General features: G+C 35.1%; 2 protein-coding genes across 2 annotated transcripts; both read right to left on the bottom strand.

Annotated features, from left to right (window-relative positions):
- Positions 1-27233: 27233 nt before the first annotated feature.
- Positions 27234-58267, bottom strand: LOC131076360 (wall-associated receptor kinase-like 2). The gene is made up of 2 exons (XM_058013501.2): positions 57895-58267; positions 27234-27778 (listed from the first exon to the last, which is right to left on the bottom strand). The coding sequence occupies exons 1-2, from the start codon at positions 58265-58267 to the stop codon at positions 27234-27236; spliced, it is 918 nt and encodes a 305-aa protein (XP_057869484.2).
- A 569-nt stretch (positions 58268-58836) lies between these two features.
- On the bottom strand, positions 58837-60172 carry LOC131076359 (wall-associated receptor kinase-like 1). Its single transcript, XM_058013500.2, has one exon. It carries the CDS (start codon positions 60139-60141, stop codon positions 58966-58968), a length of 1176 nt encoding a protein of 391 aa, XP_057869483.2. The 5' UTR covers positions 60142-60172; the 3' UTR covers positions 58837-58965.
- Between the last annotated feature and the right edge of the window lie 11917 nt (positions 60173-72089).

Raw genomic sequence — 72089 nt, 5'->3', positions numbered from 1 at the left:
CTAAAACATTTCCTAAGAATTTGGCGATTTGTAGCCTTAGGATTTTAGTCAAATCTCATTGGAGACTTGGTTGGGTATTGAGGAAGAACACTTCTGACTTAATTTAATTGATTTTTTGTCTTGAAGTAGAATAATATTTATTGAGTAGATTCTTTATTTTCTTAGCTATCTTTCTATTAGATCAACCAAATAACATCATGTCATCCACAAATTGTTGATGGGTTATTGGACTGACTCCCTCTGCGACCTTGATTCCATACCATTTTCCTTCTTCCCTTATTGGACCAATTTGATCCATGCATAGGTGATAAGGAGGTTGCCCTTTCTAAGGTATTTCAACTAAGAGAACAAATTATATACCTCTAACATGGGGTATGTGTAGTAGTGCAATTTAGGTTGGGTAGGATATAGAGAGGAGTAGGTGGGATCTATAGTTGATTCAATGAAGATTCTTTGAGTGCACTTATCATATCTATTTAGGTGTGATTTTATATTTTTATTTAAATCATTGAAAAACATGTAGATAGACTAATAATATGAAAGTAAACCCCCACCCTACACTATAATGATTTCTTGTTCCTTCCCTGATCTTTTCCTTAATTAGTCATTTAGAGACTAAAGTAAGAGGATAATGGTTCTTTTTTTTGTGACATCTTGAAATTTTGAGTGTGCACATCTTCAAATTCCCATCTAAAATCAGAAACTAACAATACAGTAAAATATCTCACTAGAGATTGTATATAATAAAAAAAAATTGAAATGCATTTACTTTTGTATTTATGGAATTATTTTTACTTGAAATCAAAATAAAACTAATTTTTCTTTTAGATGAGAATCAATATATTACATTGAATAAAATGGTGAATCACACAACAAACAATGCATCTCACATCGACTAACTGCCTAGTTTATTAGATGACAAATTTCTAGCATGAGACAGGATTAGGTGAAAACCCCATGTAATATAGCATACCGGCTAAAAGATAAATCAACACAAACATTTATTATAGAGGTTATTTGTGTTTGGTACTATCACTACACATTATGTAGGACTTGCTTTAGTAAAATTTAATTGACAATGTAAGGTGTAGATTCAATCCATTGCGCTTGGACTACATTTATATGGTCTTGTGTAGCCTCATTGGAGAATTTCATTCCTTTTAAATTTGAATTATTAACTCTTTGTAGATGTGTGAATATTAATCACTATATATTTTCAAGGATATTAGGAATCTCCCAAAATTTATAATGTAGTGAACTATGTAATGGTGAATATTCTATTTTGATTAGATAAAACTAGGAGAAGCCCGAACCATTGGATAATAGCCCAACAAGAAAATGAGTGAGAGGAACTCACAAGTAGTGAGACCACCAAAAAACCAAAAAATAAACTAGTCTTTTTTTAGGAGGCTATTGATCGGAACAACCTAACCCCACCAAATTTTTCCATTTTCATGACTAAGGGATTTAGGAAAGAACCTCAAACCATCTTCCTAGCAAGCCCCCTTACCCTAGATCTCCAATCAAGGGGAGAAAAAACTATCAATGGGTTATGAAAATCTTTCTGAAACCTTTTTCCTACAAGACCTCCTCGAACAAGGATTTTTCATAGTCAAGGAGGGAAACCACAAGGATATAGGGACACCTAGAAATCTTGTGACAACAAAAAATCCTAGCCATTCCAAACAAGCACTGAACAAAATATGTTTAAGAAAATGGTGAATCTTACATTACCATAAATGGTCCTTTATCATTTTTTTTGAGAAAATAGCACAATATAATTAAATATTTATAAATGAGTTATTTCTATAAATTTAAATTTATTCATTATATTATTATTCATGAATATAATGTCTATAATTGTATTTATTTTTATATATTATCATCTATCTTATTTATTATTTTATTATGTTTATTATTGTATTCATATTTATCTATTATTGTATATCTTATTTTATTAAAGAGAATATTAATCATCATAAAGAGTCTCAAAATAATTTGCATAGTGTTCTAAATTCTAAGAACCATAAAATATGACTATAGAGCAAATTAAAAAGACTAAAATAAAAGAACTAAATATAATAAAATGATTAAAATGACAAGAGAAGGAGAGTTTGGATATCATAAAAAATGTTGAGTCAAGTAGCTCCTTCACCTATACCAACACATAAGACCAAAGAATGGTATGGGTGGCTGTATAGGTGTTTGCCTTAGTTAAAACCCTATTTTAGTTTTTCTACCTCCAAATCAAACCTTAGACAAAATATAGATAAAAGAAATAAAATAGAGAAAGAAAAAACAACTATTATAATTAAGAGAATATGCTAGATATTTTCAGAAAATTACCACTGATGAATACTATGAGGGGGGGTGAATTAGTATACCCAAAAAATTAAACAAACTCTTAAGCAGTTTAACTGTAGACCGATGTAACGGATTAAACAATAAAATGATTAAAACATAAACAAGCCAAATAGAAAATAAAACATTCACCCACAGAAGCACAATCACCATAACACAAGATGTTTTTACATAGAAACCCAAATGGGGAAAACCGCAGTGAGTAAAACTCACAAGTCAACTATCTACAGAATAGTAACCAGACTAGTTAAGGTCAGACCGGTTAAGGCCTTACAAAGTTGTTCACCAGAACAGATCCTATTACAAATCTAGATCTCTGTTAGGAGATAAGTCCTATTAAACACTACCTTGTTAGAGGATTTCAGATCCACAATTGTGAACCATCTTGTTAGAGGATTTACAATAGGCTTGGCTGGGCCTACCCAGTTAAGGGTTTCAGACTTGTCGAAGATATTAGTAATCAAAAAGTAAATGATCTAGACAGTAGCATAGAATTCTTGATTAGATCCTTGACAACTCCCTATTAATGTATTCAAGCATTACTTCAATCTTCTATAATTTTGCACTCTCAATCTCTGTCATGAGATACCTTTTCTCGCTTAGACCTAATCTTCTCTCAAACACTCGCACACATCAACCTTGTTTGAAACCCTAGAAATGATGTCCTTATATAGGAACCTGATTTCATGTTGGTCCAATAAGATTAGACTATAATTTCCTAGGTACAATGCATCTAGACACATTTGGTAACACAGCACAGAAACACCGCTAAAGTGTCGGTGGATGATAACTCATCACACATTACAATTATACCAGTTAATGAAGTATACCAATTACTGGTTAACAAGTGAAGACTAGAAAACTGAAACATAGTATTCTGATCAAAAGATTTAACTGTCATTCAGGGTCTTCATTCCACTTGAGATCTTCATACTGCTTGGGGTCTTCGGTCATGCTTTGACTGGTAAGCATCTTCTGCAAAACACCGATAGTCTTCAACAAACAAAGACTATACATTTAATGACATACAATACTGGTTGGAACAACTACCAGTTGAGAATAATTCATACATCAAATAAGTGTGTGTCCATCAATGACAATCACAACTAAACATCATCAAAATACCAACAATCTCCACCTTTGGCATTGATGGAAACACTTAGAAAAATTTTGGCATCTAAGTGCTTTACAAAACAAAAACAAATGTCATAATCAAAATTACTCCCCCTAAGCATATACACTACTCCCTTTGCAAAAATTACAAGTAGGTGCATGAAATTGTAATACTCGCCAAAATTTTAATATACACTACTCTCCCTTTGCCAACAATGACAAAGTAATGCAAAATATTCCCCCTTTTGCATAATATAAAAACAAAGTATGTGTTCACGACAATAAAGAGTAAAACTTCTCAAAAAGATATTTAAAGTTTTGCATAAAAGTCTTCATGTCTAAAGACCATGACTCAAGAAGTGAGGTAGCAATTTCACTCTCGGTCTTCATCTAGAAGGATAATTATTCCATTGCATCGATGGTGCTCATCTCTTGTGTCACAGTAATAGCTTCCAAGTTCAAGAAGCATTTCTGAAGAACCTGCAATTTTGACAATAGGAGCAACTAGAGCTCCTGCAGATCTCGAGTCTAAATGCAGATCTCTGAGTCAATATTTGCAATCTGATGCTAGTGAGTATGAACAGTTTGTCCATATACTATGAACAGATCATAGAGCATTTTGAAGTTGTTGATATACCTTTGTAACTCCGATTGTAGTTGAATCTTCTATTTCAGAGCATCTTCACAAAATAGGTGAGGTTGGCAGATTTTACTCAAGAGTAGGTTACCTTCACCCATAGATGAACTTATATCACCTTTTTGCTTAAGCAGTTGTGCCCTGTCTTCATCAATTTTCTTTACTAAGGCAACTACGAGTGCATTTTCATGATTTTTCTTTGTAGTGGCCTGGGCAACATCTTCCAAACATTGTACCTAGTCATCCACTATTGTGCAAAGAAGTTTGAGCTTGGCCAGTGAGGAATTGGTACTAGGGAGGTTAGTACCGGGGATTAGATTGGAAAGGGTGTCAACAACAAACTGAATGACATCCTGCTCTTTCTTTTTCCTCAGTTCTCCCAATCTCTCATGTGCTAGTTGAATGCTCTGCAATAGCTCAGTCTCATCAACTGATTAAGTTAGATAGGCAAGAGTCAAATCGATGGGACCGGTAGAATCAACATGCTTGTCTTGATCTCTGGTTGCCTTAGGAGTCTATCCTCCTTCCTTTGCCTTGACCTCTACTTGTCATTTCTTCTCCTCTTTTTCTTTTCTTGGGCTACCTTTGTGGCCTTCACTTTCTCTGCTTCTCTCTTTTTCTTCTCTTCCTTTTTCTTCTCTGCTTCCTCCTTCTTCTTCTCTTCTTCCTTCCTCTTCTTCTCTTCTTCCTTCTTCTTTTCTTCTTCCTTCCTCTTTTTCTCTTCTTCCTTCTTCTTTTCTTCTCCCTTGTTCTTTTCTTCTTCCTTCTTTTTCCCTTCTTGTCTCGCTTTCTCATCTTACTCTTTCTCTTGTTTCTCTTTCTCTACTTTCTCTTTTTCTTGTTTCTCTTTTTTCGCTTTCTCTTCCTTTTCTTTCTCTACTCTTACCTTTTCATCTTTCTCCTTATGTTGTTTTTCTTTCTCTTCTTTCTCTATGGCTGGAGTGATATCCTTAATATCCAGTGTATCAACATCAATGGGTTCATTTTGTTCTGATAATATTTCACCCAGACTGTCAAAGACTTCATCTGGCTGGGCTATGGATAGGTCAGGCTCTTTCTCAGATAGTTGATTAGCTTCAGACACTTTTTACATTTTGACAACAGCTTTAACTTGCAAATGGGTGACTTTTTCCACTTCAGTATTTTTGCCTTCGAGTAGCTGAAGACTTTTTCTTCTCATGAAGAAAATGCCTTTGTACTTATTAATAATTTTAAACAATTTTGAGTTAGAGGCATCTGGAAAATATTGAGCAAAAACTCTCTCCCTGATGTCTTTCTCTTTTTCAATGGCAATGTGCCATTTGTTGTCCAAAGAATCATGCAAAGATTTAGAAGTAACTGATTTAATTTCGGAAGGTGACCGATCATTAATACATAAATATTTAATAAGTTCTTGTTCAACATCCTCCTTTGCACTATCATTGAAATCATCAAAATATTCTTTTAAATCATCAAGAACTTTTCTTCTGATATTCTTTATGGTACTTTGACAATGTGTCATAGGTTTGTAAGAGGAAATATCTAAATTTACTGGTGCAGAGGTTGCTAGTACATTACTAGTTGACTTCATCTTCTTGCTTGATGGCCTTGTCTTCTTCATTTCTACCTCTGGTTCAGTGCCTTCTAAATCCAATGAGTTATTCCTGGTTTTCCTCTTCCTTTCGAATACCTTTGCCAAAATAGCCTCTAGTTTCTTTTTAGCTAGTGACCTCTTGGTCACTTGAGGACTTGCAGTAGATGTAACCAGTGCTGATGCTGATGGCACTACTTTACTCTTCTTCTACATTGGTACCTCAATAGGTTTGATCCTCTCTAAGTAAGTATCAGTCCTCTTCTTCTTGGGATCTAGTGGTGAAGCAAGTAGGGTAGAGGCATACCCTGTCAATATATCATTTACCACTTCATAGCCCATAGGCTCAACTACATCTTTTCTAGGTTTGACCACTTCCATTATGCAGTGATTTGTTTTGATTGTGAAATAGATGTCATCTTCATATTTCTTAACTAGATCACCATATATTCTCATTCTCTGGTTCATCTTTAGTCTGAACTCACCAAAATACTTGTTTAGAGTTTCTGGATATGCAATTCCCACTACTTGCAAACTCTCCTTTATTTCTCTAGAAACTGGTAGGTCAGTTGACCATTGAACATCATCGACTCTAGGAAAATATCCTTGAAAGTAGGAAAATAAACCGACAAGCAGTTGACCAAACTTAAACCTCAGGATTTTATCAAATTTGATCGACTTCTAGTTATCTATGAGTTGTTTTTGCATACAAGTACATAAGTCACATTCTGCATTCTCCTTGATCATCCTATAAGTGGCATGCATCGTAGCAATAGGAACAAAATTCATTCTGCTAGCATAAAATATTCTTTACCCGATTACCATACATGCATATTTCACCAAGTCATCTTTAATGGTGTTAACAGTCATTGCTCGTTGGTCACTCACAGAACCAGTGAGCTTTATCCCTTTGGTGAAAATGTTTATGGTGAAAATGGATAACAATAATAACAATATTGAAAGGCTAAATGAATCCAACCACTAAACCCTAGCCCAACAATCAACAAAGATCCACCATAACATATGAAGATTACCTAAGACAATGCAAAATAAAACAAAATCACAAAGATTATACCAATCACATGTCCAATAGGGTTTTGATCTCCATTCTTCCTATCTCCATTGATCTTGCTTGATATATTTGCTCTCAGATTTTTGTATGCACAAGAGCTCAACAAAGAACGGAATGTGGTTGCAAGTAGGATCGTAGTGTAGCAAGTTGCATGAAAGATCATTAGCATGAGTGATTAGGCATTAGGAAATGAAGAAAACATCTTCTTAAATAGAAGACACAATATGAAATGGAGGGTTAAGATTGAGAGGTGTAAAAAGAGAGGTCGGCTAGGATTAGAGGGTAGGTAGAAGAAATAGTAAAATAATGAAAGAGGTAGGTAGTGTAGGAATTAAGAGATGAATGACATGTGTCATGTGTAGAAAAAGCTAATGAATTAATTAAATAAATAAAGATTTATTTAATTAATAGAAGAAATGGGATAATTAAATAAATAAAAATATTTATTTAATTTAGGAAAAGAATAATTTAAATAAATAAATGTATTTATTTAAATGAGAAATAAGGCTAGAAGAGGATAAATGAATTAATTAAATAAATAAAGATTTATTTAATTAATAGAAGAATTAAGCTTAGATAATTAAATAAATAAAATATTTATTTAATTAGACATGACAATTTTAAGTGTCTACATTTTGCCCCTCTTTGAGACAATGCGGCTTGTCGCGTTGTTTCAAAGAAGATAAGATGAACTGATACAAAGTTGCCCCAGAATGGGAATGTTATGCCCCCTCGAGAGATTGGATGAAAATGTCTGAAAAGATTGCAGACAATCTCTCGATAAGAAAGAAAGGCTAGAATGGACTGGCCGAATAAAGTGACAAAGTCACAGGATGAAGAATACTGACTCGAGAAATGAAGACCAGGGCTAGGGTAGGCTATAAGATAAACCACGGGCAAAAGACATCCTCATTGTCATCTACACCTTCACGAGATCACAGTGCAGAGTGAGAAAAGAGCAGCAACAGTCAGCAGCGATGGCTTTCGTACACAGATTCGACCGCGTTCACCGATTTAAGAGGCCAGCAGAGGCAGGAGAGCCGGTAAGTACCACCAAACCTCCTCGTACTTTGACGCATTCAATTTTTTCATTAATGCATAGTAGTTTAGCAATAAATGCGCTTAGGAATAGGGCACAAAAAAGTGCAAAAACGTGCAACCGCGTCTGTGTCGGTGCCAGGCGCGTCTATGTCCGCCAGGTGCGTCTGTGTCGGTTCCAGGCGCGTTTACGTCTGGAACCGCGTTTGTGCTTGATGCGGGTGCGTTTATGTCCTGTAGGGGCGTTTATGTTCCAAAGTCGCGTCTGTGAGTAATTTAGGCACGTTTATGTAAAACAAGTGCGTCTGCGTTGTGTAAGCATGCTTGTGCAGTCAAGAGGCACGTTTGTGAGTTTAAAACACGTTTATGTGTGAAAATGCAAGGTTTTGGTCTTCTAGGTCAAATCGGCAGTTCTGTGATGATCATACGTTGTCGATTGGATAAGCTGCTGAGAGGATACACTCAAGCAGGTCCTCTAGGAAGACTAGGATAAATCAAGGCACTTTGTGATGAACAAGGAGCACCAAGATAGAGTACTTTGTGATGAACAGGGAGTACCCAAAGGATGAGCAGCACTTTGTGATGAACAGGGAGTGCTAAATGTGAGTAATACTTTGTGATGAAAAGGGAATGTCACACACGTAGTACTTTGTGATGAACAGGGAGCACTACTAGGATAAATAGCAACACTTTGTGATGAACAGTGAGTGTCACTAGGATAGATAACCATATGCATTTAGATAGCAAGTAGCATTTTGTGATGAACAGTGAATGCCACGATAACTGACATGATTGATTGTTTGACTGTAGGAGTATTTGCCTATGTTAGAGTCACGGGGAGATTCCCGTCTATACAGAGATTGCGACCAGAGTTGTCATTTGAGGACAGAGCTGCCATTGAGGAGATGGGATTGAGACACGTATTATATGTGCCTGAGTTTCGGGCAAACATGGGTTTGCTGACTGCGTTGGCGGAGAGATGGCACTCCAAAACTTGCACTTTTCATTTGCCGATGGGGGAGATGACAGTGACCCTCGAGGATGTCTACAGGATATTGCATATACCGATCGATGGAGAGCTGATCCCATACGATCGAGATGGAGACAGAGAGGCGCTGAGATGGGTGTTCCAGGATCCCGGGCTAGAGATGAGAGTAGGGCATGTGGCATGGGATACCATGACCGCGACAGGGTTAGCTTTGCCAGCTGTGATCGGAGGAGCCATCAGTGGGTTCCTGTGTCCAGATAGGGCGACACGGGGGTTGGCAGTGGGCTGGGGAGGAGCACTGGAGATATTGGTGACTGAGCACACCAGATATGCATGGGGTCCATGTGTTTTGGCACACCTGTATTATGAGCTGCACCAGTTCATCTACCATGGATCAGTGGGATTGGGTTGTGGAGTGATGCTGCTACAGGTGTGGGCATACGAGCATCTACCTATCACACGGCCGATACACTTCAGGGGCAGAGGTCAGGGGCAGAGCTTTGTGCATCTTTATGATATGATTACTTCACAGCCTCGGATTGGCAGGTTAGAGCACTGGAGGCATGTGATAGATGACATTGATGTAGTCATCTGGAGGCCGTACCTGGGGTGTGAGGAGTGGGAGGATGACGCAGTGGAGCTGCCTTATACCTTCAGGAGCAGATATTTGATTGGGCGGACGCCTTACATACTGGAGAGACAGCTGGTGGACAGGGTTGGCAGACAGTTTGGCAGGATCCAGAGGATGTCACAAGGCTCGAGTATGTATGCCCGTACAGTCAGGGATCAGGCGCAGTTTGGACCGCTGTTGTCATATGATCAGGCAGTTACACAACTGGCGGAGATGATGCCCCTACCCTGGGATATGTGGCCAGAGATTGAGGATGCAGGTATGGATGCAGAGTATACAGCTTACTGGGCAGAGCATCCATTCCCTCGACTGACAGATCCAAGAGAGTTGCTGGAGGGAGAGGTAGGAGGAGATGATGATGATGATGGTGGGGGTGATGGAGGCCGAGGCCGACAGAGGCGGAGGGGAGTAGTTGGGGAGAGGAGGGTGGCACCTCGGAGGGAGGGTCGACAGGAGGGACCGGCCCAGGTGGTGAGGGCTCGCGGTGGATTGCCCTTGTAGGTACCAGCAGCACAGGGTCCTAGAGTACAGGGATAGAGACAAGGATAGGTGCAGGGACAGGTGCCAGTACAGGCACAGGGTCAGAGACAGGGACAGGTGCCTAGGCATGTACAGAGACAGGTACCCTTTCAGGCACCAGCACAGGCACAGGGGTCGGTACAGGTACAGGCACCCGCAGAGGGAGAGCCACAGACAGAGGCAGAGGGTGGGGACCCAGAGGAGGATGAGCTGCTAGAGCTGAGGGAGATCTGCCAGGGCCAGGCAGACGAGATCCAGGAGTTGGAGAGGGAGAGAGACCGACTCAGGACGAGGCTCAGGGACACTGAGAAAGAGAGGGATCAGGCTATCCAGTGCTATACTGAGGCTGAGACAGCGCTGAGAGAAGGGAGGCAGGTGGCGGAGGATGCAGGAGTAGGCTACGCATATGTGCTGCGAGCCGGAGAGGAGATCGCCTACTGGAGGGACCTGTATTATGGTGCCATGCCAGCAGATCAGCGAGCGAGGAGCTTCCATAGACCATCGCGGACAGCGACGGCTACGGGAGGGAGCTGAAGGAGACAGGCATCTAGTGGTAGGGTCATGGGTCCTCCACCACCACCAGACAGGCAGGGTGATCCTGGAGCGGGTCCTTCTAGAGCTCAGACTCCGTCGAGGCCAGGCGGCTCCGAGGGAGGGAGTTCATCATAGCCATAGAGGGCTCCCTTGTATCAGTATATGTACCATTTTTGTATTGTAGACACCTGGGGGTGATTTTGTAGCCATATGATTTTTGACATCATTGTATCATGACACATTTTGATTATATATGAGAGATGATTTATTTTTGAGGTAGCTATATGCATGTGTACTTACTTAATGAGATGCTCTTATGTGATACATGTTTTATGATATGGATGCTTATATGATATGGATGCAATGCAATATTTTTATTCTTTTATATTGTATATGTGATGTATGATGCAAATGTGAATGTATGTAATGCAGATGAATATGATAATGCAAATGATTATTTACATGATGAAAATGTGAGATGTGCTAACATGTGTTGTGTGCAGGATGTGCTGCAGTTGTGATATCTATACGTATGTATGAAATGCTTATATGTGGTAATGCAGGTGTAACTATATGAAATGCAAATGTTTTTGGTATGTCATTATACTCAGTCATGTGATAGCAGGCTACGTGGACTCAAGAAGGACGATGGAAGTCAATCAAGAAAGGGGGATGGAAGACAGAAGATATGAACGTGAAAGAGCTTCTTGTGTGTTATCATCATTGAGCTTTATTATGGCAAAATAGGTTATGACCATCGAGGCATATGTTCGACCCAGAAAGTCATTGTACCTGTTTGCATGGAGATAAGACAGTCACAAACAAGGAATGCCCCAGTTCACACTAGACTCACAGTGTCCTCATATCCTTGGACAAGTCATAGCATTACTAAGAGACAATCCACAGACAGCAAATGCAAATAGGTGATGATACCCCATCCTCGCCTTTCTAGTCATAGACATCCTGGAGATAGAATCTCTAGTCAGAGACATCCTGGAAAAGCTAAAAGATATGTCACCAAAAAGATGAAATCAAAAGAAAACCAAGACTCGACACCAACATCCACTGTAGTCCTCAAGTTTAGTGTCTCTTGTCACTTGTATAAGTCATGTTTGATTGTGGTCACAATGTTCACTTTCACAAAAGGGATAGATTAACACTGAACCATAATGTTGTCTGAGTCTGTTGAAAGATTTGATTTTGTTGAAGCCCATTGTTGCTGCTGTGTCTCATCTGAAACTGACTGAATCCATGAAACTGATACTTTATTGCGGAGAAGACGAAACTTTATTGCGGATCTTGCGATGCAAATGTTGCTTTATTGCGGATTGTGTGCGGATAGACTGAAGGAAGCTGGAAGAAACTGTACTCCTCAAAACATGTGATGTTCTCAGTTCCACACCCATCACTAGATGTAAGATTGGCCGTAGTCACAGATAGAATCTGATTTATTATGGATGGAAAGGGAGGTTTATTATGGATGGCTAACCAATCTTAGGTAGATCAATAACAAGCCATGATGGGAATGGGTAAGTTTATTGTGAATGAATAGGTTGTGAGTGTGTGCAAAGTGAAGGATGGAAGAGAATCCTGAAGGAGAGAGGAGCAAAGTCTCTATGCATGGCGCTGGTGACCCAGTTTTCACCATGGTACTTGCCCAGGGCGCCACCGAAGTGGTTTTCACCGTTGGACGAAATTATTTCTCTTTACTTTTTTCGATTTTTTAATTTTTTTGCGTCACAAGGCACCTGTTTGCCATGTTTTCACCAAGTAACGATTTTTTTGTTTTATAATTTTTTTATTTTTATTTTTTTTATAAATTTTTTTGTATTTTTGAATTTTTTTTTTTTTTTTTGTATTTTTGAATTTTTTTTTAAATTTTTTTGTATTTTTGAAATTAGGATACTCTGATGAGCTATGTGTAGAACCGGCGAAGGTGCATGCTATTGATAGGATCCTCCAAAGGTTCACCTTTTGTAGTTGAGAGCTGATATGCCCCAGATCCATATACCATTGTGATGATGTAAGGACCAAGCCAGTTTGGTTCGAACTTGCCCTTCTTATCTCTATCTTGCTGATTCTTGGGGTTTTCTCTGAGGACTAAGTCACCTACCTCAAATATGCGAGGCTTGACTTTGTGATTGTAGCTGCAACTCATTCGCTGTTGGTAAGCCTTGAGATGATTAAAAGCAGTGTGTCTTCGTTCATCTAGCAGTTATAGTTCTTGTAAGCGAGAGACCCTGTAATCTTCATCGTTGATTATGTTTGTCAAAGAGACCCATAAAGAAGGTAACTCGACCTCAATAGGTAAGATGGCTTCAGCGCCGTAGACAAGTGAGTAGGGTGTAGCTCCTGTAGGTGTGCGGACACTTGTGCGATAGGCCCAAAGTGCTGGATTGAGTTGGATATGCCAGTTACGGCCAGCATCGTCGACTGTCTTTTTGAGGATTTTAAGAATTGTTTTATTAGACGCCTCAGCTTGGCCATTATCTTGGGGGTAATATGGTGTGGAGAAACAATGAGAGATATGGAAGCGGTCACAGAGTTCACGAACATCCTGATTTTTGAAGGGACGTCCGTTGTCAGTGATAATGGAAATGGGAATACCATATCAGCAAATGATGTAGTTTAGGATGAAGGTAGCAATTTGTTTCCCAGTGACTTGTGTGAGAGGCACGGCTTCAATCCTCTTTGTGAAATACTCTGTGGCTGTGATAATGAATTTATGACCATTGGAAGGAGGGTGAATCTTGCCTATGAGATCGAGTCCCCACTGACAAAAGGGCCAAGGAGACGCAAGTGGTTGTAGTTCTTGTGCTGGTGCATGTATGAGATCTCCATGAATTTGACATTGCTTACATTTCTTGACAAACTGATATGAGTCTTTTTCCATATTAGGCCAGTAATATCCAGTCCTGATGAGTTTCTTGGCCAAGGTAGGACCACTAGTATGCGGACCACATATCCCTTCATGCACTTCACGTAATGCAATCTGAGCTTCGTCGCTTTCTAAACATCTAAGAAGAGTTCCATCTAGACCTCGTCGGTATAGGATATCAGCTAGAATGACATATCGAGAGGATTGGCGAATGAAAGTGCGGTGTTGGTTGTTTGATAGATCAGGAGGTAAGGTATTGTCACAAAGATATGTGAATATGGAACCATATAACTGGGATTCGGGACCAACAACGCATATCATTTCAGTAGGATTGATCTCATATGAAGGAACCAGCAGGTTGTCTACCAGGAACTCATAGCAGGTTTCATTTTGAGGCAGGTCAATTAGTGAAGCAATTGTAGCCATAGCATCTGCAGCACGATTTTGCTCTCTTGGTATCTGTTCAAAATCTATCTTTATGAAGTGTTGTTTCAAATCATCTACCAGTTGTTTGTAAGGCATTAGTTTTTCATCTTTTGTTTGGTAATCATCAGTTGCTTGACGGATGACAAGTTGAGAATCCCCATAAACACGAAGTACCTTGATCTTCCACTGAACTGCAATTCGTAATCCAGTTGTTAATGCCTCATATTCCGCTATATTGTTAGTGCAAGGAAATGATAAGTGGTATGATTTTGTTATAGAATCGCCTTGAGGAGTTATAAAGAGAATACCAGCTCCTGCCCCGTGCTGTGTGTATGAGCCATCAAAGTATAGTTGCCATGGCTTTGCATGTGATATTGTTAAAATGGCTTCATCTGGAAATTCTGAATTTAGAGGAGCATCATCTATCATGGGGGCATCTGCCAATTGATCTGCGATTGCTTGTCCTTTTATTTCTTTTCTATCCATATACTCGATGTCGAATTCACTCAGGATCATTACCCATTTGGCCAGTCGCCCAGTAAGTGTAGCTTTGTTGAGAAGATATTTTAGTGGATCAATTCTTGCAATCAACTTAATCTTATGAGTGAGCATATAATGTCATAATTTCTGTGAAGCAAAGACCACAGCGAGACATGCATGCTCGATTGGTGTGTAGTTTAGCTCATATCCCACCAATGTGCGACTGATATTCTATACTGCTTTTTCCTTGCCGTCAGCTATTTGTTGTGCTAGGAGTGCCCCCAGTGCTGTTGGAGTAGCTAATTTATGTATAGTAACAAAGGCTGATCTGGAATTGGTGGCATCAAAACTGGCGGATTCAAAAGATAATCTTTGAGCGTCTGAAAGGCTTATTGACAGTTCTCATCCCATTTGAACTTGATGTTTTTATGTAGCAGGTGCTGGAAAGGATTACACTTATCTGCAAGTTGTGCTATGAATCTTCATATAGACTGGAGTCTCCCTTGTAAGGATCAAAGTTGACTGATATTTATGGGTGGCTGCATGTCCAAGATAGTCTTGACTTTTGCTGGATCGGCTTCGATTCCTCTTTTAGACACAATGAATCCTAGGAGCTTCCTGGAGGTTACTCCAAAGACACATTTCTTGGGGTTTAATCTTACCTTGTATTTTTCCAACCGATCAAAGACGACTAAAAGTATGTCCAAATGTGTATCTCTGTTTATTGATTTTCCCAAGAGATCATCAACATAATCTTCCACGGTTATGTGCATGAGATCATGAAAGATAGTGGTCATTTCTCTTTGATATATAGCACCTGCATTTTTCAGCCCAAAGGGCATGACATTCCAATAGAAAGTTCCCCATGGACAAGTGAATGATGTTTTGTGTTGATCTTTGGGTGCAATCTTGATTTGATTATAACCAGAAAACCCATCCATTAAAGATAACATTTCATGACCTGCTGTGAGATCAACGATCAAGTCGATATTTGGTAATGGGAAGTCATCTTTTGGACAAGCTTTGTTGATGTCTCTGAAATCTGTACATATTCTGATGCTGCGATCTGGTTTACTGACAGGTACTAAATTGGAGATCCATTCGGGATAATCAATTGGGTGTATGAATCTGACTTCCAATAATTTCTCTAGCTCTGCTTTGACTAGTAATGCTACTTGTGGATGCATTTTTCTTAATTTCTATTTCACTGGCTTTGCCCCCGGTTTGACTGTCAAATGATGCATTACCAAATCCGGATCTAGTCCAGGCATATCAGCGTATGACCATGCAAAGTTGATTTGTCATTCTTTGAAGAAGCTTATGAACTTTCCCCTTTCGGACTCTGTCAAGGATTGAGCCAGGAATATGTTGTGTGGAACTTCTTCTGTACCAATGTTTGTCTTTATAGTCTCCTCTACCAACATGGATGATTTTTCCTCATATGATGCTAGGAGAATGTCGAGCCTTCCATCTTCGGGTGCCTCAGGGAGGTTTTTGCCCTCAGATACGTCCTTTCTTTTTACTTTTTTGGAGTCAAATAGCACCACAGTGTGGTTTTCGCCATAAGACCCTTGTTTTGTTCTTATTTTCACATTTTTGCGACTGGAAGGTCCAACACCCTCACCAAAGTATGCCATGTTGTTGAGTTCTATGGTGTATCCTGCTTTGTGGTCTCTAAGGGGAAGATCATCTCATATGCCAAGATAGTCGATAATAGCTTCGTCATTTTGAAATGTATCAAATTGTGCTGATCCTTCATAATCCCAATCAATGAGTTGGGGGTGAACAAGGGGAAGGCCTTTAATGTTTTCAGAGTTTGCAGGGCTAAGAGTGAAGATGTGGTTATATTCGAGTATATCAAGGCAATCGTCGAGGTCATCGATGGCACTCTCCTCATCAGTTTCGATTGCAAGCGAATCCAAATTGTCGTCACTAGTAGCGCCTTCTGGGACAGGTGTCCTCATCCTATGTGATTTCGACCTAAGACCTTGAAACGAAGACTATGGGGAATCCTTACGAGTTGTTTCTTGACCAACTCTGAACCTTTTGTAAAATTCCTCTTCTTCTGTGGGTTCATTTGGCTCTCTGAATGTCTCGGTGAGCTCATAGTCACTGGAGGATTTGTCTGAACCCCATTCCCATTCGTTGGAATCTGTGGAATAGTAATCTTCTTGTTGAACTTTGGCAACTTTGCTTTGCGATGCCTCTTCTGTCCTTTTAGTGTGTATCTTGGAAGTCAGAAAACCAAGTCCCTTTGAGCATTCCCTTCTTACAGTCAATTCAGGTTGTAAGGGCTCCATGACGCCTTCTTTGCGTAACCCAAGAGGGATTTTTCCATCATACCCGAATCTTTGTAGGATCTTGAAGCCTTTGCCATAGTTCTCACAGGGTATATTGATCTGATCATGTGTGTCCTCTTCAATGTCTTTGTAAAGCATTTTGTATAGATTTTCCTCTTCTAGTTCACCCCATCTTTGAAAGGTAGTAGGATCCCATTTGAGTATCATGATGGAGATTTTCTTGTTAGGATGTGGCCTTCCATATTCTTTTGGAGAACTCATGACTTGTCGTAAAAATATGGTCTGATTCAAAGTGTATTCTCCCATGCCTTTGTCTTGAAATTTGCCTTTAAGTTCACCTTGTTTTGATGTCGAAGGTTTCAATGACTCAGGATCAATGTATGCCGAAGAAGGAGTAGCCTCATGATTACTGGGAATGATAGTCTCAGTATGTGATCTCAAGTTATTGCAATATATGAACGGATTTGGATCACCGTTGACTGTTACCTCGACTCCATTATGAGGAAACTTAATGCATTGATGATATGTTGATGGGACTGCCCTCATTTCATGAATCCAAGGACATCCTAGCAATATGTTGTATGTGAGATCTAGATCTAGGACTTGAAAAACCACATCCTTTGTGACTGGCCCAATTCTTAGCGGTAAGGTGACTGTGCCCTTGGACGAGCGCTCTTCATCATCATAGGCCTTGATGGTGATTTGATTTGTAGAATTCACAGCTTTGTCAGAATATCCCAATTGTTTAATGGTGCTCAAGGTACAAATGTTTAGGCCTGCTCCTCCATCTATCAGGACTCGCTTTATTCGATGTTTGTGTATAAAGGCTTCAACGTGTAAAGGTGCATTATGTGGCTGACTTACGGAGGCATCATCGGCTTCTGTGAATGTAAGGGAATGTGGAATGGAAAGGTATCCCACCATGGCTTGAAATTAGTCCACGTTCAGATCAGTAGGAACAGCAGTGTCTCTCAAGATTTTGTCAAGAATAGCTTTATGAGCGGGGGATATGCGTAAGAGCTCAAGAATGGAGATGAGCGCGGGTGTCTTCCCTAACTGTTCTACAAGGTCATACTCAGGTTTGGTAGATGAAGAAGCGGTGTTTTTAGTTGAGGCACCTGGCAACGTAATCTTACCTCGACGGGTTGTAACATGACATTCGGAGGTAGATTCGAACGAAGATCCAACACCTCTTAGGACAATCTTAGGTCGCTGAGGAGGATTCTCAGGATTTTTGTTCTTGATGGTAATAGTAGAGATATGATTGTCCATTGAGATGTGATTGATAGTAGAATCATAATTATAAGGTGCTCTAGTATAGTTGGCTTGATCATCTGTGACTTTGCCTTTTCCTTTGTCATGCTTTGGGAACGGTTCCTTAAACATCTCATGTTCTTGATTAGATGAATGTCCCTCAATCTCAATGTCACCTCTATCAATGAGATCTTGCACAATGTTCTTCAATCGATGGCAATTACCTGTTTTGTGACCCTTGCTCTTATGAAATTCACAATACTCATCATCATTCCACCAATTTGGTTTGACCTTTGGTTCATATGGAGGAAAATCTGGAACTGTGATCACTTTGTTTGCCACTAGCTTTTTGAAGACTGATTCAAGTGGTTCTCCCAATGGAGTGTACTTCCTTCATGGTCTAGAAGTTGTTTGAGTATTCACTTGATTGTTTGTAGAACTCGATCCATAAAAGATGAACTTGGGTCTCACTGTGTTGGCATCAACAACACCATCATTAACTGTGTTCTTATTTTTTTTCCAAAATCTTGGCTTGTCTTTTCCTTTAAAGTCCTCTTTGTTTTCTTTGAATATCTTAATGACTCCTTGTTCAATTAAGACCTTTTCTGTTGCTAGGCCCTTTTCAATAACATCCTTGAATGTGGACAAACAAGCTTTCCTGAGATCATAGCCAATATCCTTGTTAACATTTTGAGTGAACATTTCTACCATTTGTTTCTGTGGGATTTCGCAAGAGCATCTGCTAGCTAGATTTCTCCATCTTTGTAAAAATGTTGCGAAAGATTCTCCTTCCTTTTGTTTAGTATTGCACAAGGTAGTGACTGAGACATCCGTTTCTATATTGTAAGAGAAATGCTGAATGAATGCCTCTGCTAAGTCACCTCATGACTTAATACCAGGGGGTAATTGAGAAAACCATTCCATAGCTTGATCGCCTAAGCTCTGCAGGAACAACCTCATCAAATATGTTTCTTCTGCCGCTACCTCAATGCAGGCTGTGAAAAATTGTCGTATGTGTGCCTTGGGGTCTCCCTTTCCTCTATACCAAATTTTGGTGTCACAAAGTGTGCAGGAAATGGAGGCATTGGGATGCTCTTATCAAATGGATAAGGAAATATATCTCTCATAGTGTATGTTGGTTTTGGTGTACTCAATTCCTCCATTTTCTTTTGTAAATCTCTTATTTGTTGCTCCAAATTGCTCTTGGGAGGAGATCTATTTCTTGTAACATACCCCCTGTTTGAAACACCCATTTGAGGAGGAGCTTGTTGCATGTATGGATGATACTGATCATAGACATGTCCATATGGAGATCTATATTGATGCGGCATATAGGGAGCACTTGGCATAGCTTCATGTTGAGGAACCCCATATCTATTTTGTGCATATATACCATATTCAATAGGCATTTCATTTTCCATTGTGTTGCCCCCAAATTTGACATGAGGTTTCCTTATGTCCAAATTTTGAGGATGCCTTTGAGTATCCACTTGTTTTGATTGATCCATAGCTTGAGCATGTGATTGAGCATATCTATCTGCATAAGGCTTCCATAATGGTCTTCGAAGGTAAGTATCATATGTTTGAGCTTGTGTATGTGGGATTTCTGGTTTTTGAAGCAAAACTGATGGTGACTCAGGCATCATATTCGGTCCTCTATTTCCCCCACTATTGGGTCTCCTTTGATCCATGTTGGATTGAGTTTGTTGCGAGGGTCGATTTTCCATAAGTAAAGTCATGAGGTATTTTAGCTCCACTTTGTGCCATCATGTGTAAGAAGTATTGTCGATCTCTCCTCATGATCTCTTCAACCAATCTATTGAAATTAGGATTCATTATGGATTCTTCTATGTCTGCTGATTGTATTGAAAGGTTGTCCACATTGTCATTGTGTGTAGCATTGTTGTTTGTAGTGTCTGTGTTTTCGACATTTGGATTGTTTCTATAAACCTCCATGTCAGGTAATGTAGTGTGCTCAGGATTGAAGAATAAATCATTATCATACTCATAAGAACTCATGTTTGCGGATTCTTGAGCTTCTTTAGCTATTCTCCTAGATTTTTGAAGGCGGGTTTCAACCATGAACTAGGTGTTTTGACCAAGATGTGAGAGACTAGATGAAAAATATGAAAAGAGTATGGAAGACCAAGAGTTGTATGGAGTGTAAATGAATCTTGAGGTGTACTTGCAATGTCCAAAGTGTAAGACCAAGTATGTACAAGTAGTAGAGCAGGTGTGACTTCCAAAGAGATGATTGTTTCTCTTGATGAGGTAAGCTGACCTTGACTCTAAGTAAGACCAAATGAGACTCAAAGGTAAGAAACCTTGATGAGGGACCACTTAGCAAAGTGTAGTTGTATGTAGTGTGTTGGAAAAGTATAGTGAGGACAAGCAAGTGACCTTTTTGACCCAAGTTTAAACAAGTATGAATGTAAAATGAGATGTCAAGCAATGATAGACTGTATGAGACCTTAGAACAGGTTGAATGCTAGATGAAACCTGAAGAGACAACCTAGGAAGCTCAAGTATTCCGAAACTGATTTCCTTTGTTTGCTGGACTATAAAAATTTTCAATTCTAGACACAGACGCTTCTGTATACTTCACAGACACAGACGCTTCTCTGTTAGACACAGACGCTTCTAAAAACATAGACGCTATTCTGCCCTTCACGGATGCACTTAGATGATCCTGACGCGGTTAAAACAGACACAGACACGTTTCTGTAAACTTCGTGCAATTTTTCCAATCTGTGAATTTGTTTTGTTGTGACCAAATCCGACTGTTTGACTATTTTTCATGACAAGAGGACACAATGTTGATGAGGACTCAATGTTTGCAAGTGTTTAGACTCCAAAAGTGTGTTGTTTGATGTAAAATGTTTTTTGCATACACTTGAAGACACAAAAGACACAATGTTTTGTTATTTGGTCTTGAATGTTTGAGTGTTTAACATAAGACAAGCACAATTCTTATGGTTGGCCAAGACAATAGTTGTTGATCCCACATAGGGTTTTACCCCCGAGGCTACGCTATTCAGAGCGGATACTTAGATGCTTGACCTCACTCGCTCCACCCTTGGCACTCACTTCTCGGGTCAGCCAAGCATTAGTCCCCATGGCGAACTTTGTATCTCTACTAAGAACCGTATGTGTGTGGGCCGCTACCAGAGGTCCGACCTCCTGCCTCAACAACTAGAAGGATTTGGGCTTCTAAAACAAAAAGGTGCTAGTAAGGGCATCCGCTCATGTGGCCATACATGCGGCACTTTCAGCTCTGTAAATTCAGAAGGCTCCCAGCCAGTAGGGGTTACGCCCTACAAATGATCAAATAAATTTGATCAAACGGGTTTATGGGGAGACATAGTGTCGGTATGAACTAATCAGCACATGTTATTCATAGTTTTCACCATGAATACATTTGATTATAGTGGCTTGGAAGAAGATGGCTTTTCTTTTGCTACCACTTGGGTCGTTCTCTTCTCACTAGTAGTCCTAATGACCACACGGGAAGACAGGCCCTCTAAAGATTAAACAAAAAGAGCCTATTGCTCAAGACACAAAAGACAATGATTCAATTTTAGTGCACCAATGGAAGTGTTTGCTAATCTATGAAAACAAGGCACACAACAAAATTTCAAAACCCTAGCTAAGGACCTACAACAAAATTTGTTAGTAGATTGGGTTGTTTCAAATGATCACCCCTTCGTGCAAGCACACAAGTTAGGTAAATTTTAGAAAAACCCAAAAAGACTTTGTGAAAAAGGGGCCTTCAACAAAAACGTTTTTTTGCCTCCAAAACAAGCTGCACAAACTTAGTTAGCTAGATCTGAAAGGGTTAGTCCAAAAATAAACCAGATCTGAAACCCTAAGTACGAAATCCAAAAAATTGAATCAAAGAAAAAAAATTGAAAATTTCAAAATAGTAAAACACAGACGCTGTTATACCAGACACAGACGCATCTATATGACACAGACGCGGTTCTGTGATGCACAGACGCGCTCAGAACACACAGACGCCCTTCCAGGACACAGACGCGATCAGATGTAACACAGACGCGTTTCGGAAACACAGACGCCCCTTCCAGAAACCTGCAAAATAAAATTTGGCAAAAACACAAGCGCGATTCCCGATCCCGCAGACGCTTCTGAAACTCAGAGACGCGATCCGAACGCTCGCAGACGCAGAAATACCTAAAATACCGTCGAAAAAAAGTCCGATCTGCAACTTCAAAATCGCAAAATCTGCAACAAAAATGTTAAATGCAAAGGGACAAGAGTCCCACTGGGCATGCCAAAATGTTTATGGTGAAAATGGATAACAATAATAACAATATTGAAAGGCTAAATGAATCCAACCACTAAACCCTAGCCCAACAATCAACAAAGATCCACCATAACATATGAAGATTACCTAAGACAATGCAAAATAAAACAAAATCACAAAGATTATACCAATCACATGTCCAATAGGGTTTTGATCTCCATTCTTCCTATCTCCATTGATCTTGCTTGATATATTTGCTCTCAGATTTTTGTATGCACAAGAGCTCAACAAAGAACGGAATGTGGTTGCAAGTAGGATCGTAGTGTAGCAAGTTGCATGAAAGATCATTAGCATGAGTGATTAAGCATTAGGCAATGAAGAAAGCATCTTCTTAAATAGAAGACACAATATGAAATGGAGGGTTAAGATTGAGAGGTGTAAAAAGAGAGGTCGGCTAGGATTAGAGGGTAGGTAGAAGAAATAGTAAAATAATGAAAGAGGTAGGTAGTGTAGGAATTAAGAGATGAATGACATGTGTCATGTGTAGAAAAAGCTAATGAATTAATTAAATAAATAAAGATTTATTTAATTAATAGAAGAAATGGGATAATTAAATAAATAAAAATATTTATTTAATTTAGGAAAAGAATAATTTAAATAAATAAATGTATTTATTTAAATGAGAAATAAGGCTAGAAGAGGATAAATGAATTAATTAAATAAATAAAGATTTATTTAATTAATAGAAGAATTAAGCTTAGATAATTAAATAAATAAAATATTTATTTAATTAGACATGACAATTTTAAGTGTCTACAGATGTCATCTTCATATTTCTTAACTAGATCACCATATATTCTCATTCTCTGGTTCATCTTTAGTCTGAACTCACCAAAATACTTGTTTAGAGTTTCTGGATATGCAATTCCCACTACTTGCAAACTCTCCTTTATTTCTCTAGAAACCGGTAGGTCAGTTGACCATTGAACATCATCGACTCTAGGAAAATATCCTTGAAAGTAGGAAAATAAACCGACAAGCAGTTGACCAAACTTAAACCTCGGGATTTTATCAAATTTGATCGACTTCTAGTTATCTATGAGTTGTTTTTGCATACAAGTACATAAGTCACATTCTGCATTCTCCTTGATCATCCTATAAGTGGCATGCATCGTAGCAATAGGAACAAAATTCATTCTGCTAGCATAAAATATTCTATACCCGATTACCATACATGAATATTTCACCAAGTCATCTTTAATGGTGTTAACAGTCATTGCTCGTTGGTCACTCATAGAACCAGTGAGCTTTATCCCTTTGGTTTTGGTGATCTTTCAAAGAACAGGGACTTCCCCAACATTGTAGAATCCGGTCACTACATGAATTGCCTCCAGTGTAATATCATGGGTTCGCTCAAGGTACATCTTATCAGCATGAACCCTACTAAGGATAATCCTAATGCGTTCTTCTGTAAATTATTCAAGAAATTATACTCCATTATGTAATTTCTTCTTCTCTATTATGATGTATTCAGGTTTAATCTTCTTGTTGTCTCCACAGAACAAACTTAGTTGGGATTTAATTACTAGGGACCCTAGGTCTTCTAGTTTGCAATCAATATATCCTGAAACATCTCCTTCGACAATGACTCCGGCAGGAATTTGAGATAGGGCATTATATTTCATCTTGTTTTTAAGAAACTCAGGTGCTTCCTCAGGTTCGACAGAACTAGAAGGGATTTTAGATGCAGAAGCCATATCTAGAAGATTCCAAATGATAAGAATGTTTCAAAGAGAAATACCTTTACTCTCTGAACTTAGGGTTTTCTGATATAGAGCACAAAACACTTCTTCAGACACTTTGTTTACCACTTTGACTTCCACACTGATAGCTTAAAGTGGCTGCAAAATCTTGTGCAAGATTCCTTTCTGAATTCTTTCGAATGCAAGATGAATCACTCTGGTTGCGCTGCTTAGGCTAGAAAAATTATTCTTTGAAAATAGGTAAGTAAAAATGATGATTAAAGTCACTTTCAAACATGCTTCCACCTACCATAATAAATGCATCACCATTAGGGCTCAAACTCTAATTTTACCTTTTACCACTTCATTTATTCTGTCGGTTGACAGGTAACAAATACCGATAATAGTACTTTACTAATATACTTTGGGGGTTCAAAACATTTTACCGATAGGTTCCCCCTAAGATTTTTGAAGCTCAGTTTGTCGGTTTAGGGATTTCCACACTAGGTGTGGAAACTGGTACATCTTGTAGCTTCTCTTCAGATTTCTTTTTCCAAGTTTTATCCATATCCACCTGAATGGTTTCAATATCAATCTTCCCTTCTGGGTTGATTGGTATGTCTCTCGATGGATTCTTTTTCAATCTGCATGCTTTGGTACTGTGTCCCAGTTTGTTGCAATGATAGCATACCATTCCGGGTGTTCTCCATGGTCTGATGTTCACATTTCCATTCTTCCTTCTACATATTGTAGCAGTGTGACCGCTACCATGATAGATAAAAAAGGTTGCTCTCCAACTAGTTGCCGTTTTGGATCTTGGTGGATAACTTTCAAAGTTATTCATAACTGACCTACACTCAAAAGTTCTATGCCCAAACTTGTTGCATGCATAATAGTGACCATTAAATATACCAGATCTAGCCACATTATTTTGAAAGTAAGGAAAGTTATTGTAAGCCTTGCTCCTACATACATTGGCAATATGTCCTTCCTTAAGACAGTTAAAGCAAATAGGTTTAAACTTTTTCTTACATTTACTCTCGTTGTTGTTCTTAGGTGCCGATTGCTTCTTCAGTGCATCACTCTTGGTTCCAGAGGTCTCACCTTCCTCGTATCTAGAGAAACCAAGTCCAATGGTATCCTTTGATGGCTTTACCGATTCCATCTTTTTTTCTAACTTAGCAGCACTTCGATTGAACTTAAACATAAACAAGCCAAATAGAAAATAAAGCATTCACCCACAGAAGCACAATCACCATAGCACAAGATGTTTTGACGTGGAAGCCTAAATGGGAAAAACCACGGTGAGTAAAACTCACAAGTCAACTATCTACAGAATAGTAACCGGACCGGTTAAGACCTTACAATGTTCTTCACCAGAACAGATCCTATTAGGAATCCAGATCTCTGTTAGGAGATAAGTCCTGTTAAATACTATCTTGTTAGAGGATTTCAGATCCACAACTGTGAACCACCTTGTTAGAGGATTTACAATAGGCTTGGTTGGGCCTACTTGGTTAAGGGTTTCAGACTTGTCGAAGATATTAGTAATCAACAAGTGAATGATCTAGATAGTAGCACAAAATGCTTGATTAGATCCTTGATAGCTCCATGTTAATACATTCAAGCATTACTTTAGTCTTCTATATTTTTACACTCTCAATCTCTGTCATGAGATACCTTTTCTCGCTCAGACCTAATCTTCTCTCAAACACTCGAACACATCAACCTTTTTTAAAACCCTAGACATGATGTCCTTATATAGGAACCTGATTTCATATCGATCCAATAAGATTAGACTACAATTTCGTAGGTACAGTGCATCTAGACACATTTGGTAACATGGCACAAAAACACCGCCAAAGTGTCAGTGGATGATAACTCATCACACATTACAATTATATCGGTTAACAAAGTATACCGATTATTGGTTAACAAGTGAAGACTGGAAAAATGAAACATAGTGTTCTGATCAAAAGATTTAACTACCACTCGAGGTCTTCATTTCGCTTGAGATCTTCATACTGCTTGGGGTGTTCAGTCATGCTTTGACCAGTAACCATCTTTTGCAAAACATCCATAGTCTTCAACAAACAAAGACTATACATTTAATGAGATACAATACCGGTTGGAACAACTACCGGCTGAGAATAATTCATACATCAAATAAGTGTGTGTCCATCAAAGACAATCACAACTAAACATCATCAAAATACCAACAACCACCCCTCAAGAATAGAAGTTGGAAGCTTGCTGGTGCAAGGAAGTTGCAAGAAACCCCAAAGTGATATTAATATTCTTCAAGTAATGTCAGTGTAATAAAAAGATATTGTAGTACAAATGGTAGAATAATAGAGTATGCATATTTTTTTGAGTGAGAGAATGCAAGAGTGGAGTTGTAGAATGTAAGAGGAAGAGTAAAATTTAGTGTATCAAGTTTAAAAAGATCAACTAGAAGTAAAATGGAGGATTTTTGACAAAGGAAGACAATTACCGATTGTTAGTATTGGTCGGAAGAGGTGTTACACTATGAAAATGTGACAAGTGTAATGTCTCAATAGCTAACATAGCTGCAAAAATTCATGAGATGCTAGCTAGTTCTGTTCACATCTATGTGGTGAACATAGGTCCTAACACAAACTAGACTTAACAGTTGAAAAAGTGAGACCGAGGTGATAAGGTATGTTATGGATTAGCATGAAGGCTAAAGAGCATAAGTGTCATAATTACAACTAAAGGGGAAGACATATATAATATGAAATTGAATAAGATGTAATTTACAACATTACAATATTTACATGGTTAACTTCCACGAAACCTACTATGACAAATTAAATCGTCACATCTTTAATTTCAATTTTCCCATCCTTCAAATTTATCTAAATGCCACATTTAAATTCATTTAATTTTAATATGATTACTCATCTATTCTAGTTCATATAATTAATTATTTCCTTTAATTAATCAACATAATTTATATGATATGATTTATCCTAAAAATAAATAAGAAATATAATATATGAGAAGATAAAGAGTGTTTTAAAAAAAAGTGGTAAGTAATAACTATGACAAATATAAAGCATAATCATCTCTATTGTAACAAAGATATTTTCTCTAATATTTTTTTGGAAATAATACTGCTTTGAACATTAGAAAGATGGAAAGGTATTAGAAAGCAAGTTAACTCTCCCTAACATTTTCATCTCTTGCTTATCTTCAATGCGTATTTGACATCTTAATCAATGAAGTGGAAAGCCCCTCAAAGGTAACCTCAAAGAGAGATGCGTGATCTAATCCAATCAAGTAGTCTTACTAGGGACCTTCCCATTGTAATGCTCAAGTGTTGCCTGTGTGGAACCAGCCTCCTACACAGGGAGAATCAGATTCCTATTTAAAGGTCCCGCATGTTTTGAAGTTGCCTCCTGCTCAAGTGTTGCCTGTGTGGAACCAGCCTCCCGCATGTTTTGAAGTTGCTCTTATCCAAGCAAGCTCCTTCACTACCTCTCTCATGGACGGCCTTGCCCTTCCTTCCTCATACAAACATACCTTGGCCAAATTTGTCACATTCTCCATCTGCACTTGATCTTCTGCGTCCATTACTCTAAGATTTAGTATCTCATTCAAGTGGCCACTATTAATTGCAGATAGGAAATGGTCATATAAAGTGTACATATTGCCTTGTCCAGACAAGGAGGGTTTTATACCACTGAGAAGCTCCACCAAAACTACACCAAAGATATAAGCATCATACTTCTCTGCAAACTGGTTGCTTCTCTGCCAAAGGAAAAATGGTGCTGAAATACTAAAGTCTGCGTCTGTCACTTTTAGATTAAATGTGTCATCTAGAAGAATGTTCGATAATCTTATGTCACGATGAGAAATGGAATGAGAAGCTTCATGATGCACATATGATATACCATCTGGCGTCTCTATGACACTTTGCCACCTTCTTTCCAAGGGCAAGTGCTTCTCTAGAGATAGTAGATGCATTCAATACAAATTCAGAGACAAGCAAGAGAAGTTGAGTACTAAGACAACAACTAATCAAATTCACATGTGGGATAAAATAAAAATTTCATTAATGAACTCAGCGGAAAATGATTTGGGCTTTTTGATCGCCACAGGGCATGCCATCTAAGAGAATTCCTTTGTACACAATCGCAAAGCCACCTTTCCCTAACTCTAATGAGTAATTGTTGGAGGCTATTTTTAACTCTATTTCAATTCTAAGGCCTTTTCTTCCTCTGATGGAAGCTATGTGTTCCTACATCTCAACACCCCTATTTTTTATGTAATTCTTACCAAAATAATCCACACACCGCAAATGAAACTCGAACGAATGAAGAAACATTGCCTCTCAAATCAGTAAACAACAAATTCTTAAAATATTATGAGGTGCAATTAAATTGTTGCGTGTAATATATCATATCCGTAAAATGAGATAAGATTGAACTTCCTATACTAATCAAGAAATATATTAGCATTCTCAATTAGATTATAGTTCTTTTAAATATACATTAAGATTATAGTAAGATTTATTTTTTGACTAAAAGCGGGGTAAACATTTACTAATCACAAAGAAAATTACATAAAAAGAAGGGCCAACAACCTAGCAAAGGACAACAAATTGCACAGCTTTATCCGCATCCACTAACTACTCCAACATGTGAGACAAATCCAAAGATAACTAACCCCTATCCACAATATTCCAATCTTGCATACAATCAAAAGGCCATTTGGCCAAACAATTAGCTACTCAATTCCACTCCTTAGGAATGTGAGTAAAAGTAACATATTCCAAAGAGCTACATAGCCTTAGAATCTATATAATAACAAGAGCTTTGTGCCAATTATCATCATCCAACTACCACTCATTTAGGAGAGCCACAACCACTCATGAATTAGACTCACAAATAATCCTTCTCCAACCAAGAACATAACATCTCTCTAAATCATACAGAATGGTGGGAGCCTCTATGTAATCAATAGTATGAAAACCTTTATAAATTGAGAAGATAAATCGAATAATACCAGAGCTATCTCACCCTATACCACCAATAGCAACATTTAATAGGATTCCACAACAAAGAACCATCAATATTAATCTTCTAATTTCCTAGAGGAGGGGGAAGCCATCAAACCACTGAATCAATCTTTTGAACCTTCCTACACCTAGTCCTCTTTGCCTACCTACAACCCGTAGTAAGAAAAGGATCATCTCCTTGACCAAGAAAATTCAATCAATTGTAAATATCAATATGTCCAAGGTTAACATCCCTAGCAAGATCACACTTTGTTAAGACAATCTCATGACAGATATGAAGAATTTACCCCAATGGTCCCAAAACTCAGTTAATTTGGAGACATGCCAGTAGGCCTGATTCCAAACACCCCACCAGAGCTACCGAATCTCCCTCAAGAAGAAACATTGAAAGAAATGGTGAGGAATACTCTCTTCAATTTGACAATACAATACACACATAGAAGGACCATAGAAGCTCTACTTGCATAGATCACCCCAAGTAAGATATCTATTTTAAACCACCAACCACATAAAAAAATTGTATTTAGGCCAGGAAAATCTATTCAACACCTATTTCCACCAAGGAAGCTCAACACTCATAAAAAAAAATGCCTATCAAGCTCTAAATACCCTAAAACCATAGAGTACTTATTGGTTATTCCCTACCCCATGCCAAAATATACTTCTCCAACAAAGAGATGCACTCACAAGAAGCAAGAATCTGAACTAACTCTTGTTGAGTATCCTCTGACAAACCTAGCATCCATTCATGGGGATCCTTCCATCTATAGCCAACAACATGTCCTAAATTCTAAATAGACATATAATCTGTTGTGTTGTCATCTAGTTAGTTGCAATAAAACTATCACAAAGAGACTATAAGTGTGGATACATGGAAAGGATGAGAGGATAACCATCCTAAGAATGAAGTCGAGCCCTTATTACAGATTCAAAAAATCCCACGTTTAATAAGCTATGCCTCAATCTTCAAAGTATGTGAAATCATTGATCCCTTCCCCTCCGAAATACAATGAAGAACATCCAAAATGTTGAGCCCATGTAAATACTTATGTGTTAGAATTTGAGCCTAAAATTGATCCTGATTTATACACATAATTGCATTTCTTAGTGAGTTATTTGAGCTTGGCAATTGGCCATCTTGTCCCATTATGAAAGTTGTCTCCACTATAATCCTTTGCACATGAACAATTGTAAGGGTTGAAAAAAATGGATAAAACATATAGTGAAATTATGTTGATAATCGTATGAAATGCAAATAAACAAATAACAATAAATCAAAGACAAAAATGGGTTACAAAATAGATGAAAACTATAACTCAAGAAGTGCTGCAAAAATCTAGAGAGAAAAGTGTTATTGATGTAACTCATTTGAAGGATTAATGCAAGTCTAGGATCTCAAATGTTGAAAATAGGATAAAACTATAACGTGAAATTATGTTAATTTTATGCATCCAAATAAATCTATAGATAACAATAGATCATATATGGAAATGAATAACAATAAATGATATATGGAAATGAATAATAAAAAATATACAAACCATAACTCAAGAATTACATGGATAAAGCATTTTAAGAAAAGACTCCACACCCAAAGAGATCCAAGACTTGTATTAATCCTTTAACTGGGCAACTTCTCTTTTTGAATTTTTGCAACACTTCTTTTCTTCAACAACCTATGAATAAAATATGTTTCCTTCAACTCAAGGACTAAATAAATAGGCATGAGAGAAACCATATATATGCAAATGGTTTTGAAAACCACATAGGTACAAATTACAAAAAATAGATAGATTTCTCTTTCAACTTGTGTTTTTATCCACCTTTTTAAATCTCTTCCTTATCTTAGGAAGATTTCATTTATCTTTCCCCTTTATCATGTTTTTACTTATTTGACAATTAAAAAACATCTTAAACCTTGTCTAAATTGTATTTACCAACTTTCCTGACAACTAGAAGATGATTAAAATTTTCTAATTAACAATTTAACTCAAAAATAGCAACAAGGTTTAGACATTTTCTCAATAGTAAGTGTCTATCATATTATGACAAATACCCCCATTGAAATGATTCAATGCATTCAATCAAGTCTCCTTCATTGCATTCATTCACATTTGTACATCAATTTTCATTTCTCAAAGAGCAAAAGGAAATCTTAAAGGCAGCAATTGTAAAAGAGACCATATAATAGGAAATAACAATACTAAATTTGAAAAATATGGAGATCATACATGTGCAACTAGTGCCTTTAGAGTACCCATTCCCTTTGTAACCTATGAGAAATTTGCATACCTGGGCACCTTGTGTTGTGTTAAAACATTTTGCTTCATTAGCACAAGAGTAATTGGGTGTTCCTTTGGTCATCAAATTATTTCCATTATTGATGACCAACTGGAGGCAGATTCTATAAAGACCCCTCACATAGAAACCAAGTTTGCATTCTGCAAAATTCCAAGTATCCAATTCAAGAATAATGGAGAACCCACAGTCTCGCCCACCCATGAAATTTATCACCTGGTCATTTGCTAGAATACTAGCTTGACAACACCAATAGGTGTTGTAGTAGTTTGGATTATATTGAGTTATACATGTAGATTCACATTTCAATCCAACACCTTTAAGAGTGAAAGAACCCATTTATTTGCAACCAAAGACCACAAATTTAGTTGGGGACTAAATGGTGAAGGGGCCATCTACAAGTAGCATGAAATTGACAGAGGCCTCATCTGTCTTATTACACGAGATGGATTTTAGATAGGTGGAATTTATTATCAGAGAACCAACATAACTCATCTCCAGGATCTCAAGGTCCATTTTGTTGAATTTAAAAAACTTCCAAGAAGTAGACTCCAATTCCCATTCTCCTTTTGCATACATTTGACCTGAAAACCAAAGAATCCACAACTTGAATTGGATACTCAAAATAAGAAAAGTTACATTTTACAAACCACACCATTTAGAATTGCATTGTGCACCATTAGGGTTGGCCAAATAGGGACAAATAAGAATTGGGCCAATGATGTTCCATTGCATCTATTTATAGAACAACATTATTATTTTTTAAAGTCATTGAAATTAATGGAAAAAGGCTAGTTGTTAGGGTATTTAAGGACACTAGGGCTTCACTTAGTGAACCTAACTTATATCACATGTGGTCATGGAATACTAATGAATCCCTCTATTTTCAAAAAATATTGCTCTAAACTCTTTTTTTGTCAACCCCTCCCAATACACGGCTTAAATTAAAAGCCCCCTATTTTAACCAGATATTGTATTTTTTCATAGTTTGAATTAAAAAATCCCTTATTTTCACTAATAGGTAATATATTTTACCCTAATTTTGGGGATATTAAATCCCCCAATATGAATGCACATAATATAATATTGCCTAGCTAGTGAAGCCCTTATGTTTAAGGAGGCCCAAGAAAGAGTTGGTTCAATCAAAAGGTTTGCTTGACAAACTGACTATACTACTAGAACATGCATATTGATTTATTTGGGTTTAGAAAAAAAAAAAACCATGGACTTGGCATAAACATTTCAGAGGCTTAGTTAAATGATAACAATTTGTTATTATTCTGATAGGTTTTTCCTTGTGAGAATACTCGTCTACATATGATCTAAAAATTTGCCTCACTCCTTAATACTATCAACACATAAGAAACAATTTTTCACTATCATTAATTAGTTAACATTTAATTATCATTTAATCTTCATGAAAAGGGGCAGATGAATCTATTGGCAGATTGGAGGAATTGATTATGTGTTGCATTGATGTTTGTCATTGATGTCAATACTAGCTATTTTGGTTGTCTATCGGCTGCTAGTAGAGTAGTTGGATTATGTCATTGATCTGAAGAGAATCTCTGGTATGCTCTAGATTATGGAATTGGTTTGGATTGATTATTCATGTGTTCCTGATGCATATCTCATTCAGTTGGTTTGGCATTTGATGATCTCGATGTTGTCATATGTTCTAGTAAGCCTTTTGGTTACCAGTAAGGGTTTTACCGGTAAAGATTTGTTGGAGATATTTTGATGCAATTGATAAGTGGTGTTGGTGCGGCTTCTAGATGGTTCTCACGATGCTGATGGTTATCATGATTGTGTTTTAGTTGATTGGTTGTGTTGGATTTGGTTTATGGTGACCTATTTTGGGTCTAGTCTTATTTTGCTAGGTTATGGATCGATTTATGTAACGTTTTGGTAGTTGATTCCGATGCATTACCAGTTGGATTTATTATTTGGTTTATTTTATTTTGGTCTTAGGCCCACTTGGTTTATTATTGGTTTGTGGGCTTATGTAATGAATTCATTGTACCATCTTTTAGGCGGTCGGCCTAATTGTTTAGGTCTCAGGTTGGTATATATATATATATATATATATGATGTAAGATCTCTTTGTAGATCATGGTTATGGATGGTTAATGGGATTATCTATGTGCGAATAATGTTGTAATCATATGCAGAGATTTTGGTCGATCAAAGGTCATCAAACCGGGTTTGTGAATGAGGTTTTAGACCTCCAGTATTGAGCTTAACTAGAATTGTACTCAAGCATAGGAGATGCTATCCTTATAGTTCACTCATCTTTTTGGATTATAGTCTACAATTCTTTGTAGTTAGTGAGGCTCCTTTTATGATGAGCAATGCACTCTAGGTTGTTAGCCTTTCTGAATGTGCAAGCCCCTCTTATTTTATTCATATACTTACTACAGATGTATTATCTGACTATGGGTAGGCTTTCCACCATGATTTTTCCCTTTACCGAGTTTTCTACGTACAAATCTTGGTGTTATGTGTTGTGGATGGATGGTAATTTTTCTTTGATCTATGTTTGTGCTTAACTATTATATCAACTATTCTAGTATTTGGTTTATGTATTATGGTAAATGGTTTTGTGGGCTTAAAGTTTTATAATTTGTTGACAAATGATTCAACCCCCCCCCCCCCCCCCCCCTCTCTCAATTGTCCACCACTTATCCTAAATAAATCATTTAGAGTCTGGTCCTCTTTGTAAAAGCTTAATCACTTAAGGAAGATCCTATGGCATCTAATAGTTCATCTCTAGCTATTTTCTAGAGAGAAACCCTTAAGCTTGATTCAACAAATTATAGAGTATGGAATATTCGAATGGAGACTCATTTGAGATGTATTGGGAAAGAGATTTGTGAGATCACTGAGAAAGGCTATACCCCTTATGATCCAACATTTGGCAATCCTGCTCTGAAAGTTTTGGATAGGAACATTGAAAATGATTTTAGAGCTAGAGAATCCCTTTTGAGTGCATTTTCTGACTAGCAAATAATGGGATTAACTGAAAAATCATCTACAAAGGCTATATAAGATAAGTTGGACACTCTAACTGAAGGTTACCCTACTGTTAAATTTGCTAAACTTGATGGTTACCGGGTGAGTTATGAAAACCTGAAGATGGAGGAAGATGAAAGGATTACTGCTTTTATGGAGAGGGTAAATGAAATCATTATGGGAATTTAGTGTTGTGGTAAATCTCTAAGAAAAGATGAGATTGTTTCTAAAGTACTGAGAGCTTTGCCACTGGCTTACAAGATGAAGGCTATTGCAATTAATGAGTTGGGAACAATGTCTAACACCTCTGTTAATAGGGATACTTTGGTTCAAAAGTTATATTCCTTTGAGCTTGAAGAATTTGGTCCTCAAGGAGTTGCAAAGATAGAATCTTCTTTTCATACATCTACATCATCTACCAAAAAGAGTGATTGGAAAGCCTTATATGATAAGGAACTGGAGGAAATGAAGAAAGAAGATGAAGAGTTTCAGAAACTTGAAGCCCTATTTGCTAGAAGAGTACCTAGAGGTTTGGCAGGAAGTAAGTATGAAGAAAAATCATCTTTTAAATGTTTTGCATGTAATAAGATAGGTCATTTTGCATCTAGATGTCCTAAGAGGAAATCAAGATTTGAGGAGAAATATAGAAGATATTTTAGGCCTAACCATGATTATTAGAACAAGAATAACTACAAGAGAAACAAATAAAAATTATGCTACTATGTTTATGAGGAAAGTGTGATTGATTCTAATGATGAACCGGCACAAGATTCAACTAGTGGATCCAACAATGGAAAGGAATAGATATTTTTGGCTATCAAGGGAGATTCTCTAGAACCTATCATCCAAAATGAGGAGAAGGCCCTTACTGCTAAATTTGAAGATAATGATGAATGGATGATAGACAGTGGATGTTCACATCATATGACTGGAGATAAAAGGAAGTTTCTATCTTTGCAAGAATTTGATGGTGGTCTAGTTAGATTTGGAGATGAAAAAGTATGCATGATTAGAGGAAGAAGAACCATATCATTGGATGGTAAGAATAATACAGATAATATTTATTATGTTGAAAGTTTAAGGCATAATCTTTTGAGTGTAGGATAGTTGGTGGATAAGGGATTTCAGTTACAGTTCAAGGATGGAAAATGCAAAATCATCAATAGATCTGGATTGGAGATTGGAATTGGTACTCGAACTATAACATCTTTCATTTGAACTACAGTTGGAAGACATGTTTTCTTGCACAAATTGATGAGAGTTGGCTATGGCATAAGAGGTTGTGGCATGTAAATTTTGATTGCATTGTAAAGATCAATTCAACTAAGGTTGTTAGAGATATATCTAAGATTGTGAAGCCCTATAATCTGGTATATAAGGAATGTCAAATGGGAAAGCAATTCAAAGCTTCTTTTAAGATTATACAAGAAAAATCTAATGATGTTCTTGATATTATTCATACGGATTTGTGTGGTCCTGCTAGAATAAAAAAAAATTAGGGGGATAGATATTTCATGCTTATCATTGATGACTATTCTAGAACATGATGTGGGTTACTTTTCTAAGGGAGAAATCTGAAGCCTTTGAAAACTTTAAGATCTTTAAAGCTAAAGTTGAGATAGAGACAGGGTTGAAGATTAAATGTTTAAGGTTTGATCGGGGTGGTGAATTCACATCTGGTGAATTTAATAGTTATTGTGAGAAGAATGGTATAAGGAGACAATAATCTGCACCTCGGACACCCCAACAGAATGGTGTTGTGGAAAGAAAGAATAAAAATATATTGGATACGGCCAGAACTATGATGATGAAAGTTAATTTGCCTCATATCTACTAGAGAGAAGATGTTAGCATGATGGTATACACATTCAACAGAGTTGATATAAAATAAGACACCACTAAAACACCTTATGCGTTATGATTTGGTCATACACCTACAGTTAAGTATTTCATAATCTTTGGTAGTAAATTCTATATCAAAAGAGATGATACCATTGGAAATTTTGATCCTAGATGTGATGAATGGATATTTATTGTTTATTCTAATGAAAGCAAATCATATAGATCTTATAAAAAAATATTACAGATAATTCAGGAGAGTGCTAATGTCAAGGTGGATGAGCAGGACAGAGGTCAAATCAAAATTTATGAGAGAGAACCAGAAGTGGAAATAATCATAATTGAACCAGTAGCACCTATACTAGAACATAATGTTGAACTAGTTACTCTGGCAGTATCAAAAAATTCAACAGTAACTAAAGATCGGAGAAGAGAAATAGAAAATTAGAAGACTCCTAGATATGTAAGGTTGAATCATTTAGAAGATCAGATCATTGGAGACAAGAGTAAAGGAGTAATGACAAGAAGGAGGTTGGCAACTAATGAGGTATGTTTAAATTCTCAAGTTTAACCGACATTAGTAATTGAAGATATTAAAGATGAATGTTGGATGAAAGCTATGGAAGAGGAATTAGACTAGGTAGAAAAGAACAACACATGGACTTTAGTTCCCCAGCCTAAAAATAAGAATGTTATTGGGACTAAATGGGTTTTAGAAAAATATTGAATGAAAATGGACAATTTGTAAGGAATAAGGCTAGATTGGTTTGCAAAGGATATTCTCAAAAGGAAGGAATTGATTATGATGAGACTTTTTCTCCAGTAGCTAGGATTGAAGCTGTGAGATTATTTCTTGGTTATTTTGTCATTAGAAAATACAAGGTTTATCAAATGGATGTTAAGTGTGCATTTCTTAATGGAGAGCTTGAAGAGGAAGTTTATATTGAGCAACCTGATGGATTTTCACTGAAATCAAATAAGAAAAACATGTTTTGTAGGTTAAGGAAATCTTTATATGGGTTGAAACAAGCCCCTAGAGCTTGGTATGCTAGATTGGACAAATATCTTTGGAAGCTTGGTTTCACTAAAGTTAATACTGCAATAACTTATATTATAAGATCAATGATGATGGCATATTGATTGTTGAGGTCTTTGTTGATGGTATCATTTTTGGAGGCGAGGATAAGTTATGTATATGGAATTCTCTGATAATATAAAGAATAAATTTGAAATGTCTATGATTGAGGAGATGAAATTATTCTTAGGTTTACGTATTATTCAAACTGATAAACGTATTTTCATCTGTCAAACAAAGTATGCTATAGAGTTGTTGAAGAAATTTGGTATAGAAAATTCTAAACCGGTTGGTACTCCTATGGTTACAATTGAACAATTGACAAAGAAAGATGCATTAGCTCTAGTCAATCCTACAAGGTATAAATCTAAGATTCGAGGTTTTCTATATTTGACTCAGACTAGACCGGATATAATGAATGTAGTTTGTATTGTATCAAAATATTAGAGTGGTCCTAGAGAGAATCATGAGAGTGTGGTGAAAAGGATTTTTCAGGTATTTGTAAGGAACAACTGAGTATGGTTTGTGGTATCCCAATGATTTTTCCTTTACACTATGTGTATATACAGATGCAGATTGGGCTAGAGATGTTGATGACCGGAAGAGCACATCTGGTGGAGCTTTCTTTCTTGGAAAGAAATTTGTTTCATGGATCAACAAGAAACAATCATGTACTACTTTATCTACTGTTGAAGCTAAGTATATTGTTGTTGCTACTAACTGTACACAAGCTCTATGGATGAATAAAATGTTGAAAGACATAAGTGTAGATTGTAATGAACTAGTAGTTATTCACTGTGATAACTCTATTGCTATTGATATATCAAAGAATTTAGTATTTCATTCTAAGACAAAGTACATTTCTATCAAGTATAACTTTTTGAAGGAGAAGGTAGAAGCAAGTGAAGTCAAAATGGTTTATGTGAACACTAAAGAGAAGATTGCACAAATATGTTCACCAAACCTTTGCCTAAGGAATCATTTGAGTACTTCAGAGATAGATTGGGGGTCTCTGCCCCTCTAGTAGAGACTTGAGTGATGTCGATTGGCATCAGTTTGGTATGCATTTATCAGAACTACTATTCATTATGGACTGATGTGTTGGTCCTACTACTCAGGGGGAGTAGTCAGCTATGTAGTTCAGAGGTTTTATGATTTTTCTTTAATGTTTATGTCATATTTTTGGCATTGATGTCAAAGGGGGAGAGATATATGTGAAAAATAGAGCTTAACAAAAATATCAATCAAGGGGTGAGATCAGAGTTTAACCGAGATATCTTTCACCGAGGGAGAATGATCTATTGGCTGAGAACTTCATTGTTATATCATATTGGGGAGATTGTTGGTTGTCTTCCATTGGGGGAGATTTATTTGGAATTTCTTGGCACTTGGATGGTTTTCAAATCTAGTTTTTCCATGAATGCCAAAGGGGTAGATTGTTGGCGAATTAGAGGAATTGATTATGTGTTGGATTGATGTTTGCCATTGATGTCAACACTAGCTATTTTAGTTGTCTTTCGGCTTTCGGTAGAGTGGTTGGATTGTGTCATTGATCTTAAAAGAATCTCCGGTAGGCTTTGGTTTGTGGAATTGGTTTGGATTGATTATTCATGTTTTCCTAATGCATATCTTATTCACTTGGTTTGGCATTTGATGATCTAGTTGTTGTCATATGTTCTAATAAGCCTTTTGGTTACCGGTAAGGGTTTTACTAGCAGATCTTTGTTGGAGATCTTTTGATTTACTTGATAAGTGGTGTTGGTGTGGCTTCTAGATGGCTCTCAGGATGTTGATGGTTAGCGTGATCATGTTTCAGTTGATCGGTGGTGTTGGATTTGGTTTATGGCGACCTATTTTGGGTCTGGTCTTATTCTGCTAGGTTATGGGCCAAACTATGTAATGTGTTGGTAGTTGATCCTGATGCATTACTGGTTGGATTTATTATTTGGTTTATGTTGTTTCAGTCTTAGGCCGACTCGGTTTATCCTTGGTTTGCAAGCTTATGTAATGACTTCATTGTATCATCTTTTAGGTGGCTGACCTCATTGTTTAGGTCTCGAGTTGGTATATATATATGATGCATGATCTCTTTGTACATTGTGGTTACAAATGGTTAATGGAATTATCTGTGTGCAAATAAAGTTGTAATCATATGCAGAGGTTTTGGTCGATCATAGGTGATCAAACTAGGTTTGTGAAAGAGGTTTTAGACCTCTGGTATTAAGCTTAACCAGAAGTGTACTTAGGCATAGGAGATGTTATTCTTATAGTTCACTCATCTTTCTGGATTTTAGCCTAGATTTCTTTGTATTCAGTGAAGCTCCTTTTATGATGAGCAATGCACTCTAGGTTGTTGGCCTTCCTGTATGTGCAGGCCCCTCTTATTGTATTCACATACTTACTACATAAGTATTATCTGACTTTGGGTAGGCTTCCCACTATGGTTTTCCATGTACAAATCTTGGTGTTATGTGTTGTAGATAGATACTAATTGTTCTTTGATCTAGATGTTTGTGCTTAACTGTTATATCAGCTATTTCGATAAAATGTTTTGTGGGCTTTAATTTTTATAATCTGTTGACAACTGATTCACCCCCCTCCCCCCCCACCTCTCTCAATTGTCCACCAATTATCCTAATAGAGTTATTCCTCAAATATTTAGCCCTTCATAAAAAAAATCATCAATGCTCTCCTTTATGTTGGTTTTTGTCACCTTAATCATCACTTTACTTGTAATGAACATATTAAAGTAAATGTTGTAGGAGCTTGGTTCTGGTTGGTCTCATTCTTAAAAAAAGTTCTTTTGCAAGGTCTTAATATTTTTCCTTGCAAAATCTACCCATATCTACATTATTCAAAGTATAATCGTAAGGTAAGTCCTTTACCATGGTTTCAATGAGTTTAATTTAAGATTCATTTCTTTACACTACTCCTAGTCTTTTTTATTCATTCTTTTTTTTTTTTTGGCTAAAAGCTAAAAATATATTAAAATGAAGAATTATAGAATAAGAGGTACACAACTAAGATATTTCCAAATAATAGTGGAGATAATCATCCAAAAAATATGTAGGAGCCAAAGAGACCTCCTAACAAACCTAAATAACCAAAAGTTCCACATGATTGCAAGATAAAACAAAGAAGAAGCACCCTCAACCTGCATAATGCTGAAGAAAACTAAAATGTTGAGCAACTTTATTCGTTGAAAGAGAATCCAAACCAAGGACATGTCACCCATAAGGAGCATTTGATTCCCATTTAGCAAGCAAGTCGGCAACCCTATTCCACTCACGAGGAATATGATTGAAAGCAATAGAATTGAAGCAATGAGATATCGAATGAATTTGGGTGACCAAGGATGAAAGTTGCCAAGAAGAGCTCTTGGAATATTGTATATTGAACTATCATCAATGTGTTGCATGAATTTGATGATTAATATCAAATATTAGATTTTCTTCGAATTCAGTTTTTGGAAGTGGGCGAATAAATTTCTAGATTTTGATCTAGATCACTACAAAGTTTGTCTATAAATAGAATAAATCATACAGAGAAAAATACAAATAGTTTCTAAGACATGACATATTGAAGATTAAAAATATCAAGGCTTTCTTATTATCTCATTTTTTTTAATTTTTACTTGTCTAGATGATTTGATTTTTCTTATTTTTTTAATTTTGTTACACTTCTATATAGTGTTAAGCTACTCCAACATAGTTTCTACTCAATGATTTAAATGTAACAGATAATGAACAAGCTTCATCTCTTATGAAATTTGAGTAGTAGAACTTATCCTATATTTGAAATCTTTAATCCTCTCCTCCATCTTATACTGGAAGGCTAATTTATTAAAATAATACGCTATGACACTAATTACCTCTATGTATCACAACTTTATTTATCAAGAAAGGTAGTTTTATTAATTATCATGCCAATGTGTCTGTTGTACATGACCTTGCACATGTGAGCACAAGCCTTGTGTCTTTTTCATACTCTAGAATAAATTAGCACCCATTTACTCCTTTAGGGATATACTTTATACAAATATAGTGGCCTCAATCCTCTTCAAGATTCTCAAAGATATTTATTAGAAACAAATTTGAAATTACTTATCTACCAATTAGTTTAGCCTTCTAACTTGCTACTTGCAAGGATAACCCTCACACTCTCTAAAACCTCTATATGATCATGCTTCCTAGCAAACAATATTCAAGAGTCTCATTATATAAATTCTACATGTGACTCCTTGCTTTTATAGACCCACATGTGTGGTGGCTATAGCTTTTTTACACATGTAGCTCCAAACATGGAAGTATGCATGTATTTGGATACTATAATATTTTGTAGGAAAACATATGTACAATACTAGTATAAGTTATAATTGTAAGCCTCATGTACGTAGAATTTACCAGCTCATGGTATCCATGCAAACCTATGCACAAACACATTGCACTTACACAAAGCATTGAGCTCAAAAATATCACTAGAAAACTAATGTGCTCTCCTTGTTAGAGCCTTCATTGCATCTATTAAAATTGAAATAATAGATATTAAAACTACCATGATCAAAAAAATTGTCTTTACAAGTTGACTCGCAAAATCCCCATTTATCATTTTCAATGTCATGATTCAACCCATTCGATGATTGTTGCCATTGCCAAGCTAAAATATAATTAGGCTAGTAGCAGTAGACTAAAATTTCAAATAAGGATCACTCTGCCCTCTAATATTTTCTTATCCAAAAGCCCTTTTCAGTGAATTTCCTTATAATTCTAGAAGGATTCTTAAATAAATTTCTTTCTTTAGGGAGAGAATACAAATACTTTTCTTTATAGCACCAACTAGAAAGAGCATCAATTTTAGCAATCATATTATACAAAAATTAAACAATTAAATAAATATTAACATATATTATTACTATCTCTTCTAGTGCATTCAACTTGTGAATGTGATCCAATTGACCTTGGTTTCCAACCTTGATAGAACCATACAAAGTTGGCATAAGCCGACATATGCTTCATTAGGCACTTCCATTTCATTCCTAGCGAGTAGATTTTCCATTTTCTCTACGTTTAATCTATCCATTTGACTATAGAGTCCAATAGTTTCCATTTGGGTTATTCTCTAGCTAAAGAGTTTATGTTTTCAGTATAGTTCCAACTTATATATGGAGAAAATGGATATTATTCTCCTTCACTACTTTAGAAACTAAGACAACAAAGAGAAAGTGTCAAATTTTATTATAGTATCAATCCTCGGATCCTTCTCTGGTCTTTGAATTAGAGAGAATAAATGTCAAGTTTCTAAAGTAGTTGTTGTACTTCTAGGTTTACTATCAAGAAATCCCTAATCATTTATAGAGAGTGGATAACATTATTGTAGTTTTTATATTGCATAATAGTAAACAAAATGGTACAATATAATAGTCAAAGGTGACAAAGAGTTTGTAGACTTAAAACTATAATAGAATATAAGCCACCTATACTATATAAAATAAGGGTGTAGAAATATAAAGTATTCCCATGTTTAACTTTTTGTATAAGATCTAATAGAAAATACTCATAGAATTGTTGACACAATATTTATTGGCATTCACATTCTATATACACCACAGTGTAATAAATTAAGGCTAAAAATAAAATGTAAGCTTACATTCCCTATTTTTCTGACAATTTTGTTTACACAAACATGGAAGAATCTATGTTAGCAACAAAAATTTCATACCATTTTCTCAAAATAGAAACCAAATAAATTTTTGTACAAGTTGCAAATCACTTAACACTAAAAAAATTTCTTGAAGTGGTCAAAGATAAACCAAAAGTGAGTTGCCCATAGATCTAACTTACAAAGGTGTTGTAAACCCCCCAACTAAAATAAACTAATTGTTGGGAATACACATAGACATAAATTGAGATATCGAACCATCATGGTTTTTAATATTTATATATTTTTTTATTGTTTCAATATATGCTCTAATTAATGGCATCTATTGTGTTTATAGTTTTATACTTTTAATTATTCATTAATATGCACAAATCATCATCTTAATCATCATCTTGCATTTGATTAATCAATCTCATAACTAGTTTTTAAAATTTCTGATTCTTTCTTGCCTTTTTTTCAAGGTTATGTGGAAGTAGATCCTTAAGTGAATATATGTTATGTGTATGTAGTATTTTAAATTGTTTTGAAAATGAATTTTCTTGTATTTTAATGAGATGGCACATATTAGTTGGCACATTTTACACTGATTTTAAACTTCTTTGAGAATAATATCTCAGTTGGTAGTTCTTCAATCTTTTGATTCATTGTTTCATTTGTTTCAAGGTTACATGAAAGTAGATCTTTAAGTGAATATACATTATGTGTATGTAGTATTTTAAATTATTTTGAAAATGATTTTTTTGTATTTTATTGAGTTGATACAGATTAGTTGACACTTTTTACACTAATTTTAAACTCCTTTTAAAATAATAACTTATTTGGCTACTCTTGATTGGAAATTTGAATATTGTATCTTATTTTTCATAGCTTATTGTACTTTCTCTACCATACAAATTGCTCAGTTGTTCTTCAAGTACATAAAAATTCTCTTAAAGAGTGTTTTCAAATAAATACAGTTTCTACATATTGTGTATGTCCATGTGTTACTTTTTCATGTAATAAGTTTCTCTAAAAAAAATTTTAAGGAGCTATTTCCCAAAAATTATGTTTGCTAGATTCTTTTAGTTTTTTATATACATAAGATCATAAAATTTGCTCCTTAGCCCTATGAAAATTTATTTACAATTGTTCAGACTTGCTCTATGAAATGAACTAGGATTTTTTTGTTGTTGTTGTTTTGACTTGTAATTGATTATTTCTTGTTTCTAATTTTTTTTTTTTTTAATTAATTTATCTTTTATTTTTAATTTTTTTTAATTTATTAATTTTTAAAATAATTTTTTTTTGGTTAATTCTAAAGTATATTAAAAAAAATTGTATTAATTTCCTATTTTGTGCAACCTTTCTAGCTTCAGTGTTGATGGCATGTGTCTTATTTAAATTGATTGGATGATAATATTTTAGGTGATTTAAAATTATATTTTCTATTTGAAAAAAGTGTAAATCTGACATATTAGTTACAAGTTAGAAGATGGAGTTGCAATTTTGGAGTACATAGTTCAAATTGGAGAAGAGAAACTTGGTACAACAAATCCAAATGTGAATGATTTGAACAAAATACTAGTTGTCAGAGCACAAAGAAGATAGTCCAAATCATTTGAAACTCTACTTCAATCAAATTCTCAAAAGAAGAAAAGGGAGAAAGTGAAGTGATCAAAATGTAGATGTGGATAGTTTTTTATTAGACTATAGAGTAAGTTGGAGCTAGCACAAAGAAGAACAAGTCAATTTGATAGGACAAGTTAGTGTACATTGTTGTGTTGAAATTATTTAAACTCAAGAAGAGTAAATCAGCACTATTAACTATATTCTTAGATGTCTTCTTGCACTATATCATCTACATCTCGAAGGACTAAGTTGATTTGGAGTACTTTGGTATGCCAAGTAATCTCTCAATCAAAATTGTGCAATGCCTAAAAATGATTTTTGAGGTTTGGTTGGTAAATGATTATGTCATAGGAGTCCATTGTGGATTGCATGTTGCTAACCACTATTTTGTAGAAATATGTAAAGGTCAAGAGATAACACACATGATTTATTTATGTTAGTTGTGAAAGTTCTACGTTTATCTAGATGTGGATAGTGACAAATGAAAAATGGAAGCTTTTCATTGGTGCAAAAATTGAATCATTCTAGGTCCTGTCAATTGTTTATTTTTCCCCATTCTAGACAATTTATGGACTCCTTTGAACTTTTGTAGCTCCTCACATTTTTTTATCAATCCATCAATGAGATTTGAGGTAGAATACCTATGCAATCAAAACATTTGCATTGCAAACACAAAACATTGCTATTTTCTTTTAATAATTAACAAAAGCTATTGTTTTTAAACTTCATTTTCATAATAGATATTAAATTAAATTTTATCGCTGATTTCTTATGGGTGAATCCCTTAATTATCTTTTTGGTACAGGTGCTAGTTATATATAAGTTCATATATTTTCTTCTAAAGAATTAAAAATATACTTTTTATAAAGCATAATGTATTGCATATCAGTGCATTCTTATCTTTTTAAATTAATATTCAATTAACATACTTTTTAACGTGAAGTATGTATAAAATTAAAACACCCGCGTGGTCCACTAATAGACATTTGTCTTTTCAGATGATTATATAATTTCTTCCTGTTGCCAATCTCTAATAAAAAAATTATATAAAATTAAACAGAGCATTTTCTAAAAGAGTTTTTATGTGCCTAATGCGCAGACCCTCTAATTATAGGAGGTGAAACTCGCTTAAACAACAGGTAACTTAATTATTATATACGTGCATTTTAAACTAGGCGGTTTCAGAGCAACTCTGGGAGGTGGGAATAAACATTGCCAGAACAAAGCAGTTTCAAAACGACCCGGCACAACATGGCACCTATTTCATCGAAGACCAAGAAGAAAACTGTATATGTGAGAATTCTGTCCGCGTGAATGGAGGCTGCTGAATCAAAATACACGTAATTGAAAAGTGTGGTCGGTGTCACTTGTCAGATTGGAGTGAAGCACTTGACCCATCACTAAGGGTAGCACGGCAATTGGAAAAATTCCAGTCAACTCCTATCCATTTCTTTTCTATACCTAAAACCAACAAACAAAATAGTATCATTTTCATCAATTAATTTACAGACTTTTTCAATTATAATATTCAAAGTATATATCAAGATTATACCATCATTGTCATGATTGAACTACCGCCTCTGTAAAATAAGATCAACCACCGATTATTTTTTATCTCAATCTCTTCATAACAACTTAAAACAGATTTATACACAATATGTTATTTTCCGTCTAATGTAAAGCGAAATGCCAAGAAATCCAGTTACCTATAATTGCTGATCTTAGGGAGTTATTTGAGCTCAGCGACTGGCATCTTGTCCCATTTTGAAAGTTGTCTTCACTGTAATCCTTTGCACATGAACAACTGTAAATGCCACGCAGATTCTGATATTACTATATGACTAGCTTACATATATTTGATTTTAATCAAATATATATATATAATACGCGGAGAGATATCCTTCTCAAGGCCCTTATTAGAGTTCGAGGTACATGATAAAAATAGGTGCCTCGAGAAGGATATCTCTCGGTGTATTATATATATATTTGATTAAAATCAAATATATGTAAGCTAGTAGCAGTCGTGGCGCAACATGGGAAACAATTCAAAATTCAAAATTCAAAATAGAACTATATAATATTATATTATTAATGTTTGTTGCAATAATATGTAATATTATTGTTGCAATTATTATTATTATTTTCTATTTGTTTGGGTTAGGGTTTAGTGTTAAGGTTAAGTTTATGGTTAGGGTTATAATTACGTTTAGGGTTTACATCAAAGTTAGGGCTAGAATTAGGGTTAGAATTAGGGTTATGGTTCAATTCATTAAGGTTGGGGTTAAATTAGTATAAAAGTTCAATTAGGATTAGGGTTTGGGATAGATTAAGGTTAGGAATACATTAGGATTAAATTTCAATCTAGGTTAGGGTTAAGGTTATGGTTAAATAGAGTTAGGGTTCAAATATGATTAGGGTTTGATTATGGTAAGGGCTATATTAAGATTAGAGTTCAATTACGATTAGAGTTTAATTAGGTTTAGTATTAAGTTTACACTAGGATTTAGTTATGGTTAGATTAGGGTTGAAGTTGTAGTTAGGGCTTAATTGTAGGGTTATATTTAAATTTATGGTTAGGTTATGGTTAGGTTTTAATTATGGTTAGATTAAGGTTGAAGTTTAGGATTAGGTTATGGATTAGGGTTCAATTAGGTCTAGATTAGGGATATTGTCAAGGTTAGAGTTTCATTGTGGTAAGGTTTTAATTATAGTTCGGGTTTTTATAAGAGTTCAATTAGGGTTAAAATTAGCTTTATGATTCAATTGCATTAGGGTTACAATTAAATTAGGATTAAATTTTAGTTAGGGTTAGGGTTGGGCTAGAATTATCTTAGGATTAGGGATTCAATAAGTGTTAGGGTTTGAATTGGGTTAGGGTTTAATTAGGGTTAGATTAAGGTTGAAGTTTTAGGTAGGGTTTAATTCTATAGTTAGAGTTATGCTTAGGGTTAGGTAATGGTTAGAATTCAATTCCAGGGTTATATTTAAGTTTAGGGTTAAGTTATGGTTTAAAGGGTTATGGTTTGGGTTAGGCATTAGTGTAAGGATTAGGATTATGGTTTGGGTTTACATTATGTTTAGGGTTTGGGTTACGAACAAGTTTAGGGTTAGGATTATGGTTAGGTTAGGGTTTAATTTTATCACATAAGGGTTATTAGGGTTTAAATAATGGTTATGTTTACGTTAGGGTTAGGGTTAGGGTTAGGGTGTAGGGTTAGCGTTAGGATTACAGTTAGGGATACAGTCGACGTCATTGTTAAAGGTTAGGAAATTAGGATTAGGGTTAGAGATAATTTTTGAGTTATGATTAGGGTTAGGGTTAGGTATTAGGGTTAGGACTAAGGATTATTATTAGGGTTAGAGTTTAGGGTTATGGTTAAGTAAGAGTTAGGTTTAGGGTTAAGAGTCAAGGTTATAGTTAATTAGAGTTAGGGTTCAATTATGCTTAGAGTTTGATTATGCTAAGGGCTTAGTTAGGATCAAGGTTTGGGTTAGATTAGGTTTAGGATTGAATAAGGATTAGTGTCTAATTATGATTAAAATTCAATTAGGGTTAGGGTTAAGTAGGACTAGAGTTCAATTAGGGTTAGAGTTAAATCTAGGGATACAATTCAATTATTATATTAGATTATAGTTTAACTTGTAATTAGGGCTTAATTATAAGGTTCTAACTAAGGTTAGGGTTATTTTATGGTTAGGGTTCAATTGGGTGAAGATTAGGGATATTGTCAAGGATAGGGTTTGATTATGATATGTGGTTGATCATAGCTATGATTAATATAATTAGATTTTAATTAGGGTTAGAATTATGATTATGATCCAAGTACTTTAGGCTTAGGGTTAAATTAGGGTAAGGGTTTGGGCTAGAATTCAATTAGGATTTGGGTTCAACTATGGTAACTTTTAATTATAGGGTTAGAATTAAGTTTAGGGTTCAATTAGGGTCCAATTTTGATTAGGATAAGGCATGGTGAAGATGAGGGTTAGTATTAAATTAGGATAAGAATTCAATAAGGGTTAGGGCTTATATTAGGGTTAGATTAAGGTTGAAGTAGTAGGTAGGGTTTATTTCTATGGTTAGAGTTAACTTTAGGGTTAGGTTAGGGTTATCATTCAATTAGAGCGATTAGAATTAAGGGTTAAGGTTATAGTTAATTAAAGTTAGTGTTCAAATATGATTAGGGTTTGATTATGGTAAGGGTTAGATTAAGATTAGAATTCAATTATGATTAGAGTTTAATTAGGGTTAGGATTAAGTTTAGGCTAGGATTTAGTTATGATTAGATTAGAGTTAAAGTTGTAGTTAGGGATTAATTGTAGGGTTATATTTAAATTTAAGGTTAGGTTATGGTTAGGATTCAATTATGGTTAGATTAAGGCTAAAGTTTAGGATTGGGTTATGGTTTAGGGTTCAATTAGGTATAGATTAGGGATATTGTTAAGTTAAGGGTTTGATTATGGTAAGGTTTTAATTATAATTAGGGTTCGTACATAAGAGTTCAATTAGGGTTAGAATTAGCTTTACGATTCAATTACATTAGGGTTACAATTAAATTATTATTAAAGTTTAATTAAGGTCAAGGTTTGGGCTAGAATTCAATTAGGATTAGAGTTCAATTAGAGTTAGGGTTTGGATTAGGTTAGGCTTTAATTAGGGTTATATTAAGGTTGAAGTTGTAGGTAGGGTTTAATTCTATAGTTAGAGTTATGCTTATGATTAGGTAATGGTTGGAATTCAATTGGGGTTATATTTAAGCTTAGGGTTAAGTTATGGTTTAGGGTTATGGTTTGGGTTAGGGGTTAGTGTAAGGATTAGGATTATTATTTGGGTTTACTTCATGTTTAGGGTTTGGGTTAGGGGTTAGTGTTAGGATTAGGATTCTGGTTTGGGTTTACATTATATTTAGGGTTAGAACTATAGTTAGGTTAGGGTTGGGGTTTAGTTTTAAATGACATAAGGGTTTAAATAATGGTTAGGGTTAGGGTTAGGGTTAGGATTAGGATTAGAGTTTAAATAATGGTTATGTTTAGTTTAGGATTTGGGTTAGTGTTAGGGTTTAGGATTAGTGTTAGGATTACAGTTACGGATATGGTCTACATCATGGTTAAGATTAGGAATAGGGTTATGGTTCGAGTTACATTTTGAGTTATGGTTAGGATTAGGTATTACAGTTAGGACTAAGGGTTATTATTAGGGTTAGGGTTTTGGTTTATGGTTAAGTAAGAGTTAGGTTTAGGGTTAATGGTCAAGGTTAATATTGAGTATAGTTAGGTTTCAATTATGCTTAAGGTTTGATTATGGTAAGGGCTTAGTTAGGATCAAGGTATGGGGTAGATTAGGGTTAGGATTTAATAAGGATTAACGTTCAATTATGATTAAAGTTGAATTAGGGTTAGGGTTAAGTTTAGGGCTAGAGTTCAATTAGGGTTAGAATTAAATCTAGGGCTATGGTTCAATTATTGTTAGATTATAGTTTAACTTGTAATTAGGGCTTAATTATAGGTTTGGAGCAAAGTTTAGGGTTAGGTTATGGTTAGGGTTCAATTGGGTCTAGATTAAGGATATTGTCAAGGTTCGGGTTTGATTATGATAAGTGGTTGATCATAGTTATGATTAGTATTAGATTTCAATTAGGGTTATAATTATGATTATGATTCAATTAATTTAGGCTTAGGCTTAAATTAAAGTAATATTAAGTTTAAGGTTAATATTGTAGGATTGTGAATTCATAAAACTTATTATCTTCATTATTATGTACAATTTTTCAATACTTCTATAAAATGTATAAATTTAAACTTTGTTCTAATAAAATTAAGGCATTTTAAAATAGCTAATTTTTTTTAATTAAAACTATTTTGTTTTAACCTTTTAAATTTTTTATAATTAACATAAAAGTTCTTTTTGACCTTGTTAAATTAATCATCATGTGTTATTTTTGAATATTTTATAACTCAACTAAAATAGAAAAATCACATCTATATGATAAATTAGAAACTTTTAATAATAAATATTTTTTATATCTTAAATATTATATATTATTTTTTAAGTTTTTGTCTATGTAAGTTTGAATTTAGAAAAATTATATTTTTATGATAGAAATTTAGAAACATAGAAATTTATCTTTCTGAATTGAAAATTAAGATTTTTTCATTTTTTTTAATCTTTGTCTAAATTGGAAATTAGATTATTTCCTTTCTTTTTAATCTTTCTATAATAACAGTCAATGCAAAATTCTATTCATGAATGCACATGTTTTTAAATTCCCTTTTGATTTATATGTGTAAAAAGGATTAATAAAGTTATATTGTGAATGCATTAATAGAAACTAAGTGAATAGAGTATCTTTTTAATTGTGTAATTGAGAAAAAATATAATTTAATCTAACATTTTTATTCTATTGTTCCTTTTTTTATGCAAATCACTCGAAGAAAAATAGAAATATATTTCATTTTTATTATAATATTCCTTTTCTTTTGCATGCAAATCAATTGAATTGTAAAATGAAATTACATTCTATTTATTTAAATCTTTGAATGCTAAATTTAAAATTAAAATTTAGATAGAAATAGAAGCTTTCTAAAAAAAATTAGATATTATATTTTTCTTTTTAATGCAAATCATTTCTAAGTTCCCAAATTAAATTTGTCTTTCCAAATTGAAAATTAAGATTCTTTCCATTTTTTTAGTCTTTTTCTAAATTGGAAAGTAGATTATTTCTTTTCTTTTTAATCTTTCTATAATAACAATCTATGCAAAAATATATATTAAAAATTTATTTTATACATTACCATGATGTAAAGATATATGAAATTTTCTATTTGTTTGTGGACAAGAATTCCATATCAATCCTTGCATTCTTTATTTACTTATTTTAAATTTGATTGGTTAAAGAGTAGTGGGGCCGAAATCTCTAAGCGTTAATTTCACATCACTTCAACTATTTAGGTATTTATAATGCCATTTTCTTGTAACATTATTGTTCTCTTAAGCATAATTGATTTTTTGATTACCATTGACATGATTACATGTGCATGACACTATTCATAGCTTAAACAATACAATCAATACATTATTCAAATATTTTATAGGTATCCTCTCTGTGGTTGCCGTGACAGCAGATCCTCTTCTTTGTTGTATGCCTTGATTCACCTCTTCTACGTCTACGAGATTCAGGTACTATGAATGGTCTTCTAGTTTCTACTTTATGATAACTCCTATTAAAATCTTGATTAACATATCAATATGCATAATGAACCAATGAAGAATGAATAAAATCTTGATTATCTATTCTATAGAAAAATGCTTATGAATCAATGAAGAATGATTAAATCTTTGATTAGTATCAATATGCAGAGATCTCAATATGTAGCAATTAGTGTTGAAGACAATAACAAGGCTGGATTTGCTTACCTAAAAGCTTGTTGTTCTGGTGCTGGGATCAAAAACCTTTTTTCTCTCTTCTCCGGAGGATTATTATATAGCATGAAGGGTAGCATGTAGTAACGTTACATTGCGTTACATTGAAGCAGAATGGCAATCATTACCTGAACATTTATAGTAATGTTCATGTTGGAAAGGAATGGCAATCGCAACCTGAATGTTTACATCTGCCATTTTCTTTAACAGTCCACGCATACTTAGAGAGGTTACAATGCATGGCCAAGGTTTCCATTTTCTTTAGTGTATACACGGATGCCCTCACTCCCCCCCTACTGTGACTGTAGGAACACCTCTCAGTGTAATAACCCTTTTTAGGTCATAAGATGAACAAACAACAAGCCTTTTTGGGTAAACATTACTATGATGGTGCATTCAAATCCCCACACTACTCAAGCTAAGATAAATTTTCTTGTTTTCTATGTAATTATTATGTTTGAGTTTTCAGGGCCAAATAAATACTGGAGCTCCATGTCGATCTGAGCTACTTGCTAAATATAAACAGGTACTTATACTTGAATATGTAAAAGCTAACAAATGTTAGATTAGCTGGTGTATTTTATCATATCATTTTGGCATCTATATTTAGCTAACTTGAGCTCTATTTCTTTTGCAAGTTTTATGAGTTGAGGAGGAATTGGGGCCAGCTACTATTTATGTAGGTGCAAATTTCCATAAACCTGTAGAGCCATACTAAAACAAGGAATGTAATATGCAATCAACATCCATGAAAGTTTTGTTGTTGAGCAATAGAAGAGTGTCTCACAATAAGAAAGATGCATTAGGTTTGAATAAAAGGGCAATAGATGAATGTCTTAATACTGTTGTTTGTATTGCTTCTTATAAAGAAGAATTCGTTACCCAAAATTTTGCCCCCAACCTTTAAAGTGGGTCTCTAGCATTGCTACTAAAATATTTTCCAAATTAGTTTACCTGTACTAGAAATTTATCGTGAACACAAAACTCTTTCTTTCTACTACCAAACTTGGGTTTTGTCTCTACAGTTTTATTGTTATTCAATAACATCCTTGTATTGTTTGGTAACAGTTTTATTACTGTTCGCTGAATAGCCTTGTGTTTTGATGTATGTAATGTAGTCTTTGTTGAACTTAAGAAAAATATTTGTTTCCACAATCTTTTTATCCGTAAGATGATTTTAAGGAATACATTTTCAAAGATAAAAGATCACTTAGCAAAAGCATAAAATTTTTACATAAATCAAGATCTAAATATTTATGTTACTACCGAAGGAAAATTCTAGTATTGCTACTATTTACATTTATAGAAAAGCTTAATTCATGATTTTAGTTTGAATGTATGTCTTCATAGAGTGACTTATTTCTTTACCATTCAAAATATATATGTTTCTCTTGTGCAAATAATTTAAATTCTATTTACCATTTACTGTTATACAACAACTTAATTCATGATTTCATTTTGAATCTATAGTGAGACCCAGATTCTGAAGGGTATAATTATTAAGGCTATGAGATTTCCACAATCCATTTTGTATTCTAATGTATTTATCTGGATTCGATTGTGTCTATTTTTTTCCCATCAACGTTTCGAATCACACTCTGTGATTCATCATCAGGATGAAAAGAATTCCAAAGACATGAAAGATGCTGAGTTGTAGATTTGAGACAAAATATAAAGAGGAGTGGGGTGGGGGAGGTCACGAGGAACAAGGAGAAAGGAAAGAGAAAAAGAAAAAAGGCCACCTGATGATGAATCATGGAGTGTGATTCGAAAAGTTGATGGAAAAATACACACAATCGAATCCAGAAAAATACATTAGAGGTATAATTATTATTTAAAGGGTGCTAGATCAATGGAAGAGCACCAAGGATGGTGGTTTGAATCTATCATGTCCTAACATGAATTAATCAATGATAGTGTAGTTTATATTTAACAATATTGATTTATCTGAATAGTGAACTATTTTTTAAAATTCATTATTTGATATCATCTTTCCAGAGACAAAAGTGATATTCTCTTTAATGGGAATATTTTTTGTCTTAAGAAAGACAATAAGTAGGATTAAAGACATTTTTATTTTTTTTCAATAAAAGTGGATTATTCCACTAAACTTTTTTATTAATATTTTTTATTTTTTACACAGGCTTCAAAGAGCATACCGGAGGAAAGAACCCTAGGAAGAAAACCTCCAGTCACAGCTCATAAAATAAGCCTATAGTATCTAACAGATCAATTTATACACCCCTCCCAAATCCACATACAAAATGCGGTCACAACACATATAATATCAGTTTCGCATAGAGCCCATATGACAATTTGCCAAAAAACCCATCGGATAATTTTCAAATGTAGACTCCGGAGCTACTATCAATGGAAGAAGATAGAATTTTCCAAAGCCCTATGCCAAATCCCATGAGCCAAAAACCTTCCTACCAAAAAAAAAAGTATCAAAAAACCTTTGGAAAAACACTATTGTATCAAATACCATGAGCTCAAACTCTCTTCCAAACAACGAACATGAATACTTGAAATCAAAGGGGAAAGTGGGAATAATTATCATCATAAAATTTTACATCAACATTAGTCAAGAAAATAACATAACTATTGCTGCAAACCTTCCCATACCCTAGAAGGAATTTCCTCAAAACCCACCTCTCGCTGATTAGCATTGCTATCAATGGCTAAATTTGCCAAATAATCCACAATCTTATTAACTTCTCTATAACAATGGGATACCAAGAAAGATTCAAACAATTCTAATTTTTCTAAAATAGGATCAAGTATATACTGCAAATTCCAACAAATCGATTTCTTTTTCATAACACATTGAATAATCACCATAGAATCACCTTCAATTATTAAGTCCTTAATTCCCAAAGAGATTGCCATATCCAATCCAAAAGATAAAGCATGAAATTCCGCATAATTGTTAGTTTTAAAACCAATAGCATGACACTTAGCTTGAATAAAATTTGCACTGTGATCATAAATTACCATGCCTACCCCAACCGGCCAAGGATTACCACGAGAGGCCCCATCAAAATTCAATTTAAAGTGCCCCTGCAGAGGAGGTTTCCATCTAGCAGAGCATCTCTTACCTATTGCATCATTCTTTTTTAAAATTGAACCATGAGAGGGTAAAACTGACAGCATCTTCCAAACTCTAGAAACTCTACTATCCCGGTGCGAAAAAGAAGTAAGATTTTCCATATTCTTATAAATAAACGACAAAGAAACCTCAGAGATGGAAGACTCAATTTTTAATAGAACCTCAGACATGGGAGATCTCATTTTTTTAAATATCCTGTTGTTTCGCTCTAACCAAACATTCCAAATCACAATAGATGGAGATATGATCCAAAGGCAAGCATAAAAAGATGAGGCAAACATAAAGGGCCAAGATCTAAAATGGGAAATGAGATCCTTACCAATAACAAAGGATATATTTAACTTCTCAAACAACCACTGCCAACATTCATAAGCATAATCACAATTTAGGAACAAGTGTGAAGAAGATTCCAAATTTCTGTTACAAAGGACATAAGGGAAAACAATAGTAATACCAAGCCTGTCTAGTCTCATACCTGTAAGGACTCTGTCCTAAACTACCAACCAAGCAAAGGCTCCAGCTTTAGGAAGACAAGCCAAATGCCAAAACAACTTATAAGGCCAAGATGATAAATCTTTAGAAACCATAAGAGAGTTGTAACCATCTTTAACAATGTACTTACCAGAAATATTCTTTGTCCAAATAAGTTCATCCTTAGAATCAGAAAGAAATGCAATTCTATCCCCCAAAATCTTCTCAAAATCTAATTTCATACTTTGATCAACATCTAAGAAACCAATCGACTTCCATCTAGCTAGCTTAAGGGGTCCAGTAGTCACAATTTCAAAATAATCTGCTACAAAAACACCCCAAAGGGAGGAAAGAATAGTGATCAGAGGAGACCAATCCCTAATATTCACCAAAGGTGTGTGTCCATTCCATACTTCATCCCAAAATCTGACCTTTCTACCATTATGAACAATCCATAAGAGATGAGGCAAAATAACTGATCTACATTTACAAAGGAAATTCCAAATAGCAGAACCCAAAGGCAAATTTGAGACTTTAAAAATGTACTCTCTCGGTCCATTATTTAAATATTTGGCAAACATAATTTGTGCCCATAAGGAGCTAGGTTTGTCATATAATTTCCAAACCAACTTAGCACTTAAGGCTAAATTCTGATTCTCCAGACTCCGAATTCATGTTCCCCCAAGTTCCTTAGGCAAACATACCTTATCCCATGCAACTAAAGAGAGATTCTTCTTGCCATCTTTATTATTGTTTCAAAGAAAATCTCTTAGAGTATCCTGTAAACTAACAATGGCTGCTTTTGAAGACTTCAAAACAGACATGAGATATATGGGAACAACATTTAAAACAAACTTGATGAGAACAATTTTACTTGCCAAAGTTAACCATCTGTGATTCCATGAGAGAATTTTTGAGAAATGACCGAAATAATCTTATCCCAAAAACCAATCTTATCCTATTTATCAAAGAAAGGAATCCCAAGGTAAGTACATGGAAGATTTCCAGTCTCAAATCCCCAAAAGGATTGCAACCTATACTGAACCAGTTGTGATGTATTAAGGAAAAAAATCTTTGATTTATCACCATTCACTTTCTGACCAAAAAATGATGCATAATTTTGTATTATTCCTTTAATCACTTTTGCCTCAACTAATGAAGCATGTCCAAATAACAGAGTATCATCTGCAAAGAGACAATGAGAAATACTCTGGGGAATATTCGGAATCCTTATACCTTTCCAAAGCCCCCCCACTTTAGCAGCCCTAATAGCCCAAATAAAGGTTTCAGCTAGGAGAATAAACAAAAAGGGAGAAAGGGGATCTCCCTGTCTCAAACCCCTAGAGGAAGTGAAAAAACCACAAGGAGAACCATTAATTAAAACTGAGAATCTTGCAAAAGAAATACATGCACGAATCCATTTGACCCAGGCCTTGGAAAAACCTAACTTCTCAAGAATAGTACAAAAAGCCCCTCACTCTACTCTGTCATAAGCCTTCATCATGTCTAGTTTAAGTATCATGGCCGAGGTTCATTGGGTGGAAATAGAATGCAGCACCTCATGTGCTACAATTACACCCTCTGTTGTCTCCCTTCCGAGAACAAAACCACCTTGCTCCAATGAAATGATCCTAGGTAGAATTTTTGCCAACCTAAGGGAAATTGTCTTCGTAAATATCTTATACAAAGTGTTACATAAAGCAATGGGGCAGAAGTCAGCAAAAGTCTTAGTATCCTCTTTTTTAGGAATAATTGCAATCATTGTAGTATTAAGTTCTTTTAAAATAGACCTATTTCTCCTAGCTTCCTCAAGAGCCAATAAAACATCATTTCCCAAAAAATCCCAACATTTCTGAAAAAATAAAGGAGTAAAACCATCTAGTCCTGGAGCTTTATCTAGATTCATGGCAAAGACAACACTCTTAACTTCTTCTAAGGAAAAGGGAGACATCAACATCTTATTGTCTTCCAAAGATACTAAAGGAGGAATATTAGATATAATATCATTGCTGAGATTTCCATTTTCCGAAGATAATAATGACTTAAAAAACCTAATTGCCTCTAAAGCAATGTCCTCTGGCTCTGTCAATAAATTCCCATTCTGACACTGAATACAAGATATCCTATTCTTACATCTTTTAATCTTAGTTGAAGAATGAAAAAATTTTGTATTCTTGTCACCATCTGAAAGCCATAACTCTCTAGATTTCTGTCTCCAATAGATTTCCTCTCTAGCTAACACCTCCTCAAGCTATAATTTTAGTGACTTCAATTCATCAAAAACTTGTGGCACCATACCATGTTCAAGCACATGAGTATTAAGACACTTAAAGACATATTTGTCTTTATAGAGACAATATGTTTTTTCTTATAGCTAAAGTTTCTAAAGAGACAAAAATAAAATTCTCTCAATAGACAATAATACTGGTGTTTTTTCTTGTCTTTATAAAGACAATTTTTTAAGACAATAATTTTAAGACACTCTTAAACACAATATTTAAGACAATAGATAAGATAAATTGTCTTAAAACCCCCGTGTAGTAGTGTGACATATACCCCGCGATGGTTCGATCCACTCATTCAAGTCTTCTTGACTGCATTCATCCACATCTGTACATCCATTTTCGTCGTCAAAGAGTGAAGGAAATCTAAGAGGCAGTGACTGAAAAACAGACCCAGCGATTCTAAATTTGAAAAGTGTGGAGATCATACCTGTGCAACCGGTGCCGTTAGAGTATCCACTCCCTTCATAACCCAATAGACATTTGCATGTGTGGGCGCCCTGTGTTGCGTTTAAACATTCGGCTGCATCGACGCAAGAGTACTTGGCCGTCGAACAATCCCCATTGCTGATGCCCAGAAGTAGAGTCCACAACATGAATTGGATATTTAAAATGGATAACACACATTCTGCTGCGACCCACACCATTCTGGATTGCATTGTGCAACGGCAGGTGCGGCCAAATACCACCAAATAAGAATTACGTCACCGATCTGCCACCGCATCTATGTAGGAAACGACATTATTTTTTCACAAGGCATCAAAATTAATCGCAGAGGGCTAGTAGATGTTATGGTGTTTAAGGAAGCCAAGAAAGAGTGGGCTCGGTCAAAATGTCTGCTTGACAAACTGACCATACTGCTAGCACACAGATTGACTTAATTGCTTTTAAAATTCGAAAAGCGAAATTGAGTCAAACATTGCCGAAGTTCTGCAGGTTTCTAGTCATTAAATGATAACAATGTTATTATATGTAATTTCATATATTTTCTTCAAAGGTGTTAAATCTATACACTTTATATATGAGTGTGGTCTTATCTTTTTAACCAGCTCATATATATATAAAAGAGGTAAATTAACCAAATCAAACAAAATAAATAAACATATGCACCAATGGAGATCATGACAAGATTAAATTTATGTTTCTTCAAGCTTCTAAATTATGTATTGAATAATACTTAATTGTGTACAAGAACAAATAGAAAATATATGCCAATTAAAAACGGATGTCTGATTCTAAAATCTCACCCGTATACAATAGATACCAATTTCAAATTCAATAGATACCCTATTCTAGAAAATATGAAAACTCTAGGAATGGGTTTCTTAATGTTGTGTTCTCTTGATTATCTTCCATGAGCATCTGACATCTGAATCAACGAACTAGAAGGGTCCTCAGAAACAATATGAGTGAGAGAACTATGATAATCCCATGAAGTAGTCTCATCAACGACTTTGCCGCTGTAATGCTGGAGAGTTGCCTGTGTGGAAATAGCTTTCTGCGCAGGGAGAGTAGCATCCATATTTAAATGTCTTGCCTGTTTTGTAGCTGCTCTTATCCAAACAAGCTCATCCACTACCTCTCTCATCGACGGCCTTTCTATTCCTTCCTCGTGCAAACATGCCTTTGCAAGTTTCGCCATATTCTCCATCTGCCCTTGATTTTCCTCATCCACTATTTTGGGATCTAAAATATTTGTTAAGCAGCCATCATTAATTGCAGATAGGAAATGGTCATATAAAAAGTACTTCTCACCATGTCGAGACAATACAGGTTTAAGACCAGTAAGAAGCTCCGCCAGAACTACACCAAAGCTAAAAACATCACTCTTCTCAGTAAACTGGTTGCTTCTTATGAACTCGGAATCCACATAACCAGGCGTGCCTGAGGGAAACATGGTGCTGAGAAGCATTTCATCAGAAGGTCGCAGACGAGAAATACCGAAGTCTGCCACTTTTGAAGTAAATGTGTCATCCAGAAGAATGTTTGATGATTTTATGTCGCGATGGAAAATGGGCTGAGAGGCCTCACGATGCACATATGCTATACCCTCTGCTGTCTCTATGGCAATCTGCCGCCTTCTTTCCCAGGGCAAGTGCCTTTCTGGTGAGTGTAAATGCTGAGAGAGTGTTCCATTTGGCACAAATTCGTAGACAAGCAATGGAAGCTGAGTACGGAGACAACAACCAATCAATTTTACAACATTTCTGTGATTGATGTGGGATAAAATCACAATTTCGTTAATAAAGTCAGAGGAAAATGCTTTAGGCTTTTTGATCGCCACTGGCATGCCATCTGGGAGAACTCCTTTGTACACGGTTGCAAAGCCGCCTTTTCGTAACTCTACTGAATAATTGTTGGAGGCTATTTTTAACTCTGTTTCTGAAAACATTCTGATGAGCTCTCTTCCCCCCATGGAAGCTATGCGTTCCTGCATATCAAGTCCCCCATTCTCCATGAAATTCTTGTCACCGGCATATTTCAACTGACGCCTCCTCAGGTACCAGAATAATCCACACATTACAAATGAAACTCCAAAGAATGAGAAACAGACCCTATGGAATCAACAAACAGAAAATTCTCAATGATAATTTTTCTGTTTAAAATATTAGCAGGAGTATACATCTTTAAAAAAAAATTAGTTAAATTGTTATAAGAAATTCAATCTGTAATAACTTAGAATTGAACTTTAAGAATTAAAAAAATATACTAACATTCGAGCATCAATCAAAATATAATTCTTTATTTATTTATTTTAAATATATATCAAGAAAATCAACAGCCTTTGTAAAATAAGGTTAACCTCTAATTACTTTTGAATTCATTCTCTTCATAACAACTTAAACAGATATTTAATATTTTATAATGCATTAAATGTAAAGACACAGATGCCAAGTAAACCAGTTACCTATAATTGCAGATCTTACAGAGTTATTTGAGCTCGGCGACTGAGATCTTGTCCCGTTTTGAAAGCCGTTTCCACTGTAATCCTTTGCACATGAACAATAGTAAGTGCCAGGCAGATTACGACATATACGCCCCTCCGATGGTTCAACGCACTCATTTTCTCCTTGATTGCAGTCATTCACATCTGTACATCCATTCTCACCGTGAACGAGTGAAGGAAATCTAGAAGGCAGTGATAATAAAGGAGACCATATTATACGAGAAACTGTACAAAATTTGAAAAGTGTGGAGATCATACCTGTGCAACCGGTGCCTTTAGAGTACCCACTCCCTTCATAGCCCGTAAGGCATTTGCATACATGGGCGTCCTGTGTTGCGTTTAAACATTCGGCTGCATTGGCGCAAGAGTAATTGGCTGTCCCTTTGGCCGTCGAGCAGTTCAAAGAGGTCGATGTCCCACTTGAGGCGCATGCCGTAATGACCCCTCGCAAAGAAGCCAAGTTCGCCTTTAGGCAACTTCCAAGTATCTGGGTCGAGAATAGTGGAGAACCCGCATTCGGGAAATTCTTTATACTTTATTCCCCCACCCGTGAACTTTATCACCCTCTGATCTCCTGGAATAGCAGCTTCACAACACCCATACAAGTTGCAGTAGCTTGGATCTTGCTGATTTAGACATGCAGCTTCACATTTCCCTAATTGACCATTAAGAGTGAAAGAACGTGTGGAACTGCAACCAATGACCACGAATTTATTGGAAGTGTAAATGGTGAAGGGGCCATCTGCAGGTAACTCTAACAGCACAGAGGCATCATCTGTATAATTACATGACATGGCTTTTAGATCAGTGGAATTGACGATCAGAAAGCCCGCATAATCGATCTCCAGGATCTCAAGCTTCGTCGCTGTACCATTTACTAAAACGCCAAGAAATAGACTTGAATTCCCATTCTCCTTCTCACTGCATTTGATCTGAAAACCGGGACGCCCACAACTTGGATTGGATATCCAAAATGGATAACTCACATTCTGCTGCGACCCACACCATTCAGGATTGCATTGGGCAACAGCAGGGGCGGCCAAATACCAGCAAATAAGAATTACGCCACCGATCTCCCAACCCGTCTGTTTACGGAACAACATAATTTTTTGGCAAGCCATCAACTCTAATGGAAGAGAGCTAGTTGTTGTCCCTTTGGAGGTGAACCTCGCTTAATCAACGGGTAACTTAATTATTACATTCGTGCAATTTAAACTAAGCGGTACATTATCAAAACAGAGCAGGTTCAGAACGGCACGGCGCTTACTTCTTGGTCTACGGTGCTTATTTCATTGAAGACCAAGAAGAACGCTGTTTATGTGAGACTTCTCTCCGCGACCGCGAATATTCGTATTTGAAAAGTATGAATGGAGACTTTTCAAAAAATTCGTGATTAATACTGGAGACTTTTCAAAAAATTCGTGATTGAAAAGTATTAATGGAGACTTTTCAAAATAGTATCATCATCACACAATCAAATCTAATGGCACTGGCTATCCAGGGGAAAATTTGCACCGCCTGAATAGCCGTGCTTCCTCGGTCCGTGCCTTCTGTGCCTGCCACTTCCTGCTCCCCTGGATAGCCAGTGCCCAAATGTAAAAGCATTATAATCAAATGCGGTATCACTTTGACAGATTGCACTAAATTCAACACTTGAATTAATGTCAACGTTGCAGTGGCCCCATTAGACAAATACGGTATCACTTTAACAGATTGCACTAAATTCCACACTTGAATTAATGTCAACAGTGCAGTGGCCCCACTGATAACGTTTGCATAGATTAATCCCATAGAAATTGGGAGTGTAGTTAGAGGAACCCGTGCAGGAGTTATTCGAGCCTCTTCAAGGGATTATTTGTTTCTATTCAAATGGTTCCACTCTTTCTAGAAGCGTGCATATTGATTACCACGAATCTTCAAGAATGTAGCAATTTCTCCTAAAGTTGTAATGGATTGACCCATGTAATGGAGAAAATTGTATATTATGTTAATACTCATTTTGTCATTATGTTTGACAAAATAGTTTAATATAATTCATAAAGGATTTTTTAATAAATGATGTCTTTTCTTATCTATAGGGAGAGATTAATGTTTTAGTTTCGCTTATTTTTTCAATTAATTTTTGTTTTGAAAACTGTCAAAAATTGATCTTATTGTTTTTCATAATTTATTTAATAAAATCATTTCTCTCTCAATTTTTATTTTTTTATTGGTGGGTATACAATTTCCTTAGGTTTTTGTTTTTATTCTTTAAAATAAAAATAAGTAGTGAATCAAATGTGAGGAGGGAAAAAAATCGAGTAATTTTCTAATATTTTGTTGGAACGTAATTGATTGTGGTCATTCATTTTTATTGCCATAAAAATTAATTTTTCGTCTTTTACCATAAATCAAAATGGACACATTCGAGTTTCTTCATTATTGTTTCATAAAATTTCAATTAGACTAATAAGCCCTTCATAAAATGCCACCTACTATGTGCCAAATGAAAAAATTTAAATTAAGCATTTATTATTATTATGGAATTTAATTACCACTAAATTTATTTAATTGTTTTATTAAAATACTAATAAAGGTTATTCTCTTAAATGATGCCATAATTAGCAATGGTATTTTAAGTTGTAGTGGGTATAGTGTAAGGAATTTGTGAGTTAGGATAATTTAGAATAGTTAAAAATGAATATATTAAAAAATTGTTAGTTTAATAAATTTAATTTTAAGTTTTTTTAATCTTTATTTTGGTGATTTTTTAGTTATTATATTTTATATGAATTTTTTTTATCATTTTTTAAGTTGTGTAACTATTTGATATGAGAGTACAATTGTTAGATTGAAGGATATCAATTCGGTCAAAAATTCAACCTTATCAACAAACTACCAAAGAGTCTATTCACATTTTGATTATTTTGATTATTTCAAGATATTAGTTGCATATTAAAATATACATCATATTTTTTATTAAATATTTATTTGCATAAAGTTGAAAAGTACAAAGGTTCATTTGCAATCATTATTGCAAATAAAGTCCAAAATAATTTATCTTTTATTGATTATTTATGAATACTTTACACATTTTCAAGATTTATGTGTCCATTTTAATAAATTTGAAATAAATTTTTGTATGCTATTTATAAATAAGCAATTTTAAATTTTAAAAAATTATAATGGTATTAAAATTAATATAATTATAAAATTTTCTTTGAATATACAATAAATAAGAAAATAAAAAGAAAACAATTAAAGATATTTATTTTCATTATATTTTATACTATTTCTTTTTTGTTGATAAAAGATCGCAGTCATTATATATTAGATTAAAAACATAATAAACATAGAGAGAGTTTGATATTTTAAATAAAAACCTAATCTCAATTCGGTTGAATCAAGACCAACTATCTTCAACTTGTTCTATCTACCTATGGTTTTGGGTCTTAGCCAACAAGTCATATGAACCAGAGTTTAATGATAATATAAAATTCTACAAAAAAATTTTGAGAAATATTCAAATTGTTCTCATGAAAACCCCAACAGTCTTTGCTTCTATAACATATGAAATCTAACAAAAGACAAAAATATGAAAAAGAGCCTGAAACACAGGGCAATAAGCTCAAGCACCTTTCTTGAACCTCTGAAACAGGGGAAGAGGAAGGAGCACCCAAACTAGATCCTGAACTAGAAGGTATACCCACCAATTCAATGCCTAGAATGATCCCCTACTGCTTGTTGAATAACTTCTGACATCTTTTTGCTTTACCGCTACAGTGATATTTTGAATAACTTTTATTTTTGTTGGGTCAACTTGTATTCCATTTATAGAGATATGATGACCAAGAACTATACCTTCCTGCATCATCATGAAGCACTTTTCACTATTCAATGACAAATTATAGTCTTCACACCGTTACAAAACTTTATTCAGGTTCTCCAATGCTTCTTCAAATTCTAAACCATAGGTTATAAAATCATCCATATAAATGTCTATGGTGTCCTGAGAAATATTTGAGAATATGCTTATCACTGCTCTTTGAAAAGTAGTTGGAGCATTACATAATCCAAAAGGAAGAACATAATATGCATATGTTCCCCAAGGACAAGTAAATGTAGTCTTTTCTTGATCCTCTGGGGCAATTTGAATATGGTTGTAGCCACTGAATCCATCAAGAAATGAGAAGTATCACTTCCTTGCCAAAGAGTCTAATACCTGATCCACAAATGGTAATGGAAAATGATCCTTCCTGGTTGCCAAGTTTAAGGCTCTGTAATCAACACATACACTCCATTTTCCTCCTTTCTTAGGAACTATCACTAAAGGTGATACCCATTGACTATCTGAAATAGGATAGATAAATCCAGCATTTAACAACTTTTGCAATTCTTCTTTAACTATTTCTCTTAATGCATGATTGATTCTTCTCTGTGGCTGTCTAAGTGGTCTACAGTCTTCTTTTATGTAGATACAGTGGGTACAAACTGTAGTATCAATTCCATGCATATCCTTGTAATCCCATGCAAAAGCATGTTTATGACATTTGAGCAAGTCCACAAGTGCTACTCTTTGAGTTTCTATAAGATTACTATTGATATTCAAATATTTGTTTGAATCAACTTCCACTTTGATAGTAAGATCAATCTAAGATACATCAGAAAAATGAGAAGTATAGACTTCCTACAACAACAGAGTGCGCAATATATCAGTGGTTGTAGGAAAGTCTGATTCTGAAATATTTGGTACTAACTCTTGCAACTGCTGCTCTTGCCTTAACTCATTTGTCAGAATTTTATAAAGAATTTAGTCATCATCATGAAGTTGCATGAATGGTCCTCTATTAATCATCATAAGGTGATTGATAGAGTCAAATCTTTCTTCAAATTCTTCCCCCAAATTAGGCCAAATGACTTATCGTTGATCGAATTGGGGTTGAGCGGGAGAATACAAAGCTAATGTTTTGGTAGTGTTTCCATCTAAGATCGTCATATCCCCTGACCGACATCCAATATATGCATCAGCTGTAGCAAGCCAAGGTCTTTCCAAGATCACCGGATATCCTCCTAATGTGGCCTTAGGAGATAAAATCATAAAGTTTGTAGTGTATTCCCAAGAATTCAAAGCAACAACTATATCTTCAATCATAACATCAGGCTGAACTGTAGAACTATCAGCAAGTTGTAGGGCTATAGGTGTAGTCTGAGACTAGTTATTTCAAGTCGCTACATAATATCCCTTGTCATAACATTAATGGTTGCTCCCAAATCTATAAAATAATTCTTTATATGTGTTTCATTGATGACTATATTCACAACAGGGCTACCAGGATCAACATACTTAGGAATTAAAACTTTTCCTAACATAATATTAGCTAATTGACCCATTGCATGCACTGTTTGCAGATCTTTTTTCTTTCTACCAGGATTCTTTAGACATGGTTCCCTAAGTGCCTTGCTGTATACAGCAACATCCTTTATAGCTTGTAACAATGGGATTTTAACACATATGTGTTTCAGTTGATCTATAATATCAAAATTTAAACAGAGCAGGTTCAGAATGACATGGTGCTTACTTCTTGGTCTACGTCACTTATTTCATTGAAGACCAAGAAGAACATTGTTTATGTGAGACTTCTCTCTGCGACCTACGAATATTCATATTTGCAAAGTATGAATGGAGTTTTTCAAAATATTCGTAATTGAAAAGTATGAATGGACACTTTTCAAAATACTATCATCATCAAGAGTGTGATCCTCATACAATTAGACAAATATGATCGATATCACTTTGACAGATTGCACTAAATTCAACACTTGACTTAATGTCAACTGATAATGTTTACATAGATTAATCTCATAGAGATTGGGAGTGTAGTTAGAGGGACCCATGCACTAGTTATTTGAGCCTCTTCAGGGGATTATTTTTTTCTATTCAAATGTTTCCACTCTTTCTAGAAGCGTGTATATTGATTACCACGAATCTTCAAGAAGATAGCAATTTCTCCGAAAGTTGTAATGGACTGACCCATGTAATGGAGAAAATTGTATACTATGTTAATATTCATTTTGTCATTATGTTTGACAAAATAGTTTAATATAATTCATAAAGGATTTTTTATAAATGATGTATTTTCTTATCTATAGGGAGAGATTAATGTTTTAGTTTCGCTTATTTTTTCAATTAACTTTTGTTTTGAAAACTGTCAAAAATTGATCTTATGGTTTTTCATAATTTATTTAATAAAATCATTTCTCTCTCAATTTTTTATTTTTTTATTGGTGGGTATACAATTTCCTTAGGTTTTTGTTTTTATTCTTTAAAATAAAAATAAGTAGTGAATCAAATGTGAGGAGGGAAAAAAATCGAGTAACTTTCTAATATTTTGTTGGAATGTAATTGATTGTGGTCATTCATTTTTATTGCCATAAAAATTAATTTTCCATCTTTTACCATAAATCAAAATGGACACATTCAAGTTTCTTCATTATTGTTTCATAAAATTTCAATTAGACTAATAACCCCTTCATAAAATGCCACCTACTATGTGCCAATTGAAAAAAAATTAAATTAAGAATTTATTATTATTATGGAATATAATTACCACTGAAATTATTTAGTTGTTTTATTAAAATATTAATAAAGGTTTTTCTCTTAAATGATGCCATAATTAGCAATGGTATTTTAAGTTGTAGTGGGTATAGTGTAAGGAATTTGTGAGTTAGGATAATTTAGAATACTTAAAAATGAATATATTAAAAAAATTGTTAATTTAATAAATTTAAATTTAAGTTTTTTTAATCTTTATTTTGGTTATTTTTTAGTTATTATATTTTATATGAATTTTTTTTTATCATTTTTTAAGTTGTGTAACTATTTGATATGAGAGTACAATCATTATATTGAAGGATATCAATCCGGTCAACAGTTCAACCTTATCAACAAACTACCAAAGAGTCTATTGAGATTTGATTATTTTGATTATTTCAAGATATTAGTTGCATATTAAAATATACATTATATTTTTTATTAAATATTTATTTGCATAAAGTTGAAAAGTACAAAGGTTCATTTGCAATCATTATTGTAAATAAAGTCCAAAATAATTTATCTTTTATTGATTATTTAAGAATACTTTACATGAGAATGCACATTTTCAAGAGTAATGTGTCCATTTTAATAAATTTGAAATTGTATACACCTAAAAATGGTCTGAAGATAGTTAATTAAATACGCTGTTATTTGATTAATTCCCCTTCCCAATTAATTGAATTCACAAGCAATTTAATTAATTTCTCTATTCATCTACTAAGTAAATAAATCTAAATGATTTATTTACATAGTTCATTTCACATCCCCCTTTGATTACTTAATTCTAAATTAATTAATGTATCCCCATATTAATCAATTCTTCTTATCCCTAATTAAGATTAACAAACTCAAGTTTGTTGAGATTAATTATCATTTTCCAATTATTTGAATTTCTAAATTCAAATGAGCACATGGCTCCTAACTTTAACCACCTAACCTAACCATCCCCTAACTTAACCCATTCAATCTAATCTTGGGTCTAACTAACCCTATCCAATCTTGCACATCCTAACCTCCTTATCCTAACCTCCCATGGAATGGATATTCTCTTCTTGAGACACATGGCACTTTTGCCACATGTCTCCTCCCTTGGATACTTGCCCTCTCATGAGCAAAGCTCCTTGACACTTGTCACCACAGAGATGACAAGTGTCTCTTCCTCCATCCTCTTCTCCAACTTCCTCAATCTTGGCCCTTGATATTTTCAGATCAAATTGGGACCGTCGATTCCTACCACCTCAGCTTTGGCCTTGGAATTCCTATAAATATCCCCCATTTTGGAGCAATATGGATCCCATCTCATATCAATTTAGGCATCATTATTATAGGCAATTTGCATTTCAATTATCTAGTAATCAGATTTTGGATTTATCATAGCATGTTAATCTAGTTTCTTAAATCATGCATTTCATATCATCTCCATAGTCAATCATGATCAAATAGCTACTCAACTCTTGAGTTGTCACTTTGGAGGTCATTGCTCCGCTGAGAGCCCATCAATCCAACACTTTCAAGGTCCTTAAGAATAGAGGAAAATGGGACATTTCAAGGAAGGCTTATGGTTTGCATCTTTGATTTAGTTTTGAAATTAAGCTTTTCAATAATACTTTATTGTCTCATTATATGTGTATGCCTCTTATACTAACAACATTTTTAGCATCACTTTAATTGGCACCCATCGTGGGGCCTAGCCCCTTTGATCTTTAACAAGTTTGCTTTTGGGAAATTTCATTGACAGGTCGATTAACTCTTTCGGAGTGCAGATTAGCTCTCTTGGGCTCCCGAATAGCGTTCTTGGTCTCTATTGTGGCATTCCAGCACCTCAAATGGCTTTTATGGGAGATTCCTCAACTCTGTTTTTATGTTTTTTTGTACTTTAGCATTTTCAGTCTGTACCTTAGCGTTTTTGGTATGTATGGTGGCATTTTTGGTACATTTGTCAGCATTTTCAGTCTATTTAACAGCATTTTTGGTGTGCAGAACAACGTTTCTAGTGTGCAGATCAGCGTTTCTGGTGTGCAGATCAGTGTTTCTGGTGTGCAGAGAAGCGTTCTTGGCACATATGATGACGTTCTTGGTCAATTTGATGGCATTTTCAGTTTTTTATTGATTTTTCAAATATTGTATGATGCATTCCTCATTTCTGCTTCTAGACTGTCATTTTCCTTAACCTAATTCGCAGATTGTTGGTTTTGAAGGTACTTATTTCACTGTGAAAGACCATAGTCATAAACTATTTCACCGCCAAAGAATGTAACATAAACTACTAACTTTGTTTGCAGCTACAAGATTTTGCACTTATATTTGTTATATTAGGCACATAGACTAATTACAATGGAAATGAACAAACATGTCTTATGTGTTTTTATGGTAGGACTGTATGCTCTCACCTTTCTTAGGTGATCAGAAAACTAGGCTCATCCTTTGCTTTCAACAGTGCATTTCTTTAGCAGGCTTGCCCTCCTGAGGAGTTATTAACTCTTAGCCCTTAAGGCCGATGAGAGGGGAACAACCTAAGTTGGAACGGCTAATGCCAAGTACTCCAACCCACTATAAAATAAATGTGTTTTTGATGAAAATCAAAGAAACGGTAGTGCTCAGGAATAGCTCTCCTCCGTACCTTCAGGTATATCAAACCTTGGTTTTCAAGGCTGGGAGACCTCTTAATTGAGTTTATACCCCGACGTGCCGAACGGGCCCCTTACTAGTTCCAAGTAAATTAGAAGCTACCTGATTCACCTCTGAAAGGGTGATAATCTTTGTGCAAGAGAGATAGTAACTCTCCCAAGACACTTTCCATATCATGCCCCCATTAGCGTTTGGAGTCGGATAATACGGTGTTGAGAATCCATTGCGTGATACTCAGCGGCCATATTCTAATTAGCTATTGGGTGTGTACCTAAGTCAGCAAGAAAAGGTTTTCATTCTCATCCAATCTCCTTAGGATAGACTGATTGATGTGTTTTCAAATTGTTCAAAACCCATGAAAACTTGGGCTTTCTTTAAAAGCTTCTTGAATAGACACTTTATGTGTCCTTTAGGACAAAAATACAATCTGAATTCTATGTTTGTAAGTCAAGTCAAGATATCATCCATTGAAATACAACAAACATTGAAAACTCAAACTTCAAATTGTCAAATTCACAAGTTTCACAGCAGGCTAGCTCTTTCAATCAAAACAATCACACCTACGACCCAAACAGTCGCATTCACAGTCCAAACCTTAGCTCTTTTGGTCAAAACATCAGCTTTATCAGTCCAAATAGTTGCATTCAAAGTCCAAACCTTATCTCTTTTAGTCCAAACATCAGCTTTATCAGTCCAAACAGTCGCATTCACAGTCCAAACATTAGCTTTATCAGTCCAAACAATTGTATTCAAAGTCCAAACATTAGCACTTTTGGTCCAAAGAGTCACATCTAAAGTTCAAACTGTCGCATCTATAGTTCAAACTGTCGCACCTATGGTCCAAACAGTCGCATTTCCAATCCGAACATCAGATGATTTGGTGTGAATGTCAAATTTCTTGTATTTCAACATTAACTCTCCAAGGTTGAGCACATTAGAGTTTTTGGTCTAAACATCAGAGTTTCTGGTCTAAACATTCGCATTTCTGGTCAGATTATCAACGTTCCTAGTCTATTTCCCAGCATTTTTGGTAATTCTGCCAGCATTTCTGGTAAGTTTACCAGTGTTTTTGGTAAGTTTTCCAGCATTTTTGGTAAGTTTGCCAGTGTTTCTGGTCAGTATAGTAAAGTTCCTAGTCTAAATAGTAGCTCTCTTAGTCAGTATAGCAGAGTTCCTAGTCTAAACAATAGCTCTCTTAGTCTAACGGTCAAATCCCTTGGTCTAATCAACAACTCTTATGAGTTGCATGTAAAATTGCTCATGTCGTAGCATCAAATCTCCTAGTTTGCACTTGCTAGGTCTACATATCCATTTTTTGAGTCTGAAAATCACAAATTTGGGTCAAGATTGAAATCTCCCAAGTTCAAACACTTAATTTGCTAAGTTTACACATTATCATTTGAACTTTAGAGTCACTGTGGTGTAGAATAGCGTTCCTGGTCTATCTGCCAGTTTTCCTGGTCTGTCAGCATTCCTGGTTTGTTTAGCATTATTTCTGGTAGGTTTGCCAGCGTTTCTAGTAAGTTTGTTTGCATTTTTGGTCAGTATAGCAGAGTTCTTGGTCATTTTGTCAGCGTTTCTGGTAAACTACATCAAAATTAGAAACAAAAACAACCCATTTATCAAATAGTCAAACATAGAGAGTAGATCATCTTGTTGAGTCATTCAATCAGGTTATCTTCTGTCAAAACAGATTCAAGAAAAAGACACACAAAGGTCTCAAGTATTCACCTCAAACAAGTTAAAGATCAAACACCTTAAAGTGCAACATCACATTGTCTTTGGTAAACTGATTATTCAAACATAGTTTCTCATCAGGATCTATAATCCTTTAATCACGAAACTACAATGCTTGATTAGAATAACCTCATTCTTTATCATAGGATATATCATTCCTATTGAACTTGGTCATATCAAAAAATCACAAAATTTGCACTCCAAAACTGAGATCGAAAAACTTGCAAACAAGCAAACACTTGAAAGATCATTTCATCAACAATTGATCACTTATTGCGACACATTAAGCAAGATTTAAATCTTGCAAAAACATATCAAAGACAATGCCCATTTTAATTAGAGCATAGAGACATAAGATCGCTGAAACATTGGAAATAGCTGAAGATCATAGAAACATGGCATACCAAAGAAAAAGCCAAGAACACATAACAAGCCAACATATTAAAGAAATCAAACAAGTTCAAAATCAAAATCCAACTATGTTAAAACCTCACAAGGATTTAAACACATCTCAGAAGAAAAGTGGCTCTTTTATGCACCTCTTAAAGAGATCCCTAAAGGATTTGGCTAAAGAAGAACAAAA

The sequence above is a fragment of the Cryptomeria japonica genome, chromosome 5, assembly GCF_030272615.1.
Source record: "Cryptomeria japonica chromosome 5, Sugi_1.0, whole genome shotgun sequence".
Lineage (NCBI taxonomy): Eukaryota > Viridiplantae > Streptophyta > Pinopsida > Cupressales > Cupressaceae > Cryptomeria > Cryptomeria japonica.
The sequence above is the reverse complement of the archived record's forward strand: the minus strand, read 5'-3'. Positions and strand labels throughout refer to the sequence as shown.

Bases quoted from the DNA above. Each gene is read 5' to 3' on its own strand.
- LOC131076360 (XM_058013501.2), bottom strand. From the start codon at position 58,267: ATGGTGTGGGTCGCAGCAGAATGTGTGTTATCCATTTTAAATATCCAA. The intron at 27,779-57,894 runs GTATATGTCACA...TACTATCTCTAG, and splicing joins GTGGATCGAACCATCGCGGG to AGAAGCACTTGCCCTTGGAA.
- LOC131076359 (XM_058013500.2), bottom strand. From the start codon at position 60,141: ATGTGTGGATTATTCTGGTACCTGAGGAGGCGTCAGTTGAAATATGCC.